Source organism: Spea bombifrons, chromosome 6 (genome assembly GCF_027358695.1).
Source record: "Spea bombifrons isolate aSpeBom1 chromosome 6, aSpeBom1.2.pri, whole genome shotgun sequence".
NCBI classification, from domain to species: domain Eukaryota; kingdom Metazoa; phylum Chordata; class Amphibia; order Anura; family Pelobatidae; genus Spea; species Spea bombifrons.
This window is the reverse complement of record NC_071092.1, coordinates 47,098,770-47,168,205: the sequence shown is the minus strand read 5'-3', so window position 1 is coordinate 47,168,205 and position 69,436 is coordinate 47,098,770. Positions and strand designations below refer to the sequence as shown.

General features: G+C 41.6%; 2 protein-coding genes and 1 long non-coding RNA gene across 3 annotated transcripts; all 3 read right to left on the bottom strand.

Annotated features, from left to right (window-relative positions):
• Positions 1-21,105: 21,105 nt before the first annotated feature.
• On the bottom strand, positions 21,106-66,970 carry LOC128500782 (uncharacterized). Its single transcript, XR_008354950.1, has 2 exons — positions 66,757-66,970; positions 21,106-21,820 (listed from the first exon to the last, which is right to left on the bottom strand). It is a non-coding gene; the product is annotated as an uncharacterized LOC128500782 (long non-coding RNA).
• Positions 23,746-28,693, bottom strand: LEPROT (leptin receptor overlapping transcript). Its single transcript, XM_053470044.1, has 4 exons — positions 28,619-28,693; positions 27,147-27,222; positions 24,784-24,970; positions 23,746-24,053 (listed from the first exon to the last, which is right to left on the bottom strand). Exons 1-4 carry the CDS (start codon positions 28,632-28,634, stop codon positions 23,937-23,939), a joined length of 396 nt encoding a protein of 131 aa, XP_053326019.1. The 5' UTR covers positions 28,635-28,693; the 3' UTR covers positions 23,746-23,936.
• Positions 31,938-52,904, bottom strand: DNAJC6 (DnaJ heat shock protein family (Hsp40) member C6). The gene is made up of 19 exons (XM_053470046.1): positions 52,662-52,904; positions 47,479-47,629; positions 46,711-46,760; positions 45,445-45,593; positions 44,682-44,804; positions 44,257-44,390; positions 43,657-43,851; positions 39,978-40,095; positions 39,683-39,762; positions 39,047-39,240; positions 38,879-38,959; positions 37,132-37,551; positions 36,848-37,003; positions 35,497-35,562; positions 34,767-34,901; positions 34,381-34,635; positions 34,004-34,149; positions 33,253-33,429; positions 31,938-32,130 (listed from the first exon to the last, which is right to left on the bottom strand). Exons 1-19 carry the CDS (start codon positions 52,873-52,875, stop codon positions 32,029-32,031), a joined length of 2,946 nt encoding a protein of 981 aa, XP_053326021.1. The 5' UTR covers positions 52,876-52,904; the 3' UTR covers positions 31,938-32,028.
• Positions 66,971-69,436: the final 2,466 nt, after the last annotated feature.

Below are 69,436 nucleotides of genomic sequence, written 5' to 3'. Positions count from 1 at the left end.
GCTTATCTACCACCCTTTCAGCAAAGTGAAGACAAAGTCCTATGATACTAGTTATGGTCTAAAAAAAATTATGGTAACTGCAAATTCCCAACAAAGTGCTCTGTATAAGATCCAGATATAGCGTACAATGTTACCAGATATACACCCGCGTCCTGACATTTACAAAGATCATCCCCTTGCAACGCGGCACGAAACTAAAGGTCGCCCTGACCTGTGCAAACATTTTAAAAAAAGACCCTATTACTAGAACACCATGTAAAGAAGGTGGAAATCTCTGCATCCAACCAGATGGGGGAGAAGAAAATTAAGGGAAAAGCTGTAAAAAAAAAAAAAGTTGTTAAAAAAGTCTGGGAGCTATAAAGAATTCAAGAGGAATAATGACTGTTGTAGCTTCGATTCTCCGGGCCAGGCTTAACTCCCCATTAAAAACCCCCCAATAATGACCCCGCACACCATAAATATGGATGAGAAAAGGCCACAGCCAATTTTATTTATTAGAGTCATTGTCACCCCAAAACCTGAAACAATAAACATCGGTGCGTTAACAAGGACAACGACTCAAACACCAACATGTAAATATTTACAATAAACACCCAAGCCTGGCGGGTAATCCAGGTACCAGAACCAAATACCACTTAAGGAAGGGACATACCGAGATGCCCCCACCCTGACCTGAGGTTCCCAGCACTGACAGCTAAGAACCTCCCACCAGATGTTACCAACCATTCACTTACCACCACATTAACCCCCTGGATACCTGGCAAGCTGCCGCCCCACAGGCTGTGACAAACGACACAAACCTACAAACAAAAGAAAAAAGGGAGGGAGGGTGGGACGCGCAACCAGGTAAGCCAACCACAAAAAATGGTTCCTAAGCCCGGGAAAGCAGCCACTTATATAATCTTCCCCCAACTCCACCCCCGAAATTCCCGCCAAAAAGCCTACCCCTCCTCCGCACAACAGTCAAGGCCCACTATAGCCCATGCTGGCCCCCCCATGGGCATCAAGAGTATTATTGATATATTACCGATTCCTGTCTGTTTAAAACTATGGCCGGGTATCGTTTTATGGTTCTGCTGTTCTGATGTTTTACACAAAGGTCAGTGGCTTTAAGTAGAGTGAACGAGATGAAAGTTTATATTTTTTTTAATTATTTTTAAAAATATTTTTTTTTTCTTAAAAAAATACATTTATCCATTTAAAAAAATCACTAAATCTTTTAAAATGTCTATATTTACCTAAAACTGTCAATCTGTGTGATATCAAAAACTATTTGAACATGATGATTCAGAATGTGTTTAACGTTATATAGAATAATTTAATTTTAATTATAGTATCCTTTTTAATTACATTTTTTTTATGTTTTTTATTGGGCATTCCATTCAGATTACCCTCCGTTTTGGTTCAGAAATTACATTGTATTTATTAAAAATAAATGAACTGAAATGTAATAGTCCGCATGATACCTTTTCATTAGAGTTCGGAGGAAATCATTTATTGGACGATTAGAGTTTATTCGGGATTATTGATTATTGATTATTCGGGATTATTGATTATTGATTATTCTGGATTATTGATTCTATGATTCTATGGTTCTGTAAATGGAATTAGTAGCAGAAAACATGAGTTCTTTAACCCCTTACTGACAAGGCCCGTAGATGTACGGGTTCAAAATGCATTGTTTTCAATGGGTTTAGGGACCGCCCATTGTCCTTAAGGGGTTAAACGTGAGTTATTGATAAAGTGAGCTTGTCACAAAACTGAACCAAATTCCATTATATTACCAAAAATATGTGGAAACCCTTCCTAATGTCAGAGATGTGTGCCTGGCCGGTAAAGCCCTGCAGTAGATGGGGGGGGGTAAGAATACCCATGGGGGTATTTTTGTGCCATATTGTTCATGGTTGCCCGATGAGAAGTGGCTGGGTGAACATGCGCTATTTTTGTGGATGGTTTCCATGTACCCGCATCCATTCACCTGTAGAGGAAGCATTGAGATAGCACAGAACGTTCTCATGCAGGTTCGCCGTACGATTATCCATTGAAATCATGCGCCACTCTCTGATTTTTTGGATTATATGGTTGAATTGCTCCCAGATGCGAGCTACAAGTAGAAGACGTATTTGCCCTTTTCAGTAGGTGTTGGGCTCCATAGTCTCCATTTAAGACATCCGAGGATGGACACGGCCTCGCTCAGCTTTTGGAAGATATGAGTCCAGCTGGTGGACACCTTGGGGCCTCCCCACCACATATGAAGAAACAGTGATTAAATCATTTAGTATGACATATAATTCATTAAAATCATTAAAAGGAACCCATTGACTTATCATCTACACAAATGTTCATGGGTAGAGCGTAAGTCACCAAACATCTTACTAGATACCGTAGGTCCCATCTGATTCTTAGATCCCATCTGCCCAAGGAACCATAGAAGATGAGGTTCAGCAACAGCTGTTGAAGACCCAACGTGGATGAAGAGAGTCAGGTACATAATGTGAGATCCCTCTCCTGGCCAGGTCGTTAAATGTGCCATGGAAACATATTAACTGTGTGTTGGATGGCACCACAGCACTACTCTTGGAGTCGGTTGGTGGGTTGAACGCATTGCATGCGCGGTATGGGAAGAGAATATTGGGATTCAGCGTCTGCTCAAGCTTTTAAACAATATCCTTGTCACAAAGTATCCCAATGACCTTTACTATCAGTTTCACCTGCTGCTGTGCTGAGGACCTCCGGCACTGAGGGCTATTTTACTTCTAATCTCCGACTTTGGGAAAGTATGCAAGTTCAGAGTCACAGCGTTTGGTACCAGATAGTCGTAGCATAGAAGTGGATGAAGAACTGGCCAGAACGTTTGATCCTGAATGAGTCTGTGGGTTTCTATGAGCCTGCGTGCCAATGAGTCACCTTGGGTCTTCTAACAATGAGTCACTCAGCAGCCAGCAGAAGATGTGGTTGGATGAGACCAAGTTCTCCTTTGAGTTCCTGAGTCATTCTCCGCCGTGTATTGTTTTATGTACAATACTCCAACAGCTTGACAATCTATACAGGGAGCAGACGCTCAGAGATCCTACCGGCTTTATTCAATTACTTCGTCATTTTCAATATAGTCTGATTCAACGCTTATTGTGTCTGCACCAACACACACACACACACACACACACACACACGCACACACACACACGCACACACACACACACACACACGCACACACACACACGCACACACGCACACACACACACGCACACACGCACACACACACACGCACACACACACACGCACACACGCACACGCACGCACACGCACACACACGCACACACACACACGCACACACACACACGCACACACGCACACACACACACACACGCACACACACACACACACACACACACTCACACACACACACACGCACACACACACACGCACACACACACACGCACACACACGCACACACGTTTGGTCTGTGAGATTCAATCGCTCAGAAGCTCTTTGATGACTTCAGATGCAACAATGTGGCAAGTTGCCCACTAGTCCACTTCCCACAATCACCTTTTCAGTAAAACCCACACTGTTTTTTTTCTTCCATTTTCACCAGATTTGATGATTAACAATAAAGCCTACAAGTCGTTATCATCTCGAAGAATGCGATGTGGGGTTAACTCCTTGGAATTATTCCCAGTTCCATCGGCTACCCTTAAACATACAGACTAGAAGGGACAGCCGACGGCTTTTGGCTGCTGTAAATATTTCATTGTCTTTCTTGATTTTCTTAATTTATAGACCACAGAATTAAAGTGTTAAAAATGCAACTTTCACTCTTTCTTTCACTCTGAGAGTGAGTGAGAGAGAGACAGACAGAGAGAAAAGAGATATCTATATATCAATAGAGAAATATATGTAGAGAAAGTAAGAGGATTAGATAAATAAAGAGAAGAGAAGAAGAGAAGGAAGAAAGGATGGAAGGAACGAGAGAAAGGAAGCAAGGAGAATAAGGAAAGACAGAAAAGAAGAAGAGAAAGGAAGGAAGAAGAGAAAGGAAGCGAGGTAGGAAGGAGTTAAAAGACAGAAAGGAATTAAAAGAGAGAAAGGAAGGAAGGAAGGAGAAAAAGGAAGGAAGGAAGGAGAGGAAGGAAGGAAGGAAGGAAGGAAGGAAGAAAGGAAGGAAGGAAGGAAGGAAGGAAGGAGAGAAAGGAAGGAAGGAGAGAAAGGAAGGAAGGAAGGAAGGAAGGAAGGAAGGAAGGAAGGAAAGAAGGAAGGAAGGAAGGAAGGAAAGAAGGAAGGAAGGAAGGAAGGAAGGAGAAAAAGGAAGGAAGGAGAGGAAGGAAGGTTCAGACGTGAGCTATATATATGGAAGCTATAACTGCACTATGTGGTTCTGGGTGGATGTGGTTTGAGTCCCTCCGTCAGCCAAAGGGTTAATGTAACGTTGTAATTTATTACCAGAAGAATGAAATCAGAGAAGCTATGTTTATTTTCTTTGGCGAAAAGTAGATGCGCATGAAAATGAGGTAATTCAATCCGGTGATTTAATTCAGCAGAGAGCGGCGTTGTGAATTTATTATTAATGCCGCGCGTCTCGTCGGAGATCCAGTTTTGGATAATCGTTTATGAAAAGAGGACGCGAAATCAAAATCTTTGCCTCGTATCGCATCTCCGTATCGCATCGCGCAAAGCATTACTTATTAAAAGCCATTTACCAATGACGGGGTTTGTAAAATAAAGTGGCAACAGGTGTTCCTAAAGCCATTAGCGTGGAATAATGCCTGAAATAACACGCCAAACCATGCATGCGCGGTGACCAGTGTGTCACGGTTCATTTAACCCATTGAGCGATGACCTGATGAGCAATGGACTGCAAGGTAAAGTGTTAAATGTTCAACTAAATATCGCTTTGGAAAATGGACTCTGTGCAGCAGGTAAATGTTTCAGAGGAACCTTATCTAAAGGTGGATCTTACCGGTACATGGACGCTTCCCGACTGGGGTATTTATGGACCAAATGCCCAGGGTGCAAAAATTAACCCCTTAAGGACAATGGGTGTCCCTAAACCCTTTGAAAACAATGCATTTTGAGCCCGTACATGTACGGGCTTTGTCATTAAGGGGTTAAACAGCTATATGATGTCAGACACATTGCACGTGGCTGGTAATGAATAATTCTTAAATATAATGATCAGCAGGTGGCATTAGTGCAGGTTTAAGGGGCCCCTGTGTGCACCGAGGAACCCCATGGGGCCCCTGAGACCTGTGGACCCCTGCACCGTGTTATGCCACTGTAGGGGTAAATCCAAAGTCAAACCATTTCGAGCCCCTGTACGGGGTAAGTCTCAGCGCCAGGAGAGTCAGGCGCCTGCCAGAAATAGAAGGGCGCCCGGCAGTCACCAAAGAAAATGTCCCCAATGCGTGGAAGCTCGTCCAGTACCTGACTTGGGTGCAACACGATGCGTCCGGGGCAACAAAGAACACAATGCGTCCGGGGCAACAAAGAACACAATGCATCCGGGGCAACAAAGAACACGATGTGTCCGGGGCAACAAAGAACACGATGCGTCCGGGGCAACAAAGAACACGATGCGTCCGGGGCAACAAAGAACACGATGCGTCTGGGGCAACAAAGGGATTCTTGTCTGGGGCACTTGTTGGCTGATGAATGACTTTGCTTCTGTAGACGATTGCCTTGGTTCCTGTAGGTGGTGGGGATCTCATGCAGCGAACGCTGAGTATCAGTACCCACTATCCACTAACAGCATCCCGGCACTTTCACTACGGATATATATATATATTTAATCATTTGTTAAGTAATTTAACGTTTAAAAATGTACTTGAAATCAAATCTTAATAGATAGACAGATAGATAGATAGATAGATAGATAGATAGATAGATAGATAGATAGATAGATAGATAGATAGATAGATAGATAGATAGGGATAGATAGATGATAGATAGATAGATAGATAGATAGATAGATAGATAGATAGATAGATAGATAGATAGATAGATAGATAGATAGATAGATAGATAGATAGATAGATAGATAGATAGGGATAGATAGATAGATAGATAGATAGATAGATAGATAGATAGATAGATAGATAGATGGATGGATGGATAGATAGATAGATAGATAGATAGATAGATAGATAGATAGATAGATAGATAGATAGATAGATAGATAGAGCGATAGAGAGATAGATAGATAGATAGATAGATAGATAGATAATAGATAAAAAAAATATTTAAAAAAATCATTTTTAAAAACTGTGAATAAAAAGTAAGGAATTTATGAGAATATCACTGTATTTAAGTATTTTAGCTGTATTTATAACCCCTGATTTCATTGATATTCTTCTCCTTTCCTGAATCCTCTTTCAGTTTGCTGCAGGTATCGGAAACCAGGAGAAATCCCTAGGAATGTTTCTGAGTTCAGTCCAGCGCTGAGCCCTGGGGGGGGTGTCTGCAGATAACTGACATCGGGTCAGAACATCTCATAAAAAACATTATTATTATCTATTGTTTTTTATAGCGCCGTCATATACCGCAGCGCTGTTCAATGGGTAAACGCGACATAACAAGTAGTAAATAACATAACAATTGGAGGCAGGGGGGATCTGCTCGGATGGGCTTACAATCCAGAACATACATTATAAGAGCAAATACAATATAATCAGGAATCCTTGAACCTGCGCGCCTGCGTGGGGGTTGGAGTGCGTGAATCAGTCTTCTATTAACTTCCATATTGGCTCTTAGCAGCCCAGACTGTCTTTATTTCATGGAAAAGAAATCTATTTACAACAAAGAAGGTTGCTTAAAGCCTTCAGGTCCTTAGCGGTCTCTTCTTCACTTTTCCAGCTGAAGAAGGAACTCCAGGCTCGCAATCTCTATTTTATTTAATAATATTTATAATAATCACATTTAATGATATATTTTTAGTAATGTGTATTTTTTTTTTTTTTGCATCCTTGATAAACAAAGCGTAATCGGAAATAAAATAGTGTGAAAAATAAACATTTAAGAAAAAAAAATGAGGCCGGTCCAGAAAAATCCTTTTCAGAGCAGTTATGTTCAAAAATTGGATAAAATCTTAGTTTTGTTGAAGCTCATTGAAGGGGTTAAGCTATAATTACTCAATAACTAAGTTTGAAAAGTAAAAATTTAAAATAAAGCAAAAAATGAGTCTGTTGAGTGCTGTTTTATTTAGAAATGTTGAATTTGCTGGCAGATCTGCCCTTATTCGGCCCCCATTCGGCCCCCATTCGGCCCGTCTAGTCTCCTGCTGTAACGACTCAAACCTTAATCAGTCGTTGGTCTCGTCTTAGATTCAGGAGCCGTATGTCTATCCCCGCGCATGTTTAATACCCTCTACCACTTCTGCTGGGAGGCTGTTCCACTTATCTACCACTGTTAGTAACATTTACATTACAAATAATTTGTGGGAAGGATTTGGGGATTCAGAGGTCGTAGGAAAGACGTTTGGAATGTTGTATTTGGTTAGAAAAGTGTTACATTCCGCACCTTTAATACCCGCAGAAGCCCCAATCATTTCGTTAGATGTCTTCTGACCTCATCAGAGGCGCAAAATCAACAGATCCCAAAGCGTCTCTTTATAAAGGTCGTTTTCTGCGGTCTTCGTTATCGTGTGACCTCTACCGGCACGTAACCTCACCTCTGACGGCTTAATCTCCTTCCCCATGACAACATATTGGAGCGCTCGCTCACGCTTTGACTCGTGCTCAGCGTCTCCAGGGTCCGCGCGTCTCCTCCTTTGCGAGCGGGATGCCAAATCTGGCACCTTTTACCTCTGTTATCCAATTTATTATTATTATTAATATTATTTATTTATTTATTTATATAGCGCCATCATATAAAGTAGCGCTGAACGCGACATTTCGCCCCTTGGTGCCTTTCCGGCCCAGACGTTGCCATCGTTGCCCGTGTATTGAGCCTCGTTGGTGATCTTTTGGGTGGTCTTACTCTGTTATCCACTCTCTAATTACCAAAAGTATTGCCTATTTTTATATTTTCTTTATGGAAAAAGAAAGGCGAACATAGAAGATTTTAGCGTCATTTATAAGGTCATGCTAAATAATATTAATATTAATAATAATTATAAAGAATTAAACATTGTTTAACTGGAAAAGGGATTGGAATAAAAGATCTTTTTTTTTTTTAAATATTGCCATTATCTTCTTGAAAATCTAATTGAGCAAAAAAGCATAAAGAAGCACAAAGTTTTAATAGCAGATGTCCCCGGCTTTGTTCAGCGATGAATCGTTTAATACGTTGAACCCAAAAGCTTAAAAGCCGCCGCCGCCGGCCGGCTCCTTCCCGTGAAAGCCGGACCCTCCGCATCTTCCTCTTGAAGACAAATGATTTACCATTCAAGTGGCCATAATTGCTGTTATCCGAATGTTCTAAAAATACAGGAAATCTACTTAAAAATAAACTCCCAGGGACTGAGTTCAGGATTTAACCCTCTGCCTGCCACATCCATACCGTGGCTCAATGCCCTCCGGCTAACATAGGGTTAATTTCTCCAACTCTTATGTGAGGTTTTTTGGTTTTTTTTGAGATGCCTTAAAGGGACAGAATAGGCCGTAAGTATCTCGCTACAGTTATTATTATTAATAAAATACTGTATATAAAAATATTTTTTTAAAAAAAATTAAATAATTACCATTTTTAAATAAGTTCTAGTAAAAATGCGAAAAATGATCATTATGAATGTATATAGCGCCATCATATTCTGGACATTTACGATGGGTAAACGGGACTTAAAAAGTAGTGGAAAAAAAAATAACAATTAAGAATTACAGAAAATGATAAATAAGGAGTAAATGAATAGGGAGAGGCTGTTAGGAATCTCATCTTTAAAAAAAAAATATCATCATTTTACTGCTAAATTGAATAAAGTCTGGAATTTCTACTCAAAATGTAAAACAAAAATATTTTAGCGATTGTATCCACTCTCCGCGCAGCGCTGGGAGTCTCTGCCGCCATTTTTGTGCTGGAGACAAAAAAAAGTTTAAAATACTTTTAAAAATTCTGCCTCAAATGCAAATGGGGGTTATTTCTAAAAATCATTCTGGTGCAAAGTTTCAAATGTGGCCTTATTACCATAGCAACCAATGCAATGATCCAATCAGAGGGAACATTCCATTGGTTGCTATGGTGATAAGTTCAGTTAAACCCTGGTATATATATATATAACCCCCAATGTCATAAAATATATGAAAAAATTATCACATTTTGAGCCCCCCTCCAAATACCTGAGAACCTTCATGTTTTTTGCCCCAATCTCAGGGTGAAGGGGCAGATTCTCGGGGTCACTCAGTCTGACTCCTTCCTATTCCCCCCCATGATTATATGTTCTCCAAGTTGGTGCTTTTGCTCCCGGTACGTTATGGTTGATATCCCTGCTTGAATGCAGGTGACTCAATTAAGTGACTCTTTAAATAATGACAAGTCAAGGTTTCCATGACGACCGGTATTAGAGCCATTTGGGTGACACATTTGGAGAGTCACTCCATTGAATCATTACAAGGGGCTAATAAAGGGTTAATGAGTCTTAGCGGCAGCTCATTAAGAAGGTTCCCGGGAATGGTTAAAATCCACTTCACCGGCGCAACCGACGCAGCGCAGCTTCTTATACGGCGTTCATGGCGAAATTATAAGGCCTGTTACCTACTGACATTAAACACTCATTTTTTTTTTGCCCAATTACACCCCATCTTGCCACATTCCGGGTTCATAATTCCCCTCTTTGCCGAGAGATCGGCGCTCATTAAACTCTTTACAAGACGCGTCGGCGTATTTACATAACATACAGATAATTGGGGCCATATGTAAATCCTGTGCCGGTCATGTGACGGCTTGGAAATGAGTGAAAATCACCGCGCTTTTGGCAATTATCTTTATTAATGGTTCGTTTCCCTCTCTAAATAATTTACTTAATTAGAACGGTTACATTGATGACTGACAGCGACCTTTAAACAATTCTAAGCATTGTCATTTATTTTGTTTTAATGTATATAAGATTAAACAGGAAAAGAGTTTTCTTTGCACTTTTATATTTATTTACTCCTTTTTATCAGAAATTGATGATGAAACCATAAATAAGCTATAAATTAATCTTTCCTAAAAATCCTGCATTTTACCGTTTAGAACCCAAACTAAACCTATAAAATGTTGTATACTGATGAATATATATATATATGTACAGTATATCTATTTATAAATATTTATATAATAAATATATACCGTAAATAATAAATATATATATATATATAAGTATACTGGTATATCTTTATGCATCCATTGTACTGCGCTACAGAATATGATGGCGCTATATAAAACAATAAATAATAATCCTTAAATAATATTTATTTAAATTATATATATATATATATTTATAATATTTATTTATTTTTTCTATACATATATATATATATATATATATATATATCTACTAGAAACCTGGAACCTGATTGGTCTGGCCAGTCTTTGGGAGAATAGTTGAAGCGGTAGATAAGTGCAACGGCCTCCCAGCAGAGGTGGTAGAGGTTGCTACTCATAAGTTATCTCCGCTATTGGATAAAGTGCATTTTTTCCAGGTTGGGGTATTTTCGGTACCGGAGGGTTTAGTTACAATTCTTTTGTTTTTTTTCCAGGAGATTAAATATATATTCCACAAATTGTCTTAATATCTTGCTATTAAGCACTGATGACCCTGCTAGGCGTTACGCTGAATGTTCTAGAATCCTGTAAATGAAACACCTTCTCTGCGGAGCGGAGGCCGGAGGATCTTCTATTTGATGAAAGCGGATTTAATGGACTCGGTACGGAGCGTCTAGCGAGTGGCAGACGCGGCTGCGGGGTGGGGAGCGCTTCGGCCCCCGCTGGGCTCTGAGTTTTGTAGAGCTGCGTTCCAGCTGCCATTAAATGAGATTCCCAGCGTACCGGCTGTATCCCCCAAACCGCCTCCTGACCGCCGGCGCCGAATACATTCCCGTTTGTTACAACGTATCGGAAGATCCATCATCTGGGCGATCGGGTCCAAAATACACGGAATTATTATCACTTCTATAAAAACCAGAAAGTATTACAGCTCAATCGCCGGCAGACGCTGTTTAACGTCGGTCTTCTGTCTGCTGAGCGTGACAACAAAATGTGTTTCATGGATGGTAAAAAAAACTATTTAGAGAATTGGACTTAAATTTGGGATTATATAACCCATTCCGTGCACGACTCGGCCAAATGCGGGAGAAATTAAGCCTAAAATATTGACTTTTTTCCCAAATACAGTTTTAAAAATATCTGTGCAGAACTGTGACGGATCGTCCTGTGCCCCAGACTGGACACATCCGCCCGTCAGCTCCTTCCCTCTCCCAGTCAGTGGACACGCTGTGGAACTTCATGCTTTGAGGTTAAAACAGAACTCTCTTTATTACAAACACACAGAACTTATATACGATCTCCATTCACTGTGCACCGAACCCAACCCCCAATCCTATCAGCCACATCCCATCACAACTCCCATCACCCCCATCACCTCACAAATCCCATCACCCCCATCCCCTCACAAATTCCATCACTCCCATCCCCTCACAAATCCCATCAGCCACATCCCCTCACAAATCCCATCAGCCACATCCCCTCACAAATCCCATCACCCCCATCCCCTCACAAATCCCATCACCCCCATCCCCTCACAAATCCCATCAGCCACATCCCCTCACAAATCCCATCACTCCCATCCCCTCACAAATCCCATCACCCCCATCCCCTCACAAATCCCATCAGCCACATCTCCTCACAAATCCCATCTCCTCACAAATCCCATCAGCCACATCCCCTCACAAATCCCATCACTCACATCCCCTCACAAATCCCATCACCCTCATCCCCTCACAAATCCCATCAGCCACATCCCCTGACAAATCCCATCACTCACATCCCCTCACAAATCCCATCACCCCCATCCCCTCACAAATCCCATCAGCCACATCTCCTCACAAATCCCATCAGCCACATCCCCTCACAAACCCCATCAGCCACATCCCCTCACAAATCCCATCAGCCACATCCCCTCACAAATCCCATCGGTATACAGGGGATGCATCAAGTGAGGGGATTAAGGGACACAATGGGTTTCTCCCACCTGTGTTATCCCCCCTGTAGTGCGGGGGCCGTCTGGGCAGACAGGGCTGTGCTGGCTGATTAAGAGTCCCAGCCAGATTATAGGATCGTCTCCTTGAAGGCTGGAGCTGCAGCCACATTCAAACCGCGTACACATAAATATAATAATAATAATTATAACAGTGAGGATCAGACAGGGTTCTTCACAAGAACATTAAAGGGGAACTCAGACCATTTCTTCATTCCTCGTATCAGAATAACGAACGTTTTCAGAAGGATTGAGCTGTTTTCTTTTTCACCCCAGTTGTAGTTTTTCCCCCATAATATAATGTTTTCAGGCAGCCATTTGTATGATTCTCGCTCCTTATCATACTGCCTGTGGGGAACAAAAGAATGGCTCAGTCTTAATCACCCAGCCTGACATCCTAACTAATGGAAGTCTATGGAGGAACGGACTTCATTAGCATCGCCATAAAGCATCAGCTCAGTGTGGGGTTTGAGCCGGGAAAGTCACCCAAAATATCACATGACTGACAGCACCGGCGGCTCCAGGTCTGCAGATAAAGGAGGGGTCATTGAGGTTCGTTGCCATCAGATGAATCAGAAAGTACGGCGGGGCTTTAAAGCGTTTCTGAGAACCTCGTCCCGGCTTCATCTCTTCACCTGATTCATAAAACATTATTTACGCACAGAGTCTGGCCGCAGAGTATCGCATTACACGGCGCTTCTGTTCCCTTCGGAGATTCATACATCACCTTCGGACTACGCGAGAATACGGGGCTCCTACGCAACTTACCCCGGGCCGACTTAATAACCCGAGGGATCAGAGCAAATCTACCCTCAGCCTGCAATGCGCATGAAGCTCGTTTCTTATTCTTTGGTAACGAGGTCCGGAGGTGTTAAGTCGCTCAAAAATAAACAGCCATAAATAAGTCAATGTCAGGCCTGGTTCCCCCGTCTAGTCGCCCGTTTCTCCTGCTGTAAAAACTCAAACCTTAATCAGTCGTTGGTCTCGTCTTAGATTCAGGAGCTGTATGTCTATCCCATGCATGTTTAATACCCTCACTGTATTACCCTCTACCACTTCTGCTGGAGGGCTGTTCCACTTATCCACCACTCTCTACAGCGATGTGAAAAATGTTGGCACGTTATAAAAAATGCTTAATATGATTCATATTAAGTTCAAATTACAAAAATGAATTCTGGTATAATTAAATGTTAAATATTATTCTTCGTTAAAGGTGCTGTCCCACTTAACAAATAAATCTTCGCAGATCTATCGGTTTTATTCTTTTATCCAATTTCAGTTTCATCACATTCTACAACACATAATCATTTTATAGTTTCTATGGCAACAACCTATTAGCGCATTGTAATGTGTCATGTGACATGTTCCCAGCAAAGCGATAATTCTCTACAAGATTGAGGAGTTGTTTCTGGGAAGGGTCTCGACTTTGATCAGTAATGGGAACAATGCGCCATTTTTAAAGGGACAGTTCCGCTTGAAGCAACCAATCAAGCGACATGAAAGACTCACGGCATGCATATCGGGGTCCGAAGAGACCCCCTCGGCGTCCACCGAGCCAGAACTGCGGCTGAATGCTGGAAATATCTCTCATTACATTACATTTATTTATATAGCGCCAGCAGATTCCGTAGCGCTGTATATCACACGCGGGGAGATTTGCTCGGTGCTGAAGCTCAGGGACCCCCATAGAATGTACCTAATGGATAATCTGCCACGGAGGCCCTGCTCCAATGAGCTGCTCAACGTTTGCATGCCTCCCATCTGTCCCAATTTGCACAAGACAGTCCCGACTTTGCCACCCTTATGGTCTCCATTCCTTCTTCCGCAGTAGTCCACGCAGAGCTGCGCACCGGCCGCCTCTCCCCGGCACGATGAGGCTTTTTAACCCAGAAGACATTTTTCTTTCCATTTAGACTTTTCTGTGTTTTTTTTGATAATCGTATTTGCTTTGCTTGGCGAGGAAACACGCGGTGGGTGCGCCTTCACTTATTAATCTCCCGTCAGGACCATCTTTGCACCGCGGCGGCAGAGGGGCTCCCGCGGTGGCCGCTGCTGCCATTTGCAAAAAAAAAACAGGCTGGACCAATGGCGATCGATTACAAAAAAAAATTTAACTCTTGCAATGCTGGCACCTTTTTTTTTAACATTTTGAAATAAATTGAATCCAGGCAAATAATAAAGCAGAATCCAATTAAAATATACGCTACATAAAACTTAAAACTCTCTCCCTTCTCATCCCAGCTGCCTAAACCAATCAGCAATCTGAAAATAGGGGAGACATAATGGGGAGGAATAATCACGCAGGCTGCAAGATGTCTGCTCCTGGTGGATATACATAAAGTGATTCTAATGTATATTTTGGTTATTTTAAGCTGTAAACACAATTGCATGAGTTTATTTAGTATATGAAATTAATTTAGGACATGGTAAAAGTGACAGATTTCCTTAAAAATAATTGTATTTTTAAAGCTTATTAAAAATGTCACAAATTTGGTATGAGTATGTGTTTACAAAATAGGAGGTAAAAGAAACCTATATACCATTTTACATTTCTCCCCAATGTTCCCTGTCACTTAAAAACTGCAAAAAACTGCATTTAAGATACTAGAGCTGCTTAGCAATAGAGCCCCTCCTCTATGTATTACATCACAACAGTCTGACCTCCTACAACCACTCATAAACTAATAGCCCCCCTTAAACTAATAGATCTTCAAGCAAACACAGCAGAGCAGTGCAGAGGGGATAAATTAAGAGGCCGCGCGGAAAGGCATTCAACAAAAAACTACAGAAAAACAGTAAGTTATTTTAAAAATAGAAATATGTTTATTTTACCTGCTTATAAAAGTAGAACATAATTACCAATTAACAGTGTAGCGCTAAAATATATTTTAAAAAATGTTCAAAATAAATTAGAAGGTAAATTAATAACAAAATCAAATCTGATTAAATAAAATAAAAAAAAATCATTAAAAGGGGTAAATAAAATATAACAAAATAAATAATAACCTCCTGAAACTGATACCAACAATGAGAGAAAGTAAATATAAATTATAGGATTTAACTCTTTAAATAATGCATTTATAAAAAAAAAACAGGGGGACGCCATTAATATTATAAATAAATATAAATAAATATTTTAAATAAATATAAATAAATATTATAAATAAATATTATACATAAATATTATAAATAAATATTATAAATAAATATAAATTAATATTATAAATAAATATTATACATAAATATTATACATAAATATAAATAAATATTATACATAAATATTATAAATAAATATAAATAAATAATATAAATAAATATTATAAAGATATTTAAATAAATACAAATAAATATTATACATAAATATTATACATAAATATAAATAAATATTGTAAATAAATATTATAAATAAATATAAATAGATATTACCGGTAAATATTAAAATATTATTTTATAAGTGGAACAGTCACCTTTAAAATCCCGTCTGGCTCGTTGCAAGATATGATATGGAATCAGGGAAAAGCTGCTCCTCTCCGTGACTCCGGGAAACATTTCTGGCAGAAGTTAAATCGGAGAGAATGGGAATCTCGTTGCATAATGTACGTTTTTGGCTTCTTTATAACGTTGACTGGGAGCGAGCGAGAGAATCTTCTGGAACTTAAGACATTCTTTGGCTTTTTCCAATAGTTCTCAGAATCGGGGGGGGGGGATTCTTTGCGGGAGGCGCAGTGAAAATCCGATTTTTGGATATTGCCCATTATCTCCCGGGGGGATCGGATTTCATGGAAAAGTAAAGCGTGCGATTTCTGGCATTTTCAAACAATTTCATTTACAGATGTTAATTTGGAATCATTTTTGGCACCCACAGAACATGAGAAAATCACACGCATTATATATAGTTTTTAGCTCCGTGAAACATAGAATTTACCAGCAGATCGGCCCCCATCCGGCCCCCGTCTAGTCACCAGTTTCTCCTGCTGGTTGGTCTGGTCTCAGATTCAGGAGCCTTATGTCTATACCATGCATGTTTAATACCCTCACTGTATTACCCTCTACCACTTCTGCTGGGAGGCTGTTCCACTTACCCACTGTCATCTCAGTGAAGTAAAACGGCTTTCCATCCCATCTCAGCCTCTGACCCTCTAGTGTTAGATTCCGGCCTCTTGTTGTAACTTTTCTCCTTCATTGAAATAAACTTCCCTCCTGTACTTTGTTAAACCCCATTATTTGTATTATTTGTATTATTATTATTGTTATTATTTTTATTGTTATTATCATTATTATTGTTTTTATTATTATTAATAATAATAGTTTTATTTGGCGTCATCATATTCCCCGGCTCTGTACCTTTATGTGATTTAAATGTTTCTCTCCCATCCCCTCTCTCATGGGTGGGCTAACTGAAGACGCTTGAGCTGTTCTAAAGCACACCTCCCAACAGTCACTTTTTTTGCAGAACAGTCCTGTTTTTTGGGCAATGCCTCGCTGACCTAAACCTAAAACCTAAATGTATCAAAGGTCGGTTGGGTCTACACGCTGCGAATGTATCGATAAAAGTCAATTCACAGAAATTCCGATTTCCCCTGAAGACGAAAAAATAAACAGATTTTTTTAACCCATTCCAGACAAATTGGGAAATGCTTCCATCCGGCGTCTGGATGAAAACACAACGTGTGGATATCGGGAAGGCCGATTGGCCGCTGTCTTTGTGGCTGTTTAATTAACTCTGTAACAAGGAGTCAAGTCCAATGTTCCGTGCGCCCTGTGACGTGTCGTGTCCCGGACGCGCCGGGCGTTCCGTGTCTCCGGAGATATTCGCTCGGTCACACTGCCTGCCCCCCCCCCGGTCACACTGCCTGCCGGGTATCTCAGCCTCGTTTTATTTCACCGCGTCTCGTAATTTAACTACCGGCGATAATGTAATTTTAGGATACAGTAAATGTTTTGTTTCGTTCTCTGTCTTCCTGTAATGTTATTACGTTAAGGTTACCCTCCCCGCTTCAAAGGTTAATCAATGACTTCATTGACGACGGGATTTGAATTGCGTCGGGCGACTTTATTTCCCATTTTAAGTCGTTTTTAACCGGTTGGCTACTAAGGAGCGACTTGGCGCGTCGCTGGGTTTACGAGAGGTAAAGGGCCACAGAAAGTGCGCTATTTGCCCGTATTTAACCCGAATTGGCCGCTTTTCCCATAATGTACGTTTTACTGTTCTATACATTAAATAATCCCATTTATAGCTTCTTACAGATTAAAATGAACAATATATATATGTATCAGAAACCCCCCATGCCTATACCATGGGAGCAGCCAATTTCCTCGACTTGCATAATTATTCCTCCCCGTTACGTTATCTCTCCCCGATTGTTAATTTGCTGATTTTATAAAAGTAATAAATTATCCTTTAAAATGTTGGCATACCAAAAGTGTATTTGAAGATAATTCTAAACTATTATAAAATCAGACGGAAAAACGTTATTACTGTTAAGGCTGAAAATAAATACGCCGTTGTGGGTAGGGCTTATGCAGTGGTGGGCGGAGCTACTATTAACATACCATATATGATGGCACTTATGGAAAATCCCCCCGCCCCGGCATATTGTTCAGCAAAAATGATTATCCGGAGCCAAAGGCAAATAATAATAATAATAATAATAATAATAGTAATAATAATAATAATAATAATAGTAATAATAATAATAGTAATAATAATAGTAATAATAGTAATAGTGATAATAATAATAATAATAATAATAACTGCTTTACGTACTAGAACCTTTTTTTTTGTCTAATTGGAATTGGAGAGTTATTAAATAATTTATTAACTAATTAATTACCAATGCTGTAGATAGGTTCATTTTTAACCCATTTAATCAAACTCGGCTTAAATTCCTGCAGGAAAGCCCGAGAAACGATGTAATAAAAGGAAAAAGTTAATGAATGCCTTTTTTTCCTGTCTATAAAATCGACGACTCGATACACGTTTTGTTTAACGTTAATGGATGAGCGAAAACGCTGAGCAAATTGGATAACGAGATTTTAGGTTAAATTGGGTAAAAATAAGAGCATCTAAGACTGAGAGCCCACGTGTTTCGGAGGCTGAAGAGGGTTCCGGCAGGTGATTTAAAGAGCCGCTGAAACCTGGAACCTTGTAGCCCTGCCGACCACACCCCAGCTCCACCCCGACCACACCCCAGCTCCGCCCTGACCACACCCACTGGAGAAAACATGTCCTTTTGGCCATTATAAATACACTTTCCCAGAAACATCTTGAAACATCCTGCATAACGATACCGAGTGCAACAAAACGTCACACAAACAACACGCATTCTACACTCATTCTACACATTTTTTACAGAAACCTAGAAAAAAGTTCTTTAGCGCCTCTCGCACGTCTCCGAAAAGTCGGATTGGACACAGGGGACGAAACAAAGGCATGGAGCGGAGCTTCGGGGAAGACGGAAACTCGAAACCCATCAAGCTTATTGTCTCCCGGCCATAATGAGCATCGATCTCCGAGGTGAGAGCTTGAAAGGGTTACTTTGTAGGACGTCACAAACACCCTTTACATTGTGATTGTTTTGATGAAATGACGGCCGCGGTCCAGAGCTTTGGGCAATTTTTAGCATTTTCAGCCCTTCCATCACCTCTTCGATTGAGGTTTTTGATTCATCGCCTAAGGAAAAAAAAATGTTTTTCTATTGAATCCATTTGGAATCCCCGAATTTTATATTATTGTCAATATTTGTTTAACCAATCGCGTCCCAGAGCGCTGAGCGATGCTCTGCGTAACTCCCCAATGTCATAAAATGGTTAAAAAGGCCAATAGCCCTGCCCGTGACAAGAAGCACCAAGCACCAAGAAGCAAGTAAACGAGGTCACAAAATACTTCCTGCCATCATCTATTATTTTTTAAAAAAAACCTACCGGTAAATTATAATCTATAAATTAGATGAAAATAAAAAAATATGTAAAAATACATTTATTTTTTAAAGAACGAGGAGCTTTTGCCTTGGAAAGGGGATGGAAAAATGGGGCAATTATTGGTATTCTAAAGATACACAACGTACAGATTTACGAACGATTTAAAACATTTAAAAGTAAAATAAAAATTAAAAATTCATTCCAGGCCTCAATGGTCTAAAAGTCATTAAATCTGCACTGACTCACGAGACATGGAATCATTTTAATGTAAACTCGCAGCGTCTGTCTCTACAGGTTCATTCACAGAGATAGAAATGTAAGAACAGGAGGCTAAAACTAGAGGATCAGAGGCTTCGATGGAATGTAAGGGTTTTAGTTTACTGAGAGCGTGGTAGATAAGTGGAGCAGCCTCCCAGCAGAAGTGGTAGAGGGTAATACAGTGAGGGGATTAAACATGCATGGGATAGACATACGGCTCCTGAATCTAAGACGAGACCAACGACTGATTAAGGAGTCTTTACAGCAGGAGAAGCGGGCGACTAGAGGGGCCGGATGGGGGGCCAGTCAGCTGGCGGGTTTTATTCTTCTATGTTAAAGCAAATCTTCTTCTTTCTCCTGAAATCTTAAGTAAATATGCCCTTTAGCTTCTGTTCTTGCAGTGCGGTGACATCCAGTACTTCCGGCTGGATTTATAAAACTGTTGCCAATCAGGGAGATTAAAAGGATTTTCTGTACAAAAAGAATATTCCAGCGGCTGAGCGGAGAACGAGACGAACAACAACAACGGCGGCAGCTCTGAATCTGAATTTGGATCTTTGCATTCGCTACCAATATGGATAGAGTTTCCCCCAAACTATTTCTGAACAAAAGGAGCAAAGGAAACAAATGTATTTTATTATCACTAAAAGCCATCCCATTGTACAGCACTACGGAATATGATGGTGATATATACACCAACGTTCAAAGGTTTGGAGTCACTGAGTTGTTTTCATGGAAAAGAAGGACATTTCCGGCTGTAACATAATTACAAAAGGGTTTCTAATTCTAACCATCAATTATCCTTTTATACTTAAACTTGGATCAGCGAACACAACGTGCCATTGGAACACAGGAGTGATGGGAGTGATAAAGGGCCATTGGAACACAGGAGTGATGGGAGTGATAAAGGGCCATTGGAACACAGGAGTGATGGGAGTGATAAAGGGCCATTGGAACACAGGAGTGATGGGAGTGATAAAGGGCCATTGGAACACAGGAGTGATGGGAGTGATAAAGGGCCATTGGAACACAGGAGTGATGAGAGTGATAAAGGGCCATTGGAACACAGGAGTGATGGGAGTTATAAAGGGCCATTGGAACACAGGAGTGATGGGAGTGATAAAGGGCCATTGGAACACAGGAGTGATGGGAGTGATAAAGGGCCATTGGAACACAGGAGTGATGGGAGTGATAAAGGGCCATTGGAACACAGGAGTGATGGGAGTGATAAAGGGCCATTGGAACACAGGAGTGATGGGAGTGATAAAGGGCCACTGGAACACAGGAGTGATGGGAGTGATAAAGGGCCATTGGAACACAGGAGTGATGGGAGTGATAAAGGGCCATTGGAACACAGGAGTGATGGGAGTGATAAAGGGCCTCTGTACACCTATGAAGAGATTCCATTAAAAATCATCCGTTTCCAGCTATAATACTCATTTACAGCATTAACCCCGTCTGCGCTGGATTTCTCATCCATTTCATGTTATTTTATTCCAAATGAAATTTGCTTAAATTTTTTTTAAAAAACAACAAGGAGATTTCTAAGTGACCCCCAATTTTTGGTGGGTAAATCAATAAATAATAAAGCACAACATTTAATAACTTGCATTGTACCTAATTGGCCATAATTATGATGAGTTTTAATGCTTTCGTGCAGCACATAGCACCGGCTCCTTTGCTTTGGCAAAAATAGATTAGTCCAAACAAAGCATTTGGCAGGAGAAATAATTATTCTGAAACAAAGAAAAAAATAGAAGAAATGGTTTCAGCGAATGTTTATTTTCCACAAAAAGTGATACTTCATATAATTGTCACAAATCAAACCATATAATGCAGGTTTTACAGATCAGAAAGAAACAAACATTTTGAAACCCATGCTAAAGGGGAAAAAACCCTTTATTGTGCAGTTTATATAATAATCGTTTCATGAAATCCAAATTGTAAAAAAATTCACTTACATTCCTACATTAAATATAGAAATTCTGCAATAACTCCTCGAGTCCAACTCCGGCCCTGCTGAGCTCAGTGTTAGGTCTATGGGGAGCTAACATGGCAGGATTGCGCAATCAGAGTTATATAGAAACAGAATTTACCAGCAGATCGGCCCCATTCGGCCCGTTTCCCCTGCTGTAAAGACTCAAACCTTAATCGGTCGTTGGTCTCGTCTTAGATTCAGGAGCCGTATGTCTATCCCATGCATGTTTAATCCCCTCACTGTATTACCCTCTACCACCTCTGCTGGGAGGCTGCTCCACTTATCTACCACCCGCTCAGAAAGTAAAACTTCCTTACATACGTTTTCTACAGACTCCAGGTAAAAACAATATGTGGAATTAAAGGGACTCATCTTGGCAGAACCCAGGAGACAAGTGGCTGAATAATGAGCCCTGGGGCAATCATCTGAGCTTTAGTCACATAACGGCTCGCATTAGGTTTCTCTAATTTTCTCCCAATAAACTCCCTTTATCTGCGGACCTGGAGCCGCCGGTGCTGTCAGTCATGTGATATTTTGGGTGACTTCACTTATCAAACACCACACTGAGCTGATGCTTTATTGCGATGCTAATGAAGTCCGTTCCTCCATAGACTTCCATTAGTCACAGAGTCCATCTGGTTGATTCAGACTGAGTCATTCTATTGTTCCCCACAGGCAGTATGATAAGGAGTCGGGGAGGTTTAGTAGATCGGGGATCAGATAACAGAGCGAGAATCATACAAACAGCTGATATTGAAGTTGCCTGAAAACAATAATTTCATGAAATTTTCTCTTAAAATTGTAGAAAATTGTATAATTGAGCTGCTCAGTAACAGATAATGAATGGAGGATCTTCGAAGGGAAAGATACGTTCTGTACGAAGAGCTACGTTCTGTGAGAGTATGGAATCTTCTACACGTAGATTATATTTAGAAACAGATACAATGTAAATAAATGAACAAAACAAATAATATTGTAAAGGATTCATTGTTAGGTTATGAATTACGGACAAAGCCTAAGCCCCTCCCTCTCCCAAGCCATTGGTTCATCCTTCGCTAATTAAGGGTTTAACTTCTTCTGTCGATAATGGCAGGTCACATGACTCTGTAAGGATTTATGGAAGGTAATAAGACGATCGATACATTCCTTCCCCTCGCTCGCTCCCGTCAGCGTTAATATCTACGGCAGACAGAAAGTCAATACTCTGAGTTCCCCAGAAGGTAGAACTGAGCAACAGATCGGCCCCCTTCGGCCCCATCTAATCTGTCTGCTTTTCCTTAATCAGTCGTTGGTCTCGTCTTAGATTCAGGAGCCGTATGTCTATCCCATGCATGTTTAATCCCCTCACTGTATTACCCTCTACCACTTCTGCTGGGGGGCTGTTCCACTTATCTACTACCATCTCAGTAAAGAAAAAAAGTCCTTCCATTCCTCCTACGCCTCGCACTCGCTAATAACCTTTACAATTGTTTATGTTTTTATAACTTTACTGCAGGAGAGATTTATTTTAAATCTGATGAGTTTGGGTTCAATGCTTGATTTCTTATAAGGCACAATGAGGCTTATGTGTAACTTTGGAGGTGGGGCTAAGAGGCTAGTGGGTGTGGTGACATGGTTACCCCACCCACATCAAACTAGTTCCTGCCCCTACAATAAACCTTAAATTATCCCTTTTTTCCCCAAATAAAACTCATGGGTGCATTAAACGTTTCCCCATTTGCCCCTGCATACCATAGCAATGACCTGAAGGGGAACCAAAAACGAGTTGGTTCTATTCAAGATTTTAAAATCAACACATTAATTGCTGAGTACCGGTTTCTATGGCAACAACCTATGACATCATGGTTTCTTTTGTCACATGAGACACATTCCCTGAAACAAACATGATGAAATAATAACTCCAGGGTAAGGATGGGGCATTTAACAGCACGAGAAATAATGTTTCCAATGCAGCATTTAACTGTAAAAGTGCCGAGCGTTTGTGTCACATGACAATTAAGCATTCCCGGGAAAAAAATATGAATGAAGCAAATTGGATGATATTTGTAGCCCCTACGCAGGCTGCACGGGGGTCGTTAGACATGGTGTGTAAGGCACACGTTACAGAACCGCATTACAAGCATATCGTTATAACGACCATACGTTTTAACTCCTGCGCTACGGTATGTGCTGGCGCTCTATAAAGAAATGTGATTTCATTAGCGTGAAAAGTGCATTTCTCACCCCGATACACAGAGCGAGACCCAATAATGTCCGCCCGTCTCAAGGTCTGACCTCTAGGAACAGTACGGGGGCAGCTGAAATGATTGAAAGAAGTAATAAGAGATACTGCCAAAGAACGTGCGCGGTACGCAAAAACCCAATAACAGCCTCGCGAGTCCTGGAACAGACCCGGGAACCGCATGCGCGATGAATGCTCGGCGTCACGGTAAATTCTTTTATTACCAGAGAATCTATACGGATATAAAGTATCTATTTTACAAAACGGAAACAAAGCTCCCCTACAAACGAGAAGAAGCCTGTAAACAGGGAGCGGATAATATACACGCGAGGCGCGCATGTACAGCGAGAACACGTCGTACGCCGGGGGGTCAGCGCGGGAGGAACGGATACTCGTTACCACTGTTCCCATCCGAAGTCATCTCCTCTCCCAAACACAACGAAGAAGCCGAGGATTGTAAGGAATAAAACGGCGTTCCCTGCCAGGACCAATCCGCAGGCGCCCCACTTAATCTGCAACGGAACAGAGAGTCAGAGCCCAGTAATAACCCCAGCGCTGTATATACAATAATATAACCCCCAGTGCTGTATATAATAATATAACCCACCAGCGCTGTATACAATAATATAACCCCCAGTGCTGTATACAGTAATATAACCCCCAGCACTGTATACAGTAATATAACCCCCAGCACTGTATACAGTAATATAACCCCCAGCACTGTATACAGTAATATAACCCCCCAGCGCTGTATACAGTAATATAACCCCTCAGCGCTGTATACAGTAATATAACCCCAGCACTGTATACAGTAATATAACCCCCAGCACTGTATACAGTAATATAACCCCCAGCGCTGTATACAGTAATATAACCCCCAGCGCTGTATACAGTAATAACCCCCAGCGCTGTATACAGTAATATAACCCCCAGCGCTGTATAAAGTAAAACGTTTTGTGTTCTATTTTCAGTATCGGTGGAGGTCGGAGCGCCCTCTAGAGGTTAGTGAAGTCTTTACAGAATAACCAAGAGAATTCTATTTTTTTTTTTATTAGATTTTTTTTCACAGATCTCTCACTTTTTGGCTCATTGAGTTAATTTGATCTAAACTGTTCTTTTCTCCAAATAAATTAATATTTATGCTCCCTACTTATGGTGGAGAGGAGATCCGTGTTTCATGCTTACGAGGACACGGATCTCTGCTCTCCCGCGGCCCCTCTGATGATTTTTTTATTAACTCACCACCATGACTCTGGCCAGAACAATCGGGAGGCCAAACGCCGAGACCACGATCCCGGTGGTGAAAAAAACCGCTAGTTCCCGGCAGGCGCTGCTGGCGGCGTCCGTGTCGTCGCTGAGCCGTCTGGCGATGAAGTGCGGAATGGGGCTGATGACGTAAAATATCAGAACGAACAGCGGCCAATAAACTCTGGAAAAAAGAAAGCGGGAGGATTCCAGACATTTGTATGATTCTCGCTCTGTTATCTGATCTATGGATGCATTGCCATAAAGCATCAGTTCAGTGTGGTGTTTGAGCCAGCAATGTCACCCAAAATATCACATGACTGACATTACTGTATACAGCGCTGGGGGTTATATTACTGTATACAGCGCTGGGGGTTATATTACTGTATACAGCGCTGGGGGTTATATTACTGTATACAGCGCTGGGGGTTATATTACTGTATACAGCGCTGGGGGTTATATTACTGTATACAGCGCTGGGGGTTACATTACTGTATACAGCGCTGGGGGTTATATTACTGTATACAGTGCTGGGGGTTATATTACTGTATACAGCGCTGGGGGTTATACTGTATACAGCGCTGGGGGTTATATTACTGTATACAGCGCTGGGGGGGTTATACTGTATACAGCGCTGGGGGGTTATATTACTGTATACAGTGCTGGGGGGTTATATTACTGTATACAGTGCTGGGGGTTATTACTGTATACAGTGCTGGGGGTTATATTACTGTATACAGTGCTGGGTGTTATATTACTGTATACAGCACTGGGGGGTTATATTACTGTATACAGCGCTGGGGGTTATATTACTGTATACAGCGCTGGGGGGTTATATTACTGTATACAGTGCTGGGGGGTTATATTACTGTATACAGCGCTGGGGGGTTATTTTACTGTATACAGCGCTGGGGGGTTATATTACTGTATACAGCGCTGGGGGGTTATATTACTGTATACAGCGCTGGGGGGTTATATTACTGTATACAGCACTGGGGGTTATATTACTGTATACAGCGCTGGGGGTTATATTACTGTATACAGCGCTGGGGGTTATATTACTGTATACAGCGCTGGGGGTTATATTACTGTATACAGCGCTGGGGGGTTATATTACTGTATACAGCGCTGGGGGTTATATTACTGTATACAGCGCTGGGGGTTATATTACTGTATACAGCGCTGGGGGTTATATTACTGTATACAGCGCTGGGGGTTATATTACTGTATACAGTGCTGGGGGGTTATATTACTGTATACAGCGCTGGGGGTTATATTACTGTATACAGCGCTGGGGGTTATTACTGTATACAGCGCTGGGGGTTATATTACTGTATACAGCGCTGGGGGGTTATATTACTGTATACAGCGCTGGGGGTTATTACTGTATACAGCGCTGGGGGGTTATATTACTGTATACAGCGCTGGGGGTTATATTACTGTATACAGCGCTGGGGGGTTATATTACTGTATACAGCGCTGGGGGTTATATTACTGTATACAGCGCTGGGGGGTTATATTACTGTATACAGCACTGGGGGTTATATTACTGTATACAGCGCTGGGGGTTATATTACTGTATACAGCGCTGGGGGTTATATTACTGTATACAGCGCTGGAGGTTATATTACTGTATACAGCGCTGGGGGTTATATTACTGTATACAGCGCTGGGGGTTATATTACTGTATACAGCGCTGGGGGGTTATATTACTGTATACAGCGCTGGGGGTTATTACTGTATACAGCGCTGGGGGTTATATTACTGTATACAGCGCTGGGGGGTTATATTACTGTATACAGCGCTGGGGGGTTATATTACTGTATACAGTGCTGGGGTTATATTACTGTATACAGCGCTGGGGGTTATATTACTGTATACAGCGCTGGGGGTTATATTACTGTATACAGTGCTGGGGGTTATATTACTGTATACAGTGCTGGGGGGGTTATATTACTGTATACAGCGCTGGGGGTTTTATTACTGTATACAGCGCTGGGGGTTATTCTGTATACTGTTACATCTCCCCTGTGGTTAACTCCCTGATTGTTGTTTGGTGAAGCGGTCGGTGTTATATGACAGAGGGTAATGGCAGTTTGTGCGCAGGGATCAGACACCGTCCTGTAATATGTATATATTATATATTATAGATATGTAAGAAAACCAGCCTAGGCTCTAAAGGGTATAAATTATTTAAAGGTAATCTCCTAAATTTAACTGTTTTTTATTATAAAAATCATCATTCCTAGTGCATCCTTGATCAGGGGAAACCCTGCCTCATTTATAATTTTTCTGGGAAGGCCTAATTGTCATGTGACATAAAAATAATCCATCACCATGCTGGGGGGAGGGGTGCGTACCTGTATTCCTCCAGGGAGCATCCCAACATAAGGAACGTCAGGCCGATGGCTCCGCTAAACGACAATCCGACCAACGCTACAACCCGGAAAAAAAACATCAACAATAAACAGTAAAAAAAAAAGATATAACAGCTCAAAGAGTATTTAAAAAACAAAATCAGTCCAATCATATGTGGCCCCCATGACTTGCTGGCTGAGCATCATAAGAGTTGTAGTAGTAGCAGGAAAGAGACAAATATTGGCCTTAGATTGCATTACGGCTTTTTTATCACTGAGTTAAGTTGTAGAACTTATGACATCACAGAGATGTTTTGATGATTGAAAAAAAACAATATATTACCATGATTATAAAATATTTACATTGATGAAAGTATCGGCCCACCTAAAATCACACGAACTTAATTTTACAGTCCAGTAGAACCTAATTTGTTTCTAATGCTATTAGCTGGATTTCCGTAAATGTATTTAAACTGTGAAGGTGGTTAATAAGTGGAGCAGCCTCCCAGCAGAAGTGGTAGAGGGTAATACAGCGAGGGGATTAAACATGCATGGGATAGACATACGGCTCCTGAATCTAAGACGAGACCAACGACTGATTAAGGTTTGAGTCTTTACAGCGGGAGAAACGGAAGACTAGACGGGGGCCGAATGGGTATAAATTTTCTGGGTGATTCTGATTCCATAAAGTTGTTAGAAATATCTAAATATTTTTAGTTCTTTATTCTTCCCCCTCAGCGTGTAATTGGGGGGGGGGCTTTGTGTGCGAAGGGCAAAGCGATTCAGAAACAAAGAAGAAAGAACATGAATATTACTTTGGTTGCCATGGAGATTTCACCTTTCCCCCCCCACACACACAATTTATACAATCAGCCTCAATGACTCCAAAATGACAATAAATGTCTTATTAACTCTTTGAGGAGCGAATCTTTAAAAGGTTAAAAAGGCATTTAAACAGAGAATAGAGAAAAGCAACAACGTATCGAAGAAACACAAAGATTTCTATTTAAAAGGTAAATAAAACAGAATCTCCGATACATCGCGAGCCGGACCCTCTTTATCTAACGTGTCGTGTCTAGTTTGAATGTAGGGACTGTAAGAAGCACTGCGGGAATAGTTGGCGCTATATAAATAAAAGATAATAATAATAATAATAATATAATAATAATAATAATAGTAATAATAATGTGGGTGTTGAGAGATTTACCGCAGGTTCGTTCAAACCTCCCTTTAGTTACTAAAAGGTTAAAGCATGCATTAACCCTCGCAGGCACAGGCGCGCACGCAGTTTAAAGGGAGGAAAGTTTTAAGGAGATGAGATACAGTCTGCGGCAACATTCTGCTGGTTTCCATGGTGATTGCTCAACATCTAGAACTTTGGCTCCTAGGGCCGGTGCGTTTGCAGTTAACGCATAGGTCACAGATTGTATCAGGAGGGGCCGGGGGGCAGCGAGGAAGCTGAAGTTGCACATTACCTTTAATGCCAGCCATGTTTGGAGCAGGAGCTGTGTTTACCGAGTCCGCTTCCTGACACAGAAAAAGGGGAGGAAACAGGAAATGTTTTATTTTTTATTTATTTTTTCCTCCTCTAGGAGGCCGGAGAGGTAAGGAGGTCCCGGAGCAGCTCCTGCCTCCCCCTTTGGATTGCTCCTTCCGGCTGTCACTTACAGAGGAGGCTGGAGGGACTGGGTGCGGAGAGTCGGGCTGCTGGCTCGGATACTGTGACTCAGAGTTAGGTTTCGCACCGAAATACAGAAACAACCAGCGGCGAAGAACCAGTCCCTCCGTTTACTCCGGCTGTAAAAACTGGCCCATGCATGTTTAAATTCACTTACTGTGTTAACTGCTACCGCTTCTGCTGGAAGGCTGTTCAACGTATCCGCCTCTTAATGAAGAGATGATCTGTACTATAATATCCACGCCACCTAACCCTGCGCGATCGCATCTTTCAACATTCTCTTCCACTGAATACCCTCCTGTACTTTGTTTAACCCCTCTATGTACTGAAATGTTTAAATTGCCGCTCGTGTTTCCCCTGAGCTGCGCATGTTGAGATCCTGATGTTTTCTGACATTTTGTTTCTTGTATCTCCTGTATTGTAAGCGCGTTTGAGCCTCACTTGTTGTTTCTATAAATCAAATTATTATGTTATGTACTGCTTTTTATGTCTTGTCTACTCATAGTACTGCGCTACGGCATATGATGGCGCTATGTATATATATATATATATATAACAATAATCTTCTAGCTACGTAACCCAACATCCTGCATCTTTCCAAGGCTCGCAGCACAAGACGCCACGTTCTTTCGCTGAACGTATTTCTGCTATTATCAGAATCTGGAGAAATCTGAAATCTTAATCCCGGCTCGGAAGGAACCCCCCCCCAATGTTTCTTTTCTTCACACCTCGCCCCGCAGGAGAGAACCCGGCCGGTATTTGCAGAACCCCAAAGAGTGCCGTACCGCTCCATTCCGAAAACCCAGGTGTCGGACTCCGTAACTCTGCAACTGTATCCAGAGATATTACTGGGGTCATTGTACAGCGCTGCAGAATATGATGGCGCTATAGCAATCAATAAACCTAAGGTGCCGCAGGTCCGGCGGGACTTGGTAGGAACTCGATGTGATGTTTTCCGGTAGCTAAAAATAATGACCCTAACAAGACAGCTGAAGAAAGGGGCAACTGAGGCAGATCGGCCCCGTCCGGCCCCCGTCTAGCTGCCCGTTTCTCCTGCTGTAAAGACTAAAACCTTAATCAGTCGTTGGTCTCGTCTTAGATTCAGGAGCCGTATGTCTATCCCATGCATGTTTAATACCCTCACTGTATTACCCTCTACCACCTCTGCTGGGAGGATGTTCCACTTACCCACCACCCTCTTCAGTCTATCCCCATTGTAAAGAAAGAAAAGTCAATATTGGGTCTTTTTTTTCTTGTTTTTAATAGAAAAGGAATGCATGTTTAATTGTTTTAAACCACAAACAAGCATGGAAATAAAAACATAAAACCGATGCACTTTTTTTTTTTTTGTCATTAACCCGTTTGGTGCTAGAGGGGGAGCAATGCATCACTCCACAGAACATGCCTCCGGTATGCAAAGGGTAAAGTTATTTTTTTTCTTAGGATTGGGAAATAAAAGGCTTTACGCATTGCTAGAATGGGGGTATGGAGCTAATAGTTTATGGGGGGGGTAGAAAGCGTATGTTACACCCATAGATTCGGTGATAATATGTATCACATACACAATAATACCTAGAAACGCAAAAGAATTACAATTAACCGATCACAAGAACGCGTTTTACATTCCAGGTAAACATGACAATTTTTTTTTTGTTCAAAAAGCTCTTTTTTTCCCATGATGCAGTTTCACCTCTTGCGTGATCTCACCTGTTTTTGCTTATTTATTTTTTTGCTTTTTTTTTTTTTTTTAAAAGTACTGCATAAAAAAAAAAACAAGAGATCGTAACGTCTCTCCGTAGGTAACGGCGTTTGCATAAATTAACAAAAAGTGCATGAAAGGGAGGAAAAAACGCAAAAAAATAAATAAATAACTCTTCAAGAATCAGAGTGGGTGATCACCTTATTGCTTTCCCACTCTGGCCCTAGAAGGGTTAAACCTGATGCATAAAAAAAATAATAATAATATTTTAAAAAACAATTAAGAAATCAAATGATAACATGGTTAATATAAATAGATTGTCTGGGGGGAAAAAAACCAGATTCCGGGGTTGTGTTCTAAGAAACGCAGAACAACGAGGAGTTAATGGGCCGGGGAATTATTCCCCACCGAGCATCGCTGGAAACGTAGCCTGAAGCCGAGGGTCCTGTAGGTTTGGTATTATAAAGCTTCAAACCCAGAGAAGAGCAGGGTAATTGTATGCTGGAGGGCCATTCCAGGCCCTGGAAGGGTTAAACCAAGTTTTGGACCTTTAACCCCTTCAATCGTTAATCGACTGGTTTAGCAAACGTTCGGACAAGCAAACCAAATAGAAACGGGGACATCGGTTATTGGGCACGAAAACCTCTCCATAGATGGCCTGGAGTCTCCGGGTGAAGCCCTGCTCCCCCAGGGTCTCCGGCTCCGATTCTTCTTTCTCCTGGCAGGGGAACACAATGGCCACACCCACTTCCCGCCTACTTTCTGCTGCTCTCCGCCCAGTTCTTTCCCACTAAAAGCCCCGCCCAGAAACGCACACTGCTAACCCCTGTCCCACATGGAGCTAGTCCCTCCTTTATGCAAAGCAGCTCCTCCGGGAGAGCTCCACGTGGCCTATGCTGGGAAGGCCCTGGGTATGGTGATTGCCCAACAAAAGAATGTAACCAATGGCATTTCAGTTTTCTATTAGGGACCCCGGTAACCTGTATAAAAGCAAAAGGCTGATGTGGTCGCCCGTATACAGAGGTGCCTCCGGCTCCCCGCGCAGGATCAAGGGGGATAAAGGCAAAGGGGATTCGGAAGCCTGGGGCCCCTTGGGACATCTGAACCCCCAGAGCAGGCAGAACCAATGAAATCTGGCATCGCTTCTCTGCATCGAACCTCACAGCCAGGCCACAAAATCATCTAATATCGGTGCGTCCCGGGCTCTGAAGTTAAACATTTTATCATTAAAGTGAAAGTGAATTAAATACATAAATAAATAAATACAGATACCGGGGTCGGGGTGGGCAGAGATTTAACACTATGACCAAACAACTGGAAAAAATCATCATCATCATTATTATGGGATCTTGTATCTGTAACTATTAATTGCCAGAAATAAAACAGAATTTTGGTGTAAAATCACAGAATTGGGCGATTTTATGGGTTTTTTTTGTAATGTTTGTGGATTTGCCGGGTCTGTTGCGGGACGAATGCTGCGTTTGGGGGGGAATCTGGATACTACGGGGTTAATATAACGGCTTCTGTCCTTGGTTCTCAAATTCTGACCATGCGTCGTTCAGCTCCATAAAAATCATCTTTGCATATTGTTCGTACGGCTGCCCGGTGGCCTGCAAAATAAAATATACCTATGATATATATATATACACATTATATACATTATATATACATTATAAACATTATATACATTATATATACATTATATACACATTATATACATTATATATACATTATATACACATTATATACATTATATATATACACATTATATATACACATTATATACATTATATATACACATTATATACATTATATATACATTATATACATTATATATACATTATATACACATTATATACATTATATATACATTATATACACATTATATACATTATATATATACACATTATATATACACATTATATACATTATATATACACATTATATACATTATATATACATTATATACATTATATATACATTATATACATTATATATATATATATATATTATACATTAATTATATATACCCGTAATATGACATTTAAATTCTCTGCTATATTTGCCCCATGCCTAGCAGAATGTTTAGGTCAAATTTGCCCATACAGTGAAACAATGTCCCTGTATTGGTTTAGTTCGCCCTCTAGTGGTTGTTGCGTTTATAGTCCCAGCTGTATATATATATATATAATTTATTTTTTATTTATTTATTGTTTTTATATAGCACCATTATAGTCCACAGCGCTGTACAAAGGGGTAAACAGGACATGCCAAGTAGTATATAACATAACAATTAGACTTACTGAAACAACAGGTGAGGAGGGCCCTGCTCAAAGAGCTTACACTCTCTCTCTCTCTCTCTCTCTCTCTCTATATATATATACAGCGCTGCAGGATATGATTGATGGTCCTATATAAATTACTAAATAATATTAATGAGAGGCTAGTATAGTTTAATCGAGATCCAATTGACATCATGATGTAAAGGATTTGTTGCCATAGCAGCAGAATTTTTATATTTATATATAAATTTATTTCTTTTATTGCGATTTCAGGGTTGGTTTTTGCTTTTATATTTAGTAAAGAAAGGAATGGCCGTTTAATGCTTAATTCCCACCTATTATTTGAGCAAGCAGGCCAAATATATAGCAACGGGAAACCAACAGTTTTTTCTGCAGCTATGGCAACAAACCCTATCAGCCGTAATCTCAGGTGTTTTTTTTTTTACTTACTTTGTCTGGATGTACTACGAGGACGGCTTTTCGATAAACCTTCTTCACTTGTTCCGGGGTCACCAGGTCCGCCATGCTGACCGCTTTCCACTTAGTCTCTCCTGACCACAGCACCGTATGCATGGTGGAGAGGAGAGCCCGGATGTTCCGCTCCTTACCCTCAATCCAGTCTAATATCTGAAAATAAGGTTTTCTCTGTAAGAAAATTCACTTTTCTGGTTTGTTTAGCGGTGGCCGGAGGTAACATACGGGGGGGGCAGTTTACTAAAGGTGTGTTATATCTTTCACTGATTGACACTAAGATCCCTAAAGCGGATCTCCCGCCATATTTTCTAATCCTAAACTGAAATAAAAAAATAAGCAAGATTCTGAATGGATGTTCTAAATCAGCTGACACTCTCTAAATATTAACCCCTTAATAGCCCACTGTGAAGATTCTATGTAGCGAGTTCCTAAATGTGTTACTCCAACGGCGCTAATACCGGTCGTCATGGCAACCCTTACTTGTCATTATTTAATGGAGTCCACCTGCATTCAAGCAGGGATATCAACCATAGCATACTGGGAGCAACAGCACTCAGTAGGACTCTTCGCTATCATCAGATCGACGTAGGATAGGAAGGAATGAGCTCCAGGCCGGAGAATCTGCCCCCCGACCCTGAGATTGGGGCAAAAAACCCCTGAGACTCGGGGGCTCCCCTGAGAGCTCCCCGGTTTGCCGACGCCTCTCCGCTGGTTCTCTCAGCCTCACCTTTAACTTCTCGGGGTCCATGTCCTTGGACATCTCCTCTTTCCTCATCTCGGCGATGGTCCGGGGTCCTTTCCTTTCTTTGTGTGCGTTGAATCCTTGGCCGGAGAGCAAATCCTCGAAATTGTCGCCGGAAAACTTCTGTTTATCTTAAACCAAAAATAAATTCATCCTATAAATCCGGGGCGGCTTAATGGATCTTCCCACCTCGATGGACGGGGGGGGGGGGGGTAATACTCGCTTGGTACCTGCCACGACAAAGTGACCGGGACATTACTGCCCCTTCTCATCGGCTCATTGCTCCAGCTGACTACTCCCATCATCCTCAGGCGGTTCAACCCATCAAACCCTCAGCAAAACAGGTACCTGTCAAAACTCACCGGTTCCGGGGGCCGCCTTGCCTTTCTCGCTGTGCCCCCCGCCGCCGCCGGGGGCAGAGAAGCTGATATTGTAATTGGGTCTGTTCTGCGGGGAGGAGTGCGACATGTTGGCTGGGGGTTTGGTCTGAGTCTGTTGCCAGTTATACCCCGCGTTCTGCTGCCGGCCGGACCCTCCGACGTGCTGCGGCGAGCTAGCCGGTGGAAACCCCCCTCCGCATCCCGTTGGCGTGGTCGGCTTACTGGCAAACGCAGAACCTAGAGATATGCCAGGAATAAACCAAAATCAGCTAAAAACCCTAGAAAAGGGTTACTCTGCAAACATAACATTTTTAGGCTCAAATGACAACATAAATAAATGATTAAATAAATTAATTAATTCAGTTTACCCGATAAATTGGCGCCCAACGTCCCGAGGTCAGCAAAGGGGTCGAGGTTCTGCGGCTTGGGCTGATGGATAGGAGTGCCGTGCGGTGACCCAGTGGGGCTGGTAGCTGCCGATCTGCTTCCCACGCCTAAACCGCCTGGGAGTTCCGAAACACGGAATATTAAAACATAAAGGGATTATCGGCATTTATATCGACGCTAACGCCATATATTTCACTTTGTGTTCTTTATATAAATATTAAATATTATTATTATTATTTATTGTTTGTATAGCGCCATCATATTCCGCAGCGCTGTACAATACTTATTTATGTGGGTTTTTTATGGTGATATTTTTTGCCTTTTCTGTTGCTTTTTGGTGTCAGTTTGTGTCAAGCAGTCACAATTTTGTTTTTTCCCCTGTTTCTTTTTATAAACCACAAAAAAAATGTAAAAAAAATATTTTTTAAATATTAAAAAAAATGCATTTTTTGGGGATGGAAAAAAATAAAAAAATAGACTATAAGACTATAGATAATTTATCTCACTATTAAATGTAGTTTGACTCTTTCAGTACCAGAGCGATGCATATCCCCACTCACTAAGTCAGGAGTTCCAGTCCCTACATTCCAAGGGTCTGACACAGCTAGAAGAGACGACTCGATACGTTAGGGACAGAGGGCTCGGCTCGCAGGCTTACGATCTAGAGGCTGTTTAGTAAAAGGTCCGTATAAAGACCTTCACTGAGCTTACCTGGCGTGGTGCCGCTCCAATTCCACGTACCTGAAACGTCGGGCTGAATTGAAACGGAAGGAGGTGCTAACAAAAAAAGAAACGTATATAGATGAGCGATAAAATAATAATTAAATACATAATTCCATGCTTTATAAATGGATAAAACGGATTATTCCTAGCAGAATAAAACTCAGGATGCAAAAGATCCGCTAGACAATAAATAACTGTGAGTAAAACATTTTACTTGACTGAAGAGGTGGTAGATAAGCGGGACAGCCTCCCAGCAGAAGTGGTAGTGGCTAAAACAGTGAGGAAATTTAAATATGCATGGTGCAGGCCTATGGCTCCTGAGTCTTTACAGCAGGAAAAACTGGCAAACGAGATGAGCCGAACGGGGATTGTTTCTCTGTTTCTAAAATAAGGAGTAATTATAAAGTATTATTTTTGAGGGTTTTACTTTATTGGTTTGTCCTCTCTACGAGAACACAAGGAATTTAACTGCAAGAATCTAGTAATGGTACCAGGAAGAAATACTTTTATTACTACTATTACTAATACTAATAATAATTATTATATTACTTATAAATTATTAATTAATTATAATTATTAACACTTATATTGTTGTTATTAAAACTTATTTTATTAACACTTATACTATTATATTAGTGTTTATTAATTAGTATTATAATAATAACAATATGTGTTAATAATAATAATAAATGTGTTCATAATAATAACAATAATTATTAACACATATAATTATTATTATTAACACGTATATTGTTAATAATAATAATAATAGCACTTATTTTATTAACACATACTATTATATTAGTGATATTAATATTATTATTGTTATTAACACCTTTATTATTATTATTATTATTTTTAACACTTATTATTATTGTTATTATTATTATTATTAACACATTTATTATTTCTTATACTATTATATTAGTGATATTATTACTGTTAATATGATTATTATTATTATTATTAACACATACTATTATATTAGTGATGTTAATATTATTATTGTTATTATTATTATTATTATTATTAACACTTCTATTAATACATTTATTATTATTATTATTATTAACACTTATACTATTATATTAGTGATGTTAATATTATTATTGTTATTATTATTAAAAGCTTTATTATTAACACTTTTTATGATTATTATTATTATTAACACATTTATTATTATCATTTCTTATACTATTATATTATTTTTATTATTGTTATTATGATTATTATTATGAGTAAAATCGGACAGCCACAGAAAAATGGTTCTTTCCCTCTAGGTTTCCGCCGCTGGGCGGCCATTCTGTTTTCTGGTTTTCGGATAGTACTTTTTCCTCACCCATATTGAACGGGTCGATGTGGACTGTCGGGGACGGACTTCGGGTCGTATGTATGAAAGCGTCTCTGCTGCCGGTATTTGAAGTGCTGAGGAACGACCCCAGTAGGTCCTTGGCCGGCGGCTGAGGACTGCAGCCAAACGGATCGAAAGTGGCAGCTGGAGTTTTATAAACAGAAAATAAATGACGTTACTTTACTAAAAGAGGGTGGTAGATATGTGGAACAGCCTCCCAGCAGAAATGGTAGAGGCTAATACAGTGAGGGATGAGAAAATCATAAAATTACCTTCTCCGATCCTGGGAGACTGGGATGGAGACGGCGAGGCCGCTGACCGTCTCGGGGTGGACTGAGCAGAGCCCATCCCTTCGGTTTGGAAGAGGGTCTCCCCGGTTCCCTGAGGCGCACCCCCAAAAATATCATTCAATAAGTCTGAGTTTGAGGGGGGTGGTTTTGGCTGGGAAGGAGGAGTGCGGCTCACAGCACTCCCATCCAGACACAGCAGGTCTACATCCTCAGCGGGGGCGGAAGGAGCCGGCGGGGGGGCTTTTTTGTGCTTTGGGGTCCCGTGTAGCTTCTCGCCGCTCGTGTTACTGTGCTGGCTGGAGAGGGAGAGGAGTTCGTCGTCCGACTGCTCGCTCTCCTCGTGGACCAACGCCGCGCGATCCTCCGCCACGGGGTGCGAGCCGGACTTCTCTGACCTTTGTTCTTAGAAAACAAAAATTTTGGTGAATTGAGTTCAGAGGAGATAAAAAAAAAAAACAAAAAGAAAGACATTTATAAACGAGTATTTTCCCATAAAAATCCTGCTCAGTGCACACAACGTTCAAAAGTTTGGGGTCACTCAGCTGTTTGCATGGAAAACAAGGACATTTCTGGATGTGACATCATTACAAAAAGGATTTCTAACCAACACTGAGACTTTTATACTTAAACTTGGATCAGCAAACACAACGTGCCATTGGAACACAGGAGTGATGGGAGTGATAAAGGGCCATTGGAACACAGGAGTGATGGGAGTGATAAAGGGCCATTGGAACACAGGAGTGATGGGAGTGATAAAGGGCCATTGGAACACAGGAGTGATGGGCGTGATAAAGGGGCATTGGAACACAGGAGTGATGGGAGTGATAAAGGGCCATTGGAACACAGGAGTGATGGGAGTGATAAAGGGGCATTGGAACACAGGAGTGATGGGAGTGATAAAGGGCCATTGGAACACAGGAGTGATGGGAGTGATAAAGGGGCATTGGAACACAGGAGTGATGGGCGTGATAAAGGGCCATTGGAACACAGGAGTGATATGAGTGATAAAGGGCCATTGGAACACAGGAGTGATGGGCGTGATAAAGGGGCATTGGAACACAGGAGTGATGGGAGTGATAAAGGGCCATTGGAACACAGGAGTGATGGGAGTGATAAAGGGCCGTTGGAACACAGGAGTGATGGGAGTGATAAAGGGCCTCTGTACGCCTATGAAGAGATTCCATTAAAAATCAGCCGTTTCCAGCTACAATAGTCATTTACAACATTAACCCCGTCTGCGCTGGATTTCTGATCCATTTCATGTTATTTTAATGGGCAAAACCTGCTCTTCTTTCAAAAACAAGGAATTTTCTAAGTGACCCCAAACTTATTTCCCATAAAACAAGCCTTTCTGTCCAGGGGGTGGAGGAGTAAATAACTGTTTTAATGGAAATTATTTCTCGCATAACTTTCTTCATACGCGTCAAAGATTATGTGACGAGATATAAAAAGGATCCGCCGCGCAGACGCAAGAAAACTCCGTCAAATAACAAAACGAATCTGATCAACGACAGACGCGGACGGACCGGTGAGAACGGGACCAAGATATTAAAGCAGCTGCTTTAAAACTAGAGGGTCAGAGGCTTAGAATGTCTTTACTTTACTGAGATGGTAGTAGATAAGTGGAACAGCCACCCAGCAGAAGTGGTAGACGCTAATGCAGCGGGGGGATTTAAACACGCGTGGGATATTCTATGTGTTCATACGTATGTATAATTCAGATCTATACCTTGCCAACTCAAAGAGGAGAAGAATGTGCTCTGTCCTGGGGTCTTTATGTTGTCTTGATGCTGTTCGGTAGGAGCTTTACCTGTGAAACACGCGTGTAACACGTATCAGTGAGGGAACATGCGCTCTGAGATCCCGAGGATCATATACAGAGACTCACAGTCCTTACCGCCAGCTGCCTGAGCGTCCTGGAGTTCCTGATGGGAGGAAAAAAGTATGGCGGGGTTAATGTCTTTGGACGGGAAGTGTTCCCACGGGGGCGTCAGGTCCGTCTGTCTGTCCGTGGCTTCCATCTCCAGCTCCAGAGTGGCGTGGAACAGCTGCGGGTATTTCTCGGGAGAGTCGCACGCATCCAGCTCCGGCCTGGGAGTCACAAAGCGGGACTTTAAAGAAAAGCACGGGTGGAAAAATATTTACGCGCATGCGCGATTACTCCGTGGCGACTGCCCCCTTAGACACCGAGCCCCACTCGCTTGTTTAGAGTGCGGTCGGAAGAGGCACACGAGAGGCAGACATTGCAACAGAGTTTTGTTTCAATGTCCATATTATTTACCATAAAAGAAGGAAAAAAGTGTTGTTTCCATAGTAACAGACACATTTTTTCACAATACCCCCCAAATTAGGCACTCCCCTCCGCTCCCTGATTGGCCGCACAGTTGGTTATCTTTCTCAGGACTAAAGAAATGGAAAAATACCCATTTTTTATTTATTGGACGGTAAATAAAACCGTTTATAGAAAATTCAAAAATAAAAATAGATTTTTTTTATTGTTTTTTGTTGTTTTTTTTATACTGAAAATACTCACTTTGTAAATTTGAGCGTAGCGGTGTCCAGCGCTATGAATCCCGTATGGAACTGAATCTGGAATATCTGAGTATTTGTCATCTGAAGTGGGAAACAAAAAGACAGCGGATGACATCATAAAGTAACAGAATATTTGGCCGGTAAGAAAACGGGGCGAGAATTCTATCGGGCGGTGAGACTTTATTTTGTGTTATTTTGAGGATATTTACTAAATAGAGACTGTTCACCAAAAACTGAGGTCTGCGGGGGGCAAAACTATCAATAACTACAAAAATATCCTTTCCTGAACTTCTCACCTTAGCTTGAAGTCTTCCTCCAATGGTGGACCTCATATGGGAAACGGAGACCACCACATCCCCGTGAACTGTGACCCCCAGCGGAATGACCACCTTCCCGTCCTGAACACGATACTCCCTTCAAAACATTACACGATATTAACCCGTTTCATCAACAGTAATATAACCCCCCGCGCTGTATACAGTAATATAACCCCCCCAGCGCTGTATACAGTAACATAACCCCCAGCGCTGTATACAGTAATATTACCCCCAGCACTGTATACAGTAATATATCCCCCAGAGCTGTATACAGTAATATAACACCAGCGCTGTATACAGTAATATAACCCCCAGCGCTGTATACAGTAATATAACCCCCAGCGCTGTATACAGTAATATAACCCCCAGCGCTGTATACAGTAATATAACCCCCAGCGCTGTATACAGTAATATAACCCCCCCAGCGCTGTATACAGTAATATAACCCCCAGCACTGTATACAGTAATATAACCCCCAGCGCTGTATACAGTAATATAACCCCCAGCGCTGTATACAGTAATATAACCCCCAGCGCTGTATACAGTAATATATCCCCCCAGCGCTGTATACAGTAATATAACCCCCAGCGCTGTATACAGTAATATAACCCCCAGCACTGTATACAGTAATATAACCCCAGCACTGTATACAGTAATATAACCCCAGCACTGTATACAGTAATATAACCCCCAGCACTGTATACAGTAATATAACCCCCCAGCGCTGTATACAGTAATATATCCCCCCAGCGCTGTATACAGTAATATAACCCCCAGCGCTGTATACAGTAATATAACCCCCAGCGCTGTATACAGTAATATAACTCCCAGCACTGTATACAGTAATATAACCCCCAGCGCTGTATACAGTAATATAACCCCCAGTGCTGTATACAGTAATATAACCCCCACCCACTGTATACAGTAATATAACCCCCCAGCACTGTATACAGTAATATAACCCCCAGCGCTGTATACAGTAATATAACCCCCAGCGCTGTATACAGTAATAACCCCCAGCGCTGTATACAGTAATATAACCCCCAGCGCTGTATACAGTAATATAACCCCCAGCGCTGTATACAGTAATATAACCCCCAGCGCTGTATACAGTAATATAACCCCCCAGCGCTGTATACAGTAATATAACCCCCAGCGCTGTATACAGTAATATAACCCCCAGCACTGTATACAGTGATATAACCCCCAGCGCTGTATACAGTAATATAACCCCCCAGCACTGTATACAGTAATATAACCCCCCAGCGCTGTATACAGTAATATAACCCCCCAGCGCTGTATACAGTAATATAACCCCCAGAGCTGTATACAGTAATATAACCCCAGTGCTGTATACAGTAATATAACCCCCAGCGCTGTATACAGTAATATAACCCCCCAGCGCTGTATACAGTAATATAACCCCCAGCGCTGTATACAGTAATATAACCCCCCAGCGCTGTATACAGTAATATAACCCCCCCAGCGCTGTATACAGTAATATAACCCCCAGCGTTGTATACAGTAATATCACCCCCAGCGCTGCATACAGTAATATAACCCCCAGCGCTGTATACAGTAATATAACCCCCCAGCGCTGTATACAGTAATATAACCCCCAGCGCTGTATACAGTAATATAACCCCCAGCGCTGTATACAGTAATATAACCCCCAGCACTGTATACAGTAATAACCCCTCAGCGCTGTATACAGTAATATAACCCCCAGCGCTGTATACAGTAATATAACCCCCAGCACTGTATACAGTAATAGCCCCCAGCGCTGTATACAGTAATATAACCCCCAGCGCTGTATACAGTAATATAACCCCCAGCGCTGTATACAGTAATATAACCCCCCAGCGCTGTATACAGTAATATAACCCCCAGAGCTGTATACAGTAATATAACCCCCAGTGCTGTATACAGTAATATAACCCCCAGCACTGTATACAGTAATATAATCCCCCAGTGCTGTATACAGTAATATAACCCCCAGCACTGTATACAGTAATATAACCCCCCAGGGCTGTATACAGTAATATAACCCCCCACCGCTGTATACAGTAATATAACCCCCAGCGCTGTATACAGTAATATAACCCCCAGCGCTGTATACAGTAATATAACCCCCCAGCGCTGTATACAGTAATATAACCCCCCAGTGCTGTATACAGTAATATAACCCCATGCGCTGTATACAGTAATATAACCCCCACACTGTATACAGTAATATAACCCCCAGCGCTGTATACAGTAATATAACCCCCAGCGCTGTATACAGTAATATAACCCCCCAGCGCTGTATACAGTAATATAACCCCCCAGTGCTGTATACAGTAATATAACCCCCCAGCGCTGTATACAGTAATATAACCCCCAGCGCTGTATACAGTAATATAACCCCCCAGTGCTGTATTCAGTAATATAACCCCCAGCACTGTATACAGTAATATAATCCCCCAGTGCTGTATACAGTAATATAACCCCCCAGCGCTGTATACAGTAATATAACCCCCCAGCGCTGTATACAGTAATATAACCCCCAGCGCTGTATACAGTAATATAACCCCCCAGCGCTGTATACAGTAATATAACCCCCAGCGCTGTATACAGTAATAGCCCCCAGCGCTGTATACAGTAATATAACCCCCAGCGCTGTATACAGTAATATAACCCCCAGCGCTGTATACAGTAATATAACCCCCAGCGCTGTATACAGTAATATAACCCCCCAGTGCTGTATACAGTAATATAACCCCATGCGCTGTATACAGTAATATACCCCCCAGTGCTGTATACAGTAATATAACCCCCCAGCGCTGTATACAGTAATATAACCCCCACACTGTATACAGTAATATAACCCCCAGCGCTGTATACAGTAATATAACCCCCAGCGCTGTATACAGTAATATAACCCCCTGCGCTGTATACAGTAATATAACCCCCAGCGCTGTATACAGTAATATAACCCCCAGGGCTGTATACAGTAATATAACCCCCAGCGCTGTATACAGTAATATAACCCCCAGTGCTGTATACAGTAATATAACCCCCAGTGCTGTATACAGTAATATAACCCCCCAGCGCTGTATACAGTAATATAACCCCCCAGCGCTGTATACAGTAATATAACCCCCCAGCGCTGTATACAGTAATATAACCCCCAGTGCTGTATACAGTAATATAACCCCCAGCGCTGTATACAGTAATATAACCCCCCAGCGCTGTATACAGTAATATAACCCCCCAGTGCTGTATACAGTAATATAACCCCCAGTGCTGTATACAGTAATATAACCCCCCAGCGCTGTATACAGTAATATAACCCTCAGCACTTTCATTAGTCAGGGTGTCTGCTGGGTGATTAAGACTGAGCCATTCTATTGTTCCCCACAGGCAGTATGATAAGGAGTCGGGGGTTTAGTAGATCGGGGATCAGATAACAGAGCGAGATACAAACGGCTGATATGCAGCTGCCTGAAAACATTATATTATGGGGCAAAAACTGCAACTGGGTTAAAAATAAAACAATAATATTTTTGACATCTCATTTGTAATCGGATGATAAGGAATTGTTGGAAGGAGATCACTTTTAATATTTTTCCCCCCAAAGATTTAAATATTCCCCCGGTATGTATGAAATCTGTCTCACTTCATCCTTTCGTAATCCTGCATTGTGCTGAAGATCCGCGTCTCTCCGATGAGGACGTCACAGAAGGGGCGGCATCCGTTCCTCTGCTTGTTGAAACACGGGACAGGACTCAGCGTGACGGATTTGATAAGAATCGGTTTGCAGTGAGGATGAGTGGGTTTGTCTGATACCAGGTCACAGATATATCCGATGTACCTGCAAAAAAACACGCTATCCAATGAAATGATACAGATATAACTCAATAACATATGACTTGATCCAAATTATCCCCCCCCCCACATTTGTATTGTAAGGCAGTTTTACTTTACTGAGAGGGTGGTAGATAAGGGGAACAGCCTCCCAGCAGAAGTGGTAGAGGGTAATACAGTGAGGGGATTAAACATGCATGGGGTAGACATACGGCTCCTGAATCTAAGACGACACCAACGACTGATTAAAGTTTGAGTCTTTACAGCAGGACAAAGGGTGACTAGACGGGGGCCGGATGGGGCCGATCTGCCGGCAGGGTCTATCTTTATATTATAGAGTAATTATGTGGCTGCCAGGGTCCGGGTGAACGCTCCCTCATTACATGACAGGCAGATGCTGTGGGTTTCGCACCTCCGGTGTGACGGCCAGAGCCCGATTCCGGGACGCTTGGAGTTCAGCAGCTGGATTGCAGGAAAGGGATTGGAAAAGAGATGACAGAAACAGAACATGGAGCTGACGAGGACCGCGGACGCCGCACGGCCATCCTGTGAGATAAAAAGAAAACCAGATCATCGCAGGAGTCCACAAAACACAATCGGCACAACCGCACTTTAGTTCTTGTTACAATGTCACCCCTGGCAACGCATTTCACACTCGCTGGGCTTAATACAGAAACCAGATAACTAGAAAAGCCACCCGTTGTACGGCGCCGCGGAATATGATGGCGCTATATAAAATAAATCCTAAGAATAAAGCCTTGTATGCTGTATTCCGTATTCAATCCCGTTATATTTTCCCCACTAAACATTTGCGTTATGATGTCATCGTTGCCTCACCATGCAGTGGATGACGCAGACATTTTTGGGGTTCTGCTGCAGCCAGTTGTGCATGTTCTTGCAAACGGCGAATAAATTATGCAGGCTGGGAGCTTGTCTGACCGGCCAGCTGCACTCTGAGACCTGAAGGGTTAAAAAAAAGGGTACATACAGGTAATAAGTCTACAGCAAACATTGTGCGCATGTGCGTGCGCGGACAGTTATGGGGGGGGTGAAGTCTCCATACCTCCCCCAGGAGTATATTCAGAATTAACCCCTGCTAGGATGGCAAGCTAGACAGGGATAACTTCTGATACACCACTTTTCCTGTAGATGTCCAACCTTGGCTGATGCTGTCGGCGCATGTCTCAGCCAATCAGCTGAGAGCGTTGCTGATCGAGAGAACTTCTCAGCAAATCGGCTTACGATCCTCATCTGTCGGCCTTAGTTAAAATTCTCTTAGGGAAGGAGCATTTAATGACCGTCTACGAACACATCTCTCTGTGCTTTACTTTATGGTGGTTGGTAAGCGGAACAGCCTCCCAGCAGAAGTGGTAGAGGGTAATACAGTGAGGGTATTAAACATGCATGGGATAGACATACGGCTCCTGAATCTAAGACGACACCAACGACTGATTAAGGTTTGAGTCTTTACAGCAGGAGAAACGGGCGACTAGACGGGGGCCAGATGGGGCCGATCTGCCGTCAGTTTAATGACGTTTGGAATAAATCAGGTTTTTTAGATGAATTTTTTTTGCTGAAAAGGTTAAAATGAAGCCCATACCCTGTTGTGGAACTTGGCGCTGCGGTAGGACTTCGGAGACAAGTTGAACACCGTGTAACGATCCAGATGGCGAGAATCTAGGAAGGAGCGCACGTCTTCTATATGGTTACGGAATCCCAACTCAACCCCCTCTGCCGGGAACGACATCACTGGGGAGAGAGGGTTATAAAAAGTGGATGAAACAAATATATACATAATTATTTTTAACAAAAATAAAATGATCAAAATATTGATGTTTCCTAGTTTATAAAACCATTTGAATAAAGTGATGCCTCTTAACCCCTTCAGTCCCAGGGGTTTTTGGTACCTCAAGTCCCGGAGCAATTTTGCCATTTTTGTCGGTTCAGCGATTATTCTGTTTTCCTGTGAATAGCGTATCCATGGAAACGATATATTGTTTTTTCATGGGGAGATAGAGCTTTCTTTTGATATCATAGTTGGATGATTAGCTGAATTTTTTTTTTACATTTTCCCTCTGAATCCTCACAAATTTAGGTAAAGTGATGGAAAATCCCCTCCAAGTTCATCAATTCAGGTGTCCTGATTTCAGAAATACCTAATTTATATAGATTTTCCAGACTTTCCCAGCACCAGGGAGCATACTATAAGGTGTACAATTTTGTATAATTTTTATGCCTATGGCTTAACGGGTTTGGGGGTTGTGAACGGGGGCAGGAGGGTTATACTGGGTAGATGTTATGCTAGGGCAATGGTATGTAAGGTTTTTTTAATTTTTTTATTATTATCATCTTTTTTATATATATTTTTTAATTTTTTTATTTAATTTATTTTTTTTATTTTTTTGTATTTTTTTTATATACGGTATATTTTTTTTTAAATGGTCAGAGGTCCTCTTAGGGACCTCCTGAACATGTTCTTAATGCCAGTGATGTCACAATGATTACTTTTTTTTTTTTTTTTTAGTATTATTTATATTATTATTTTAATGATTTTTTTATTATTATTTTTTAAATGAATAACCGTTTTTTTTTCCTTCTCTGTTTCAGGACAGGGGGGGGGGTGAGAGAGATGGTTTCTCACTCCCCTCCCCGCGATCCCCCTGCACCGATCACACTGAGATCTCTATGCAGGTCCTCACAGAGAAACCCCACCGGGTTTCTCAGCTGTCTTTTATTGACGAGTCTAATCAAGGACCATTAACTTCCCTATGACCTCATAGCTCCATTACATCACACCTCGTGCATTTTGTGTAACCGTTTCATATCGGAAGCAGCGGAGAATGAATTAAAGTGTAAAACCGCTTACCGATAATCCGCGTGGTAATATATGAAATATCCAGCTCTCCTTTTGTGTAACTAAGGGGAAGAAATCATGGAAAAATCATCAAAATCTCATAAAATGTAACACTTTCAACAAAACGTATTGTTATTTTAATGCATGTGAACTTTTACAAAGTATCCATCCAATCACACATTTCATTTGGTGATCGGAACGCATAATAACTGGAAACGATGAAAAACATTCATAGCCGTAACGCAGCCAATCAGGGGCAAGAATTGTCAAACCACAGAGGAGAAGGGGAGCTGCAGCTTCTACTCCTAAAGGATCCATATTAAAGTACCCGTAAAGTTCTTTAATATGCATTCTTATTCTGTGGGGCTGTCCGGGACATTAAACTGTCCCTTTAAATAAAAAAACTACAAAAAAGATTAAGAAAACCTTTTATGAGGATTGCTTTAAAAGTTTGCATTTAAAATTTGATTATTGAAAATGAGTACTTTCAACTGAATATTTTAATTAAAAAAACCATAAAAATACAACTTTCTGCGTGGGCCGACCAATGGGATTCCAATGCAGGCTGCACTGAAGGATCATGGGAGACGGAGGAGAATTTGCATGAATTGCCCCATCTATGGATCTGGTGAATGTCGGAGCCGAAAAATATGAATCTTAATCATTTAAATCCAGAAAATATAATAAAAATGATAATATCACAGCCCTTCTTGTTTCTCCCGTCGTCTACAACGAAATCAATGAAAGGGTCCAATATTTTGTAACAATTGGTGCATTTACCTGGCCACGGACTGCATTACTTTAGTAGAGGTGTCTTTTAAGGTGTCCTTAAGGTTGTCCTTCAAGTTGCTGAAGAGACGTCCTGCTCCTCCTTTCACAATGTCCAGGAGACCCCCACCATAATTGGCCTCCATGTCCGGAGATGAGGCCTCTGGAAAAGAGGGGGATTCGGGCAATTTCAGAATATATATATATATTACGTAATCTGTGCATTTTCCAAATAATGGAAACTTTCTGACTTTTTTTTCAGAAACTGTAGACAAAAACCGTGACCCCTTAACATACTGTCTGCGAGAAAAAACAGAATGACTCGGGAGTCTATGGCGGAACGGATTTCATTAGCATCGCCATAAAGCATCAGCTCAGTGTGGTGTTTGAGCCGGGAAAGTCACCCAAAATATCACATGACTGACAGCGACGGCGGCTCCAGGTCTGCAGATAAAGGGGGTTTATTGGGAAAAAATGAGATATATTTTTTTTGCTATATATATATATTCTATATTGCTTTATACAGCGCTGGGGGTTATTACTGTATAGAGCGCTGGGGGGTTATTACTGTATAGAGCGCTGGGGGGTTATTACTGTATACAGCACTGGGGGTTATATTACTGTATACAGCGCTGGGGGTTATTACTGTATACAGCGCTGGGGGATTATATTACTGTATACAGTGCTGGGGGGTTATTACTGTATACAGCGCTGGGGGTTATATTACTGTATACAGTGCTGGGGGGGTATATTACTGTATACAGCGCTGGGGGTTATATTACTGTATACAGCGCTGGGGGGGTATATTACTGTATACAGCGCTGGGGGGGTATATTACTGTATACAGAGCTGGGGGGGTTATTACTGTATACATCCCCTAAAAAGTTCACCAGAAAAGTTTGCCAATTACTTTCATTAAATTCATTTATTTTTTGCAGGGTCCGATGACATCATCAGATCATCTTTAAATATTAGGGACACTTAGAAGTATTTTCCTTCCAGCGGATACAATGTATCTGTTTGTGTAACCGACCGGCTTCGTCAATGTTGTTGATATTAAAAGAAAGGAGGTCGACAGATATTCTCTCGCTGCGCTGTGTAATGAATATCAAATTATTAAATATTCATGGCGAGCTCCCCCGTCGCCACACAATGAGTGCGATTAATCAGATTGTGAAGTGGGCTGAAGATCCATATATGAATATATACCGGTATATACTAATATATATAAAATATCTATATAATATATACTAATATATACTAATTTATACTAATATATCTATATAATATATACTAATATATATACGGTATATATATATATAGCATTCTGAAAGGATTCTGCCACAAATTGATGACATCATATTTTTTAGGCAGTAAAATAAACCTTCTAGACAGATGATGATGTCATCAGAATCAAAGTAATGAAACAAGAAGACATCAAATATTCTTTCTGCTTACAAACTTTGTATGAAGCGTGCTGTTTATGTAAAGGGGGCTCCGGCACTTATGGCTCCTGGGAGGTCTCTTTAAATTCCCATTTGCTGTCCCCGTTACAAATCCATGGGCTGATGCCGCAGAACCCCCCCCCATTTGCCCCTTTTCTGCGCATGAGAGGAGTTCAGCTGATACTCACCTCCAGGCACGTCTAGCGCTGTCTCGTACTCACACAGAACTCGTTGAGTAGAGATGTCCCGGAGTATAAACTGTCCCTTTAATAGGAAGTGTAAAAGAAACCCATTTGCCACCCAGTCCTACAATCTGCCTTGATTTTGTGGCAAGTGGCTCCATGCGCGCTGTCGGACCCCCGCAGTCAGTATCTGGAGCTCCCCAGGTAATTAATGCCATTTACCAACCCCCGGCGTCCCCTGCGGGTCACAGCGCAGCTCGGCATCAAACACACCACGCGTTAGTTAAAGTAGGCGGTGATCGTGTGCGGTGCGGGCCACGGTGCTGCGCGGGTCACGGTGCTGCGCGGGTCACGGTGCTGCGCGGCGGTGTAATGTGCATGGAGACTGCAGGGAATGTGCACCAAAAATACACATTTTTTTAAACTAAAAATATAAAATATTTTGCCTTATTCCAGCTCGGGAGTCTCACGCATTCCTCGTGCGCAGGGATCCTGCCGGTGACTTTAGATTTCTCTTTGCCCCCGTAGGACAGGACTCTGTTTACCCGGTTATATAAATAGCCGTCATGTTCTTGGAAGGGGTCCATCCCTCCGAAGCCACCTCTAAGAACAGCGGAGGGGCACGAGCGGACGAGTTCTACCCCTTGTGAACGAACGCGTCCGCTGCAGAAGCGATCCGATTCCCTGTGAAGTTGGTAGAATTCCCAGAATGAATTCACTTTCATAAAAGCCCAGTCTACAAAGCGCCGCGTCGGCGTTTTTATTAATCGTCTCTCTATCCGGCCAAAGAGGCGAGCGACCCAGCGAGGAAACGGTTAAATGTGCCGAATTTAACGGCTTTAGAATTACTTCATTTCCGATTTCCCGGATTTTACTCTTTATTCGTGAAAAAAATGTCTCTACCGGAGAGAAGCGGGCGAAGAAAGAAGGCAGAAGAAGAAGCAAGAGGAAACAAAAACGGAGCTGCGTGAAAAGAGACGGGGACAACACTGAGAGAGCGCGAGAGAGAGGGAGACCCCCGCCAAGCCCGCCACTGACAGCGAGGGGATTTAAACATGCGCGGGATAGACATACGGCTCCTGAATCTAAGACGAGACCAACGACTGATTAAGGTTTGAGTCTTTACAGCAGGAGAAACGGGCGGCTAGACGGGGGCCGGATGGGGCCGATCTGCCGGAAAATTCTACATTTCTCTAAAATATAAAAATTCCGGACTGTGCCTTTAAGTCATCAGAATTCTAAGTGTATTAAAAATTCTAATTAACCAAATGACTGAGAATTCCTGCTGTATGATGTCATTTTTATTTCTCATTAACTCTCTTAGGGAATATATAGAATGAAGAGGGGGCGGAGTCTTGATGGTTTCATCCAATGGCCGCAGCTCTTCGCTTCCTAAACCAGAAACCGGAAATTATAATTCATTTGCGTTGATTTGCTAAGTGCCAGCCGGCTCTGCAGAGCATCCCCCCCCCCCCGCAATGCCTGCAGCACATCACCGGGAAAGGCTGAACGCCAGGAGAAGACGGCGGTCTGTATGTGCTTTAGTTAAGCACTTTATTTTACTTCACTGAGAGGGTGGTAGATAAGTGGAGCAGTCTCCCGGCAGAAGTGGTAGAGGGTAATACAGTGAGGATATTAAACATGCGCGGGATAGACATCCGGCTCCTGAATCTAAGACGAGACCAACGACTGATTAAGGTTTGAGTCTTTACAGCAGGAGAAACGGGCGCCTAGACGGGGGCCGAATGGGGCCGTCTTTTTTTTTTTTTGATGATTAAAGAAAAATGGTGTCCGAGAGAAAATTAAATCTATTGTCGAAGTTAAATGGGCCAAAATAGAAAAAATACCTCGCTACGTATGTTTTTTTGGGACCTTCGCGTCTTCGGGTGAAGAAGAGACCTCTGAGGTCTCAAAAGCCTGTGTAACATTAGATCTTTTTTTTATGTGGCCTGATAACGGGTACCGATTTTAACTATGTGCAAAGAAAACTATAACCCCCCCCTCACACCCCAATCATCATAAAACAGCCCCTTCTCGACATGAGTTATCAGCCAGGATCTTAAGACTAAGCGAGGAGGAGACCGACGAGGACAAAACTGCTTTTCTTGTCTGAAAATGCAAATGATCATCAGCACAAAGAAGTGATTTTTTTTCCAAGGTCGTGTAGGAGATGCAAGGATTCAGGAGACATCTCCCCCCTGCGCCCCCCCATACAGAATTTGGATGAGAATCGCATTATGGACGAGGAATGAAAGAAAAGCTACGCGAAGGCCTCATATATACATCTATATATATATATATATATATACCGTATATATCAAGCATTTAAAATGTAACCATTTTTGCTTATTCTTAACAGAAAAAGATTTGTAGCAAGAACAGTAGATACCAAGAGCTGCCGCCCAGCAGAAGTGGTAGCGCCAACAAAATCAACAATGTTTAGAATCCATATAACAAGAATCTCAAAAGCAAATACGATTTGAGGTTTTTTAGGCAAGAATGGGCAGATAGAATGATATTTTTCATCATATTTGTTCCAATGTCTCATTTGAAAGCCGTCACCAGCCGAAGAGCGTTATCTGAGCATAACGAGGAATTAGTAGCCATGCAGCTCAGACCTCAGCAGTCCCGGCCTCGTTCAGCTCTTCATACACAGACTGAGCCCAGTGAGCTTACAATCCGCAGAATGCATGAACGGTCGCCCAGGTGTATTATGACTCCGTTAGATTGTAAGCTCTGCAGTCCACAACTAACCATTAAGCAACGTAGAATCTACTATATTGTAAATGATCATTTATTGATTTGATGCCCGAATTGCCCCTTTTACTACACAAATACCCAGGCATTTACAGATTTTCGGGGCAAAAAGTGCATCTCACCCCCCAACATGCACATGACATGCCAGTGACGAATGACCATTGTCTTCCAGCTGTTAAAGGACCCAAGTGGCTGGCTGAGTGCCATGAGAGTGATATCCCCGCCAGCCCAGCCCTCCCTGCAGGCCTCGCTCCTGCACAGCATGTAAAGGGTGTAAAAATATGCTGCAGGTGCATGAGAGGGTAACATGCCGGCCCCTCCCCCACTCTGTGCAGGACCAGTCCCCCCAGTATCAGGTACCAGCCCCCCTAGTACCAGTCCCCCCAGTATCAGGTACCAGCCCACTCAGTATAATGTACCAGTCCCCCCAGTATTGGGAACCAGTGCCCCCAGTATCAGGTACCAGTCCCCCCAGTATTATGTACCAGTCCCCCCAGTATTATGTACCAGTACCCCCCAGTATTGGGAACCAGTCCCCCCAGTATTATGTACCAGTCCCCCCAGTATTGGGAACCAGTCCCCCCCCCAGTATTATGGACCAGTCCCCCCAGTATTATGTAGCAGTACCCCCCAGTATTGGGAACCAGTCCCCCCCAGTATTATGTGCCAGTACCCCCCAGTATTATGGACCAGTACCCCCCAGTATAAGTTACCAGTCCCCCCCCAGTATCAGGTACCAGTCCCCCCAGTATTGTGTACCAGTCCCCCCAGTATCAGGTACCAGTCCCCCAGCATGCGGCGCGTTCGGTACCTGAGCTGTCCATGGTGCTGCTCTCCGGCGGCCTGGCCGGGCTCCTCGCTGCTGGTGATGCCGGGAGAGCTGCTCCTGCCGCCGGCCCGCTCACTGCCTGCCCGCCTCCCGGCCGCTCCGCCCGGTTACTCGGCTCCCCGTTGGACTCCACCAGCTGCAAAGATTCATAACCATCGTTACTGGGCTTTTTCCGGTAGCTCCCGAGCAGGCTCATGGGGCATCTGGCGGCGGCCCTGGATGCTGCTGCTGCTGCCTGCCCTCCCTGTCACCGCTCCCGGGGCCGCCCCCGCCACACCCCCGGTCCTGGGACTCCGCCCCCGCCTGCCCCCCCCCCCCCGTGACTGGAAAGCAGGTTCCTTTGTGTCGGCCGATCACCAGAAGACAATAACCCCCCCATTACCCCCCTCCCCTCATTACCCCCCCTCCCCTTATTACCCCCTCCCCTCATTACCCCCCCTCCCCTTATTACCCCCTCCCCGGATATTTACATCTTTTCACAAATCTTATTTTTAGAATCTTCATTTTTTTTCATTATTGCTTTTTCTTACAGTTTATGGGCCATATGGCTGCAAATGGGGGCCGAATGTAATCTCTCCACCTGAATCTCTGATTCTGTCTTTCTGTCTCTTTTTATCTCTGTCGCTCTATCCCTCCCCGTCTCTAAAGAAGATTTTTATTACTACTATTCAAAATATTCTTTTTTACCCCAGTTCTAGTTTTTGCCCCATAATATAATGTTTTCAGGCAGCTGCATATCAGCCGTTTGTATGATTCTCGCTCTGTTATCTGATCCCCGATCTACTAAACACCCCGACTCCTTATCATACTGCCTGTGGGGAACAATAGAATGGCTCAGTCTTAATCACCCCGTCAGACACCCTGACTGAAGAAAGTCTATGGAGGAACGGACTTCATTAGCATCGCCATAAAGCATCAGCTCAGTGTGGTGTTTGAGCTGGGAAAATCACCCAAAATATCACATGACTGACAGCAACGGCGGCTCCAGGTCTGCAGATAAAGGGAGATTATTGGAACAAAATTAGATAAAACCCGACATTACTGTATACAGCGCTGGGGGGTTATATTACTGTATACAGCGCTGGGGGTTATATTACTGTATACAGCGCTGGGGGTTATATTACTGTATACAGCGCTGGGGGTTATATTACTGTATACAACGCTGGGGTTATTACTGTATACAGTGCTGGGGGTTATATTACTGTATACAGCGCTGGGGGGGTTATATTACTGTATACAGCGCTGGGGGGTTATATTACTGTATACAGCGTTGGGGGTTATATTACTGTATACAGCGCTGGGGGTTATATTACTGTATACAGCGCTGGGGGTTATATTACTGTATACAGCGCTGGGGGTTATATTACTGTATACAGCGCTGGGGGTTATATTACTGTATACAGCGCTGGGGGTTATATTACTGTATACAGCGCTGGGGGGGTTATATTACTGTATACAGCGCTGGGGGTTATATTACTGTATACAGTGCTGGGGGTTATATTACTGTATACAGCGCTGGGGGTTATATTACTGTATACAGCGCTGGGGGTTATATTACTGTATACAGCGCTGGGGGGTTATATTACTGTATACAGCGCTGGGGGTTATATTACTGTATACAGTGCTGGGGGGGTTATATTGCTGTATACAGCGCTGGGGGGTTATATTACTGTATACAGTGCTGGGGGTTATATTACTGTATACAGCGCTTGGGGTTATATTACTGTATACAGCGCTGGGGGGGTATATTACTGTATACAGCGCTGGGGGTTATATTACTGTATACAGCGCTGGGGGGTTATATTACTGTATACAGTGCTGGGGGTTATATTACTGTATACAGCGCTGGGGGTTATATTACTGTATACAGTGCTGGGGGGGTTATATTACTGTATACAGTGCTGGGGGTTATATTACTGTATACAGCGCTGGGGGGGTTATATTACTGTATACAGCGCTGGGGGGGTTATATTACTGTATACAGTGCTGGGGGGGTTATATTACTGTATACAGTGCTGGGGGTTATATTACTGTATACAGCGCTGGGGGGGTTATATTACTGTATACAGCGCTGGGGGGTTATATTACTGTATACAGCGCTGGGAGGTTATATTACTGTATACAGCGCTGGGGGTTATATTACTATATACAGCACTGGGGGTTATATTACTGTATACAGCGCTGGGGGTTATATTACTGTATACAGCGCTGGGGGGGTTATATTACTGTATACAGCGCTGGGGGGGTTATATTACTGTATACAGTGCTGGGGGGGTTATGCTTAAGGATTTCCCCTTTAAGAATAAACGGGGTCTTTGCTCAGAATCCTCTACGCTGGGAAGTTAAGAAGCTCTTTTGCTGAAGGGCCGGAGACTAAATTACTTTTGCTCGATTCATTTAAATCTGACAGAGAAGCCGGATGATTTTCTCAGACGTATTACACATTGAAAGTACTCAGAACAAGAATCTAAAACTAGAGGATCAGAGACTGAGATGGAATGGAAGGAAGTTTTACTTTACTGAGATGGTGGGAGATAAGTGGAGCAGCCTCCCAGCAGAAGTGGTAGAGGGTAATACAGTGAGGGTATTAAACATGCATGGGATAGACATACGGCTCCTGAATCTAAGACGAGACCGACGACTGATTTCGATAATCAGTAATGTATTAACTTCCTTAAAGTGGCCCCGGTGTGAAACGCTGCGCTCTGCCCTGGAAATATCTGATGGCCGTCTGTTTCTTCCATCGCGTTAAGTCATGGTCAGTGAGTTAATGAAAGTGGTTTTGTATGAGGTCATCCCTGCTTTTTAAGATGTTTTGTGAGTTTTTTCGATAAGTTGAGATGTGACGGCTCGGTGTCCCCGGAATTACTGTTTATTATAAATACGTCACAGAGTTCTGGAGACAAGATTCATAAATCCCAGGTATACAAACCCCTCTTCTCCCGCTGTAACGACCCAAACCTTAATCAGTCGTTGGTCTCGTCTTAGATTCAGGAGCCGTATGTCTATCCCATGCATGTTTTATACCCTCGCTGTATTACCCTCTACCACCTCTGCTGGGAGGCTGTTCCACTTATCTACCACCCTCTCAGCAAAGAAAAATCTCCTTACAACCACCATTGATGTTATTTGCTTTTTGGAGGAGTTACTAGTGTGATATCCTATGTTTAAAAATCATGGTTGTAGGGGTACCTAAAACATGGGAAATTACATAAAAAAATTGCTGAAATGTCTCAAAAATATTATAAACACATTAGATAAAGAAAAAAGCTTCTGAGTTGATCTTAGTGATTTGTATAAATTGATATCAGTCATCCGGCACATACAGTTGTTTGTTGTTGTTTTTTAACCCTTTAAATGCCGGACGGGTGACGTCACCCTTACAGCAAGCGTTTAAGCCGATTATTGAGTCACGCTGGGTTTCGTTACAATCACCCGGGGACGAGGTGAAGCCGTTTAGTACTTTTTTTTTTTTTGTTGTGTTTCTGATTTTTTTTCTTTACAGTCTTATAGATTTTAGTTTAATCATCCAGATCATCCCAATTTATAAAACAGCCGATGATCCCGGAGTCTGCGGTCCTCGTTTCCCAAACCTTAACCAGAGACTAAAAACATTAAAAGTGAAGGAAATTCTACCCAGGTGATTGTTTTTGATAGAATTTAATAACTTTTTCCACCTTAATTCTTTAAAAGGACGCCCCAGACAGTAAATGCTCCGCAATGCATTTAATAGCTGCGTGGTCCCTTTTCAGGAATTTTCAGGATCTGTGGAATCCCCACATAAGCATTTATTTATATTATTATTATTATTATAAGTTTTATTATTATTATTATAAGTTTTATTATTATTATTAGTTCTATTATTATTTTTATTATTATTATTTTATTATTATTATTGGTTTTATTATTATTATTATTAGTTCTATTATTATAAGTTTTATTATTATTATTATTATTATTATAAGTTTTATTATTATTATTAGTTCTTTTATTATTTGTATTATTATTATTATTTTTATTATTATTGGTTTTATTATTATTATTATTGGTTCTATTATTATTATTGTTTTATATAGCATTTGCCCCTCTGCCTCTCCAGCTATATGTGACGCATGAAGTATGTTTGCGTTACCGCTTCCACTGGAAGTATTTTCCGGGTATCTACTACCCATTCTGTAAAGTGAAGTTTTCTCACGTTCCTGCTCAGTCTTCCACCATCTAACTTTAAATCCGGACCCCAAGTTCTGATCTTTATAAATAAGGCCCATAGTCAGAAAAGTGATGATTCTGTGGTCAGGGGTGTCTGATGTGTCAGGCAGCTGCATATCAGCCATTTGTATGATTCTCGCTCTGTTATCTGACCCCCGATCTACTAAACACCCCGACTCCTTATCATACTGCCTGTGGGGAACAATAGAATGGCTCAGTCTTAATCACCCAGTTGGACTCTCTGACTAATGAAAGTCTATGGAGGAACGGACTTCATTAGCATCGCCATAAAGCGTCAGCTCAGTGTGGGGTTTGAGCCGAGAAAGTCACCCAAAATATCACATGACTGACAGCACCGGCGGCTCCAGGTCTGTTGAGTAATTAATCTCACAAATCATGAAAAATGATTATTATCTGGCTGATTTTAATTACATTTTATGGCATAATGAGTTTGAAATTAATCAAGTTTTAAGAAATGTTATTTTATGACCAAAAGCCAAAAAATGATGTATATAGTCAGGAAAAGATTATTGTAAAAATGTTAATTAAAGAATCATTAGAAATTCTATTATTTACAGAAAATCTTTACATGTAGAGAACATCGTGCGGGAGCCGTGTGTATGTGGGACTCGTGACCTAAACACGTATGAAGGAAGTCATTTTCGTTTACTAATAATATTATTGGTAAAACGAGATTATCTCTGTTGCATATTTCCTGTTAACGGAGATTTTTAATGTAAATTACATTTTCATGCAGCAGTTCCATTATAGACATTACCGACTATAGGGTCTGGCAGCCATTAGCCGGAGTGCCATTCCCATCATACTCAGCCAGCTGTTAGCCGATGAAGTGTGTATGAATAAATGTATGTGTGTTGGAATGAGAATGTATGTATAGGTGTCTGTGTGTTAACATGAATATGCAAGTGTATGTGAGCATAAATGTATGTGTGTGTAGGTGTTTGTGTATGTGAGCATGAATGTGTGTTTATGTATTAGCATGGATGTGTATGTGTTTTTGTGTTAGTGTGGATGTGTAAGTGTTTGTGTGTTAGCATAAGTTGTGTAAGCGTGTGTGAGCATGAATGTAAATATGTAAGCATTTGTGTGTGAGGATGAATGTATAAGTGTTTGTGTGTTAGCATGGATGTGTAAGTGTTTTTGTGCTAACATGGATGTGTATGTGTGTTTGTGCTAACATGGATGTGTAGGTGTGTGTGTTAGTATGGATGTGTGTTTGTGTGTCAGAGTGGATGTGTATCTATGGGTGTGTGGTAGCATGAATGTGTAAATGTGTGAGCATGAAGGTGTATGCATACGTGGTGTGAGAGGGAGTGTGTGTTAGCGTGAGTGTGTAAGTTTGTGTACCTATGTGTGCCAGTACATATGCTGGAGGTGGGGCAAGGGGCAGATGGGGCCAGTTGGCTTTACTTGCCCCATGCACCAGAAGTGACATCACATCCACTTCCTGCATGCTTGTTCAGTCTGCGCACAGCAGGAAGGGAAAGGGACGACTCCTGCAGGTAGGTGGTAAAGGCAGGCTGTTTGGGGACAATGACAAACTATTTGGTGAGAAAAATGGCACTGATAAGCTATTTGGGGGCAAAAGTGGCACTGCTGTGAAGAGACAAAGGTGGGACACGTGGCTTTGCAAAAAGGATTTGCTTTAAACCGTAGCCATGGCACATATAGGAGCATTAAACCCCCTATAGCTGCCCTGAAAAAATAGCCCTCTATGCGCATGCTTAGCCAGCTGTAGGGGAGACTTAAGAGGCCAGCTATCCAATAGCACATGGAGAAGAGCTGGAAGGTGGAAATGCATTGGAGGTGCACATCAAGCCCAAACTGGCCATCTGGCACACGGGGCAAACACCTAGCAGGCCGCTGGCCAACAGCACCACACGCTTACCAGCCGTCAGCCATAAGGAAGTCATGGAAGAAACATTTTAATATGTCGAGGGATTAAACAAATTCCAACTGGGAAACAGCAGAGCTTCAGAACTCAGGGGGGTGTAATTTTAACAAACATTAAGGGGGTCATGTGAGAAATGACAGAAAGGGTAGTAGATACCTGCAATAGACTTCCAGTGGAAGCGGCACAGACAAACACAAGAAAGGAATTCATGAATGCTTGGAACACCCTATAGTATTACCAACTACAAAGTGATTTAATAATTCCATGCCGATGGCGCCAAATGTAGCTTCAGTCTTACCTTAGTAGACAGGGCCCTAAATCTCTTAAAAATAGCAGCTTTTTTTACATAGGAAATCAGAATTTTAACCCATATTATAGAGAATTAATTTTAATTTAACTAAGTTCATTACATTTAACATTTTCATGCATCTTGTAAATTAGTACAAAAAATATACAGACAAATCTCCCTATTTTGGATTGAAATGACTTCTTCTTTCTGATTGGCCGTTGTATCTGTTTTTTTTTTTTTAAATGTCTGATTTTATTTTAAAAATCTCTTAACATAAATGATGCACGTTTTTGAAAGGTGTTCTTTTGGATAACATACAGATTTTTTAGGCGACCCGGTCCAGGACGGGGGCCTGGGGGGGGGTTCCGTGAGGCTTTAGCCGTGGCCTCTTACTCTAAAGGAAGGATTAATCTTTAGAATTTGAAAGCAGTCTAGCGTGTAAACAAATCGCTTTACTCAGCAAATAAATGTTGCAGCTCGCACGGAAAACAGAATGCACCATTCAAGGGCAGCTAGCATGCATGCGCAGCCTTCGGGGGAACCTGGCCTGTGAATTTGGAGAAATGATTAATATTAATATATTTAATTAAAATATATATATATTGATTAATTTAGATATCTATATATATATATATCTATTAATGTGTATATATATTAATATATATGTATATCTATAGATTAATGTATATATATCTGTATGTATTAAAGTATTTATATATGTATATCTGTATATATTAATGTGTGTATATATCTATATGTATTATTGTATATATATATATATATATATATGTAATAATATATATATATATCTGTATGTAATAATGTATATATATATCTGTATGTAATAATGTATAAATATATCTGTATGTAATAATGTATATATATATCTGTATGTAATAATGTATAAATATATCTGTATGTAATAATGTATATATATCTGTATGTAATAATGTATATATATCTGTATGTATTAATGTATATATATATATCTGTATGTAATAATGTATATAAATCTGTATGTAATAATGTATATATATCTGTATGTATTAATGTATATATATATATCTGTATGTAATAATGTATATATATCTGTATGTAATAATGTATATATATCTGTATGTATTAATGTATATATATATATCTGTATGTATTAATGTATATATATATATCTGTATGTAATAATGTATATATATCTGTATGTATTAATGTATATATATATATCTGTATGTAATAATGTATATAAATCTGTATGTAATAATGTATATATATCTGTATGTATTAATGTATATATATATAATGTATGTATTAATGTATATATATATATATGAACAAACAAGAAATACATTAACACAAGCAGAATGGAGGCTGATTGCTTGCACCAGAAAGATGGAGGCCTCGCAGACTTTAAAGACGGGAATACTGTTTGCAAATGAAACATGAAGGCACGTCACGCTCCTATTAACCCATTCTTTGCTTGATGTGTCCAAGAGAAAAATACATTTTTCGGATTTTTAAAAAATATATTACTATTAAGTCACATTTTAACATTAAGTTGTGGTTTTTATTTTTCATGTATTTTCCCTAAATACAGCATTTTTAGCTCTTATTGTGGGATGTCAATTCTTGCTCGGGGGGGGGAGCACGATATTTTGCGACGCAGATACAATTCACAGTGCCGTGTTCTGGATTTCCGTTCGATACAAAGTAACGGAGGTGGAATTCAGTGGTTATTAGGAAGTAAAAATATTCCAGAAAGAAAAAAACAAATAAAAAGCTGCATACAAAATTTTCCTCTGTGCTAGAAAGGGTGCTGTGATGCACGGAAAGAGTTAAATCCTCACGGCCTCTGCATTCATTCCTAGAAAACGTCGCCGGCGTGCGATAGAGGATGCAAAGATTGCTTCCCATTGCATTTAATGTTATATAGTTATTATTATTATTATTATAGTTATTATTATTATTGTTATTATTATTGTTATCGCCCCGTTCCTTACCTGGATATAAGGATCTGCTCATGATCTCCGTATTGTGGATCAGCAGGGATTCCCGATGATCTGTCGAATGGCGAGCTCTGATTTGTCATTCAAAGCCAGTCAAAGGTCACCGGGGCAATGGCCATCAAGCTGGGCTACCGAATGTGTGGCTTATTGTCAGCGATTGCGTTTCGCGACGTGGTTGGACTGAACAGATGTAAGGGGAGGCTTAGCGTGTTGTCACGGCGACGCGTTCTAAAACACGGCATGGATTAACTCACGGCCCCCTCTGGTACTGGGTTATTCCTTTGACGAAATGTATTGTTTGAATGAGATCTGGGGATCTGGAGGGATCTAAAACCCTGACCCGGGGATCTGATCAATGCGAAGGTCGCCTGCTGTTTAAATATTTTAGGATGGAACACGTCGTTGGAACTCGGAAGTCTCCCGTTCGCGATGTGTGTAAATTATCCGGATGGAGGAAGGTTAACAACGTATACGACGCGACGGTTATTTGTAAGAATCAAGATTTCCTATGACTACCCGGACTTTGTTACTTCGTTAATCAGATCTTCCCCGGGAACCCTGTGATCTATTCACTGGTTAAACATTATTATTATTTATTGTTTCGTATAGCGCCATCATATTCCGCAGCGCTGCACGACGGGATTAAAAGCTTTCAGTGACGCTGCGACTCATGTTAGAAATGAATGAGTGATATCCGAGAACAGATGGGAATTATTCACTAAAGCAGGAATTAGCAGGAGAGATGAGACTTTAATTATGTATCATGATAGGAAAACCCTGGGGAGCTTCTTCTGCAGGAAGAAATAAGCCGGCCCCCTGTATAATGTATAGATAAATCAGTGAGCCAGCCCCCTGTATAATGTATAGATAAATCAGTGAGCCAGCCCCCTGTATAATGTATAGATAAATCAGTGACCGGCTCCCTGTATAATGTATAGATAAATCAGTGAGCCAGCCCCGTATAATGTATAGTTTAATCGGTGACATGCCCTGTATAATGTATAGTTAAATCTAGGGCTGCAACTAACGATTATTTTAATAATCGATTAATCGGCCGATTATTTTTTCGATTAATCGATTAATCGGATAAAAAAAAACAATATGCAAATTTTTCGTTTATTTAAAAGAATTTAATGAACTGGATGTTAAAAAACAACTTAAAATTTACATTAACATTCTTATTTTGTTATGATGTAATAAAAAACAATATTTTCAAAGTACAAGAACCCAAACACAATATTTATGAAACAAAATAACCCCAAACATTCTGAAAAGAGGTGGACTATTACTGTTCAAGAAACTTTGCCCCAGCACTTTGCACTTTGCACCCAGCACTTTGCACCCAGCACTTTGCACCCAGCACTTTGCACCCAGCCCTGGCACTTTGCACCCAGCACTTTGCACCCAGCACTTTGCCCCAGCCCTGGCACTTTGCATCCAGCACTTTGCACCCAGCATTCAGCACTTTGCACCAGCACTTTGCACTTTGCACCCAGCCCTGGCACTTTGCACCCAGCACTTTGCACCCAGCCCTGGCACTTTGCACCCAGCACTGGCACTTTGCACCCAGCACTTTGCACTGTGCCCCTGCACCCAGTCTCTAACTCTGCCCTGCACCCAGCCCTGCCCCCACATTCTGCCCTGCCCCCACACTCACACTCTGCCCTGCACCCACTCTGCCCTGCACCCACACTCACACCCTGCCCTGCATCCCCACCCCCACTCTGCCCTGCACCCAGTCTCCCACTCTGCTCTGCACCCACACTCACACCCTGCATCCCCACCCCCACTCTGCCCTGCACCCAGTCTCCTGCCCTGCACCCCCCACCCCCACTCTGCCCTGCACCCCCACCCCCACTCTGCCCTGCACCCCCACCCCCACTCTGCCCTGCACCCACACTCACGAACCGCTCTGTGCGAATGGAGCCACTCGCACAGAGCGGTTCGCTCTGTGCGAATGGAGCCACTCGCACAGAGCGGTTCGCTCTGTGCGAATGGAGCCACTCGCACAGAGCGGTTCGCTCTGTGCGAATGGAGCCACTCGCACAGAGCGAACCGCTCTGTGCGAATGGAGCCACTCGCACAGAGCGGTTCGCTCTGTGCGAATGGAGCCACTCGCACAGAGCGAACCGCTCTGTGCGAATGGAGCCACTCGCACAGAGCGAACCGCTCTGTGCGAATGGAGCCACTCGCACAGAGCGAACCGCTCTGTGCGAGTGGAGCCACTCGCACAGAGCGAACCGCTCTGTGCGAGTGGCTCCATTCGCACAGAGCGATTCGCTCTGTGCGAGTGGCTCTGTGCGATCCGTGCACATAGACATGAAGAATACTTACCTCCGGAACGCGTCACATCCGTCACGTAGCTAGAAGGCGGAGACTGCAGAGCGTGTAGCAGAAGCGGGGAACGCTCGCGGAGGTAAGTAAAAGGAGCCGAGTGCTCCAACAACGAATTGATCACTCGATTAATCGATAACGGAAATCGTTATCGATGATTTCCGTTATCGATTATTATCGATTTTATCGATTCGTTGTTTCAGCTCTAGTTAAATCAGCAAGCCGGCCCCGTATAGTGTATAGTTACATCAGGGAGCCGGTCCCTGTATAATGTATAGATAAATCAGTGACCGGCCCCCTGTATAATGTATAGTTACATCAGTGAGATTCCCTGTATAGTGTATAGTTAAATCAGTGACCGGCCCCTGTATAATGTATATTTAAATCAGTGAGCCGGCCCCGTATAATGTATAGATAAATCAGTGACCGGCCCCTGTATAATGTATAGATAAATCAGCGAGCCGGCCCCGTATAATGTATAGTTAAATCAGCAAGCTGGCCCCGTATAGTGTATAGTTAAACCATTGAGCCGGCCCTGTATAATGTATAGTTACATCAGTGAGATGCCCTGTAGTTACATCAGTGAGATGCCCTGTATAATGTATAGTTAAATCAGCAAGCCAGCCCCATATAGTGTATAGTTAAATCATTGAGCCGGCCCCTTATAGTGTATAGTTAAATCAGCGAGCTGGCCCCTGTATGTATAGTATGTATAATGTATAGTAAAAGCAGAGAGATGACATTCGAGAAATCTCTGTACATTAACTATACATTATACAGGGCCGCCTCGATGTGACTATTGGAATTTTCAGTCTTTATTTCTTATTGCAATTTTTTTTTATGTGAAAAACTTTTTTTTATTTAAGGAGAGATATATTTTCACATCTCACTGATTTTAAACAGAAACTTTAGAATATTTGGTGGGTTCTGAATTCTATTATTTTCTATATATTTGTGGAGATGGACTCGTCGGGTCGGAGATAACGCTCTTCAATCCGATAATTAATAATACATGCGGCCAATCAGCGAAGGGATAATTGTATTTGGCGCAGCGTGGAGACGCAGGTAATTGTCTCACTAATCAATAACCTCGGTGAGATCCGGCTGCTGTCCGCGGGAGCCACAAACGCCCTGCAATTATTAAAAAAAAGAAGAAAATGGCAAAATAATCAAACATATTTGCAGCCATGACAGCTTTTGATAAGTTTGGCCCATTTTTTTTTAAGGTTACAAAGTTTAAAAGTTGCACGTCGATGTGATGTAAGTCGGGTCCTGGGTGTAAGAGACCTGCTCGCTATACATCCCTTTGCATTACGCAGCTCCAGTTTGGTCCTTCTGCTGGAGTCACTTACCGGGTTGGGCCGATTCACACAATGAGATGACCTAATATCTCATTATTTTGCCTCCTTCTCAGTAAAATAGAAATTGTAATTTTTAGTAATTCTGTAATTCAGTTCGTTTCAGTGCTGCAATTCCCGAGTCCGAACACTAGATGGCAGCAGATACCAAACCCTCTGTATATAAAACGATATAAAATTACAAAGGATCCGCATTCCTTCTGTTTTACAATATCTGATATTTAAAGCAATTTTGTCACTTTTCCCACAGTGATTTTGAATCGGTATGAGGAGACAGGAACAAGGGGTCGCAGGGATCGCACCGGGCCCCCTATAGTTATGCCAGTGAACCTATCTAATATGTATACCATAGTTTCCTGTTTTCAGAATCTGCATGATTATTCCTCCCCATTAAGTTATCCCTTCCTCTATAGTTAAGTTGCTACCTCAGCTTCCATATGATGAACTTTTAAACTGTATATGTGGAAAAAAAATATATGGTTAGTTCTGCCCTGTTACTGCATGAAATACCCCCAGTCCATGGATACTACAGGATTTGGGTTTAAATAATGAGTTTTTCGGCCAGTAGTAAAGGTCCTGAAAGGTTGATGGAATATATATATTTATATATAATACCTAAGGAATTATACTTTTTCCTTTCTTGGTTTGATTGCATAAAAAAACTCTGATGATCAGTATATTTAACCCTTAAAGCCAATATAGCAATATGTGAATTAAAATCATGCAGGAAAAAAAAAGAAGTAAAAAAAAAACCACCACAACCAACGAGATGATTTTAGAATTTTTTATTTTTATTTATAACACAACCTGCTTCTTTACATTGCGTTTGTACCATGTAAATCAGCTAAAAAATGCAATATTTCTAGCAAAAACTTTTTTTTTTTGGTTTTTGAGTCACTTTGTCCTTTAGATTACCATTTAAAAGCGAAATTTCATTTTATGAAAACAGGAATTTATAGATGAACTCGTATAAAATATTATACTCGTGAAATAAATTCCAATAAAATATTATAGTCATTTTTATGATGCTCTTATTGTTACAGTAACCAAAAAAGGGGGGGGGGTAATTTGTCCCTCTGCAGATTGGGTTCAATCAGTGTTATTTATGACAATGATCAAAAATTTACTTTTTTGCCCCAAATGCCTTTCCATTCTGAATACAATTAGCACACTATATATATATATATATATATATATATACACATATATATTTATTTATATAGAATACATACACACTACATATATATATATATATATATATATATTTATACTGTATATATATATATATATATATATATATATATATATATATATATATATATGACATACACAATACTACTATATTTTATATCAGGTTACCCTGTGCGTTATTCCACCCCAGTGACCTGATTTCACATGGTATACATCACACCAAGCCATTAATAATATTTCTACATTGTTGTTACATAGTATCATTTTTTCCCCCCAAAATATATTTATATCTTCAGAGAAAGCCTTTTACAGAACGAGCTTCCTTTATATATAAAATCTCCACGTTTTGAGCTTAAGATCTCTTTATAAATAGCAAGAAATTCTGCAAGAAAGCGAAAAAGATTTATTTGGGGAAGGAAATACAGCGGAAGCATCAAAGAGATCATCACCTCTGGCATTTCAAAGGTTAAAGTGTTAGCAGTGGGTAGATACACAGCATGGCACTTACTAAAGGTCAGATCATCCATAAAGCACAATGCGTAAAACAATATAAGACTGGGGAGGAAAAACAGGCATCACACTCAACAAAAAGGGTCCAGGCACATAAATTGGGACTAACTTCAAATTATTGGTGCCCTGCTGGATGCATCTTTTATATGTCTCTGTAATTAAAGTGATGGGTTGTTGTGTAACCCCCCAGCACTGTATACAGTAAAGTCGGAATTGACAAAAACCTGGTTTTAGCTAATTTTGTCCCAATAAACTCCCTTTATCTGCAGACCTGGAGCCGCCGGTGCTGTCAGTCATGTGATATTTTGGGTGACTTTCCCGGCTCAAACACCACACTGAGCTGATGCTTTATGGCGATGCTAATGAAGTCCGTTCCTCCATAGACTTTCATTAGTCATTGAGTCCAGCTGGGTGATTAAGACTGAGCCATTCTATTGTTCCCCACAGGCAGTATGATAAGGAGTCGGGGGGGTTTAGTAGATCGGGGGTCAGAAACAGTATTTCTGCTCCGATCGCAGAATTTTATTCCAGTGCTGCAGACAGATAAATGCAGACGTGGAAAGGCGACCGCTTCGTGCAGCTACGATTACAATAAGGCATGGGTTTCCAAAAGGATGAGCATCATGGGAGTTGCAGCTGACTGCAGCCAGTGAACCAGTAGATATCCCCCATACGACAGCACAGTTCTGTTTTTGTTTTTTTTAGATATTTATATTTTATGTGTTTTTTAGGAAGCGCTCTTTACGAGACGCCCAATTCTAGGTCTCAGGGCCGTCAATCACCAAGTAGCTTCCTAAAGCTTTGCGAGTAACAAGCCAAGAACCCGCGAAGCAGAAACTTCAACTGACAGCTTCCCAGGAGGCCGCGGATCAGCGGATTTAACCCCTTCCACACCAGCACACGCCTTCAGAAAATCTTAAAAAGACGATTTTTTTTTTTATATAAAATACACATTTTCACATGAAATCAAAAATCGCAGTTTTAATATTTTTTAAAGATCCGGCTGCATTATACCCGCTGCTGATTTTGTTCTAGAGGTGTCGGCGTCAAACCTTCCAATATAAAGCACCGCCAGCCCTGCGCATTCCCGGTAATCTGAATTCATTCATATGAATTAACCCCTTTCTGGATCGGGAAGGCCGGATTTGATTGTCGATTTCTCAAACACAGCGCAGAATGAAAAAAAAAAAAAAAAAAAAAAACCCAAAAACAGCAAATGGTTGGAATTCCATCACAATTTTGCATTTTGTGATACAATCCGATGTTACCGACGCCTTTCTGATCCGCTATTTTTATTCATAGATATTAAATATTCATTGATTTATAAAGCGCCACCATATTCCGCAGTGCTGTACACTGGCGATATATCCAATATATATATTATACTGTATATACCGTAATTATATATATATATATATATACACACACACGGTATATACACATTATATTATATATATATATATATTTGTATGGTGTTAAAATGTTGCAATGCAAAGCATCCTCCTCTACGCTCACATTGTTCCTGCACTACGGATGATGGGTGTTGTAGTGCTCGCCAGCTCCGTTCCTATTTGTTTTCGTGTGATTATCATGCTATGAATTTGCATCCGTACATCAAAGGACCCAGTCGGGCCAACGGCCAAAATGTCACCGCAGCAAAAGTAAATAGCCCTTTAAAAATATGCAGGGAATTGTTTTCGGACACAGCGTGGAATTCGTATGGCAAAAAAAAAAAATTCTAGGCAGCGGAGATAATATTATTCCTCCCCGGGGAATCTACAGCCATTTCTCATGGATGAAAAATGGTAACTTTCACAATGTTAACGTCTACCACTTCTGCTGGGAGGCTGTTCCCGTCACCTACCACCCAAAGGCATTTGGCATTAGCAAATTAGCTGAGTACCCAAGGCATTGTAAGGGTTAAATGATACCGACCATACAAAATGTATTATTATTAAACTTGGTCCAAATCCGTATTTATCTACGCCCTTTAGCCAGTGTTACAGGCAAACAACGCTACGGTATGTGTTGGTGTTACAGCAAAAACAGTATTGCGAACACGGACTCTACTAAAGGGATTTCAGCCTCAAAACAAAAACAAATGGGGGGGTTTTTTTGCCCTAAATTCAGCTTTTAAAAAAAAAATTCCAAACAAATGCTTTTATTGCTGGTGGTAACTTTGTAACAGCGCTGGAGAAGCTGGCCGAGGATGAGATCCGCGCATGCCCCTCGGTGGGAAACCCGCTCTGTACTGAACCCCACATCACGCGCTCTTCGTTTAGAGAAAGGATGGAAATAACATTTCACGTCATGGCGAGTCTTTGTGTCGCCCGCTCGGCGCTAACTGTCAATCAGCTTCAACGAGCCACTAAACCGCTTGGGAATCGGCCGGTGTTCCTTCTAAGGCGAGTTACCCGGCCATAAAAGAGTTAACGAGGACCCCTTTGCCTCCTCCCCATCTGGCTGGAGACCTCCTGCTCGCTAAGACGCCCTAAACTCCCCACCACCAGCTCCTCCGCTTAATGCGGGAGTTCTAGGGGGGGGGTTCAACAAGACTTTACTTAAATAACCCCCCTTCATGCTGCTGATTGGTCGCTTCAAGCCTTAAACAGTGGCTGCAGCTCTAGACGTGCACTGTGTACATGCGTGTATATACGGATACATACGTGTATGAACCATGCAAATAAAATCTCGACGTTTGCATTTATTGCAGCCGGAAGGAGGCGTGAAGGTGACAGAGCCCTAAATCGATTTCATGTTTCTAGATCTGTTACAATTTTTAATGTCAAATATTTGGCACCTTTCACTTTTTAAACAATGTTCTTAAATACGCATTCTTCAAAAAAAATCAAAAAAAATCTAGGGATTAACAGTGATTGGTATCCATGGCGATTCCACCAGAATTAATCTTTATTAACACGGCCGATACGCCTTTACTTATATTTTTAATT

Coding starts and splice junctions, on each gene's coding strand:
- LEPROT (XM_053470044.1), bottom strand. Junction 24,971..27,146: donor TGCTCCCTGGAGGAATACAG/GTACGCACCCCT, acceptor TCTTTTTTCCAG/AGTTTATTGGCCGCTGTTCG. Junction 24,054..24,783: donor TTCTGGCCAGAGTCATGGTG/GTGAGTTAATAA, acceptor GTTCCGTTGCAG/ATTAAGTGGGGCGCCTGCGG.
- DNAJC6 (XM_053470046.1), bottom strand. CDS start 52,875: ATGAGCCTGCTCGGGAGCTACCGGAAAAAGCCCAGTAACGATGGTTAT. Junction 38,960..39,046: donor GGACGCTCAGGCAGCTGGCG/GTAAGGACTGTG, acceptor CGTGTTTCACAG/GTAAAGCTCCTACCGAACAG. Junction 37,004..37,131: donor GTCTCCCAGGATCGGAGAAG/GTAATTTTATGA, acceptor ATAAAACTCCAG/CTGCCACTTTCGATCCGTTT.